The sequence below is a fragment of the Falco peregrinus genome, chromosome 5 (genome assembly GCF_023634155.1).
Source record: "Falco peregrinus isolate bFalPer1 chromosome 5, bFalPer1.pri, whole genome shotgun sequence".
Taxonomy (NCBI): Eukaryota; Metazoa; Chordata; class Aves; order Falconiformes; family Falconidae; genus Falco; species Falco peregrinus.
The window spans coordinates 62,846,772-62,918,860 of NC_073725.1; the positions used below are offsets into that span (position 1 = coordinate 62,846,772).

Sequence of the window (72,089 nt, forward strand, 5' to 3'; positions counted from 1 at the left end):
TTGGTATCCAAGACATCCACACGGGGGTGGGGGACATAGCACAGGGCCTGGCAGACACCCACCCAGCAGACAGACACCCGCTGGGCTCCTGCTGAGCATCTTAAATGAGGCTTCTGCATACGGATGGCTGAACCGAGCTCAATATTTCCACAGGCTGTGATGGGAGTTTCCACACCTAACCCACTGACTGCTCCCTATATGTGGGCACCTAGAGTTATATGTCTACATTTTTAAGCTGAACTCCAGCCTGCAGAAGTAATTCAATTCCCTAAATGTAAGGCATTTCTTGCAGCTGAAAATGCCTTAGGTTGTCTTGCCTGACCTCCAGCTGCAGTTCGAGAAAGACACAGCTCTCCTGTAGATCCTGGGTCACATATGCTAGTCCAGCTTGGATGTCTCAGAAACCCTAGGACATTTGAAACTAGCTAAAAACCAGTGTTTAAGCACTGAGTTAAATCTGCAATATCCATTAAATTTGCCACCTTCCAAATTCTGTAAAATTTATCTCCCTTTCCAAGATTGTTGCCCAATGTCACTTAAGAGAGCTTTTTGAGCTGCAGTTAAAAACCTCCATCACCAGTTATTCATGTACAGGCCATTAACCGAAAGGGCTTGCACAGATCAGCGTCTGTGACAACAAGAAAATAGAGCTGGAGTCTTGATGGAACAGCAATAAAATAAGCTGGGCTTTTGTATGGAAATGTCATTTGAGCATCCCTGGGGTATGTGAAGTGTAAACAACCAAAGAGGTTCCAGCAGTGCATGAGTAGAAAGAACCTCATCTAATTCACTGCGCTGGCTCGGGATATTCATACTCTCCCTGGTATTGCCCTAAAAAGTTTCCAGCAATTTCCCCAGAAGGAAATCCATAACATCTTTACATATTTTGCACTACTGCTTACCTGAATCTCAGTATTCAACACCAAAGCTTGCTTTCACTCTGAGAAAGCGAATAACGTTTTTCCTTCACCCAGTGGGCTCAGAGAACAGTTGATTTCTGAGACTTTTACAACAACCTCTTTACTATATCTCAGGAAACTGGTATATTCCTGCCTTTCCCTACCATTTGAAACCCTTTTGTCCCCTAAGAGAGCAGCAGATAGGAATCTTTGTGATGTCTTTCTCAAGAGACCCTAAGTTCAAGGCTCATTTCTGTGTTATACACATCTCTATTTAATAACAGACACCAGTGGAACAATTTGGGCATCTAGAAATCAGTGTCTAGTGCCATCTGAGGCACTCTTAGATTCCCAAGAGATCTGCACAGGGCTGATAGATGTGACAGAAGATCAGTGGGAAACCCATGATCATGTGACTTTTCTGAAACTGGAGACCTAGTGGAATAATTTTAGTCATCTAAAATGTAATGAGATTTCTGAGACTGGATAGATGAGTCACTCCTGAGTAGATGAAGCAATTTTTGTAGCCTTTTTTTTGCAGATGGAGAGGAAAGGCCAAGGGAAATACTGTATCCAGCATCAAAAATGAATTTTCTGGTAAAGTCAGGTGTCAAATGTAGAGCACTGGAGTCTCTGAGTTGTGCTTTGGCCAAGGTTTCGAAGCTGAATTGTACCCCCAAGCACAGAAAGTTGCATTCAGGTCACTGGCGATAGAGTCTCATTCCTAGTCAGAAAAAAGGTCGTGTTCAATCCAGTTTTGTAAGTGTCTTATATCTCACCGTGGTTTTCCTCTGTTGGTGCAGGGATCAGAGTCAGGGAAAGGCATCTGCAGTTAAACCATGAATTGCTATCCAAAATCAAAGATTTTGGTGCCTAATATTACCGTGAGTATCATGGTGAGTGGTCTGTGTGGGGATTATCGCTCACAGCTTAACTAATATGTCCCACATAAATGTTGATTATCTTCTTTATGGACAAGTTAATGTGGTTCTCTACAATTTTGGGGTTAGCAATTAACCTTCCTCATGATATTCCCTGTAATTAGTATCAAATACATGTTTAGCCTCAGGAGTATCTGGGAAACAGTGTGGCCAGGGTAATTGCAAAGGCATTTGTAGAAGGGACCACTGTATAAAACTTTTCTCTGTTGCTGATTTTGGCGTGCTGATGTATATTTTCTCAATCCCCTTATAAAGAAAAGTGTTCTAAATGGTTTGTTTGCTGCCTTGTCTCTGTTTCCTGACCTCTTTCATATCAAAAAGCATAGCAAAGGGTCAGCTATTAAAAGCTGAATTATTTTGTCTGGCTTGAGACTCAGGACTTGCACAAGTTCAGTAGGGTGCTGGCATTAAGGACTAGTTAAGGCATTAACCACCCAGCCAAACACTACCTACAGGCAATGAGAATCTGTTGTAACTTCTTATTTAGCATCTGTGGTGTCATAGATGTGAGAACCAAAGAGATATGGTGCAAACCTCAATGTGTATGGTGAACCTAAAATGTGGATATTCCGACTGTGGGTCGTCAGTAAAGTCTCAAACTGAGCTGCTCTTCAAAAACGACAGTTGCCATCATATAAGCACACCCCTCCTTCTCTTCTTTCATTCATCTTAAACTCGCTTTAGGACAACAATGCTGGCTTCCCAGCTACAGCACCAGACACACCACCCGCTGCCAAGAAGGGCTCATGCTTTGCAGTGGAATTGGGTACGGGGAGAGTGCTTTCATTTTGATAAATGCTAATTATAGTCACTAGGGACAGAGTCAGTACAGCTTAAGGGAAACTGCTTTAAAAAAAACCAGGTGAAGTCCTGGGTTTCTTGCTAGAATCCTATCTGTTTTTATAACACTCAGACCTATTAGTGTGGGAATAATACTGTCGCAATGTGACTGCAGTGTTTTGGGATGCGGATCAGTATCTGCTCAGAGCTCTGCACTGTACCAAGGTTCCAGTGTTGAGAGCCACCTCCTGATGCTAATGACTGATGACCCACCAGCGTTCAGTGAAACTGCCCAGGAGGCTCAGGATCATGCCGCTCCATTGTCTTCCCAGGTAAATTGTGTCTGGGATCACCAACAGACATACAAACAAGTTCTCCTCCTTCTCACTCTTAGAGCAACAGATGATATTCTGGGGAGACTGGGACCTTGACAGGCCCAGGGGCTAGAGGGGAGTATCGACATTCCCCAGCCCCTGGGGTGGCATTCGCCTTGCAGATTCAGACATCTGCACTCAGGTATCTCTATGCAATGTGTCCGTATCCATGGGATATCTTATTGTCACAGTTTATGTACATCTGGGACTAATAATTTGCCAAAACATAGACCCCTCGTGCTATTTCAGGCACTCTGAGTTACATGACATTTTCACTTGGCCCTTGCCAATGGTCCTGTGGGAGACAGGACACTTGGTTTAGGGGATCTCAAACAGCAACACGTATCTACGGTGAGGAAGTCAAGCAGGGTCTTGGCTCTCTCCTGACTGTGCTGGGAGGTAGGACGCCCAGTGCACAGACGCCCACAGGTAGACACCCAAATGTGGGTCCCTAGATGTGGATCTGGCTCCGAGAGAAGTACCTGCGTTAGGAAGCCAATCCTTCTGAGCCCCCTCTACAATTAATAAAGATACCCTTGAAAGGGCAATTGAGAACAGTGATTTGGATCCTTCCTCTAAATCACTCTTTGAAAGAACCTGTCTCTCTCCATTGATGACAGGGTAACATTGTGGTACCTAGGCTCTGATTTAGAGGTCTGACTTTTTGGGATCACTGCTACAGCAGCGTACATCCCAAGTGATGCACACATGCTTAGGAAAATTTCTACCAGCTTCTTTCCCTGGGGAATGGAAAGTTCTGATGTTATTTTAGTTTCATTCCTACCCACTGCAAGGATGAGGTATAAAACTAAGTACATGTTTGGCTGTAACCTTTGTGCTGTCCAAGACTGATCCAAACCTCATCAATCTTCAAGGCAGATTTGCCCTGACTGGGGTGGCCCTTGAATCAGGCCTACAAGATCAAAGATAAAAGGGAAAAGAGCCAAAGACCGATTTAAAAACATAATCAGCTAGCCATAGCTACATTCTTAATTAAATTGCTACAGGCCAACAGCTGCTCTTTAGGGAGTCTCTAAACTCTAACACATGCCCTTATATTACAGTAGTAAAACCAAGGAATAATTTTGCTCAACAATAGCTTTCCTGTATGCATTGAAATAGCCTAATATACTTTCATGCCTGAATTTAGTGGTTGGAGGGTAAATATATAACGGAGGGTTTGGGGTTTTTTTCCTTTTCTTTTTTTTCCTGGTCCTCCAACCACGATGTCAAAGTAAGGGAAAATATTTTGTAAAAGCCCAAACTAACAAACCACAAGAAATCCACGTGGCATTTCCCCTCATCCTCCCCACTGTCTAACTCCTGCAGCTGTGAAGTCCAAAGTATACCTTTTCTCCACAAATACACCCCTCTGTGGATGTCAGTACTGCTGACCTTAAACCAAAGCTGATGGCAGAGGCGAAGGCAGCAATGACTTAGTTTAGCAGGAGCTACCTACAAAGAGACTTGGGTGTCCCCCCCATTCAAAGGGTAAGGGACCACAGCAAGGGGAGGTGGAGTGAGGGAAGGCCAAGGGAATGGGTTCAGCATAACCCAGAAGATATCATTCAAGCCTTCTGAAGTGAGGTCCTGCTTCCTAGAAAGCAGCTGGACATTGCCTGCTGATGGCAAGTAAAGAATAAATATTTTTGTTTTCCTTTGCTTTTGCACACAGCCTTTGCTTTTCTTTCTTAAACTGCCTTTATCTTGACATATGAGTTTTCTGTTGTATTTTCTCCCCTCTGTTTTATTGAGAAGGGGGAGTGAAAGAGCAGCCTGGTGGGCACCTGGCAAAAAGCCATGGTCAATCCAGCACAGCTGCTCAGGGCCTGGCTGCTGTCCAGTCCCCGCAAAGCCCTGTCTTCTCCTTTCATTTGATAGATACATGTCCCACACACTACACTTTTCCCCAGAAAATGCAAGAAAAACTAGGCTTGAGATTTACTTGACCTGACTTTAGATGCCTGAGATATAGATGTCTAGTTTAAAAGTCTTCCTTCACTTACCTTTCTTTGCTACAGGTCCCTATGCTCCAGCCTCCTGAACTGTGTCTGGGTATCTCTTAGGATAAGATGAATCAGGTTTAGGCAGATCACTTTTATATGTCTAAAGTCGCTAATTACAAACCTCACTCATATTAACCCAACCATCTACAGATACTCAGGAACAAGTATTTCAGTGCATTGCCACAACAAATGTTCTAGCCTCCTTTAGAAGTTATGAAAATATCTACAGACAACACCATCCACAGTCCCACGGCAAACTGAAAAGTCTGCAAACTTGCACTTAAATATGCTCAAAGCCAACTTTAAATGGACTCTCAAGTAAGCAAATTCATGCCAGCCAGCCTCTTTCCCTTACATACTTTCCCACTCAACACCTTCTGTCAAAAGCAGAAATACTCAATGAAGAAAGGAGGTGAGCTCCACTAAGCAGCACACAGTTCATTTGAATTCGCCTGTATGAAAAAGCTGGTTATTTCACCTAGAGTTAAATAATAGAGGATTTGTACATCTCCCAGTCTCTCACATCTCTGAACGGCTTCCTTCCAACTGACAAATTTGCATTTTTGTAGATTGTGCTGAAAATATGTGTGACATGTATGCGTGTATGTGTAAAATAATTTTAGGCTACAGTTAGTATTTAAAAAAAAAAAAAAAGAAAAGAAAAGCAGAGTAAAATAGGAGAGTTATTTCTGAAGAGAAGCCAAAGTCCTGAGAAAGTACTGGCATGCTCAGATGCAGAGGTTTTTTGGAGGTCAGGTGGGTGAGCTCTGGGTGGCCAAAGGATTTGGGAAGGTCTCAGCAGCTAGGAGAGGTTCAGTGGCCAGTGCAGCCATCCTGCCCAACCTAGCCCTTGTGTCCATGGAGCCAAGAGGAGCAGTGACAACATGGTGCAACGGCAGCGGGATGGAGTCCCCTACCCCTGCTGCCTCCATCACCTCAAGCCGTACCAGGGACGTGCCCAGGTGGGCAGCACCACTGAAAATTGAGAGGAAAGCAATCAAAGAGGTCAGCATGAGCTTGCTGTAAATGGCTTCTGGCTGCTACCTGTGGCTTTCTGCGATCTGCACCAGCTGCCAAACCCACCTGGCTTTTTTTGGAGAAAAAATATGCCCACATTAAGCTCTTAAATAGCTGCAGATGGTGAACAGAGCCCTAGTGCGTGCAGTGTCAACACGTACAGCTGAGTTAGTCTCCCTTCTTCCTCCTTACACTCAGCAGAGGGGAATGGGGATTTTAGGGAGTAATTCATCTGATCTACCTTCAACACAGACTTTTGGATGAGAAAAACAAACTGCAGTTTATTAAATGTATTGAACACATCTCTGATGGCAATAAAAAGATGTCAGAGTATCTAGCTTGGGTGGAAATGTTGACTCTTAGTCACATAAATCCCATAACAAATACTTCATGGCAGCTATTATATCCTACTGTCCTACATGAGTCTGCCCAAGGACATTCATTCTGTGCTTTGCCATCCTGCAGCAGATCTGAGAAACGAAACATGCAGAGCATTAGAGAACATTGTTCTCAGAAATCGCCACCTTTGTGTGAGGGAAGGTCCCTTCCCATGCACGTGGCAAGCAGAGCAGAACCTCAGCGAGCTCATGGCGTCCCTGTGGTTTGGCCGGTCGTTTGCAAGGTGCTGCTTACAGTTGCTGTCCATAGCTCTCATTGCATAGAGGAAGATAATCAGGAATCATAGAAAAATTATCAACCCCCCTAAATCTACCCATATCCTACAGCAACTCAGAGATGAGCACACCTGAAATGAACGTGGCAAGGAGGACACGAACACAAACTGGCTTTCAACAACACACAGCTGTGCCAGGTTCCGTCAGACTTTCATCAATATATGCCCTTCAAGAAAGCCAGTAAGAAATCACCAGTTTCAATAGTGCCAATTTACACTCGCAGCTAAGTCAATAATTGTGTATATTTGGATTTTTATTTATATCAGTGAGGTGAAACCTTCAGGAGGCTTCATAGGTAGGAAGGGACTCTTATGGCAACTGATTCCTGACCCCACTCCAGATAACTGCTCAATTCATGTTTAATTCAAACAAATCTGTAATACAAATATTCCCTCTGTTCACATGCAGAAGTAAAAAAATATCCCTCTTGACCAAATTCCTGTGTCACATTCAGGATCCCTACAGCCTCAAGAGACTTAAAAAGAAAATGTACCATGAAAAGGAAACAGGGGGAAGCCTGGATACTGGCAATATCAGAAGTCCTTGTGTGTGTGGGAAATAAAAGAAAGACAGGAAAACAGTGGGAAATTGTCTCCTGTGCTGAACCACCATCAGCTGAGTCACAGGAATTTCCACTTGCATCCCTGTATTTGGATGAGACTTAAGCACAAGCAATAGCCTTGCCTCGGACTGCCTTTAATTTAACTGAGGTTAAACCTCCTGCTTTGCATCCTTCCATGATAAGCTACAGCACGGGCAGGCTCAGTGTCCTGCCCAAGGCAAGAAGCTGTCTGTCCTGCACAGACACCTCGGGTACCTTCTCCCTCCATGCACGAGACTGCCTGGAAGGGAGGATGCCCTAGTGTCGAGTACCATACTGGAGCTCAATCTTCACGAAGGGTTCTGGGGAGATGGTGCCCACCAGCATGTAAATGGCTTCTTTGAAGCCCTTGAGCTCCACCAGCCCAGCCAGCTGCACCTACTGCTTGGAAATGATGGGGATGGAGAGAGGAAGAACCACAAGGATATAAAAGTCCAGCTGTGGGAAAGGTGAGACATGAGCCTGCCATGTGTGTTTTGGGTACCGTGGACATGGCTGGCAAGCCTGTACAGTTATTTGGTAAGCCATGAGTAAAGTCCTGTCTGTAGGAGCTAAAACATACATTTGTGTGTGTGTGCATGTGTTTATGCCACTGTGGGGGCTTTCAGAGGTTTTTGTGGCTAGGGAATATTTCCTGGGTAAAAAGAAGGCCAGGGGGAGACCTGGACTGCAAGAAGTCCCTCCAAGTCTGAAAGATTTGCCTATCCTTGGGGAAGTTTTGTGCTTGCCTGTCTGGCCATATCCCCAGATGCTTTTATTTATTTTTTTTTTTATTTTAATCTTGTTTGTTTGTTTCTTTTTCTCCTGGAGGGGTTTGTGAGAGAGGCCACCCCATAAGGAGGGATGGAGTCAGGGAGAAGACGGGTCTGCCTTTTGTTTATGCAGTGTCCAGGGAGGCCAGGGACAGGCTGAATATCTTGCCCTCTTGCAAAAAAACCCAGCCAAAACGGAGCCAACATATCTTTAATGGTGGCACTGGGAGGCGATGGTGAAGCATTTTTGGGTGTCTTCAGGAGCTGTTGTCTTTGACTATGCTGCCCTGCCTCTGGGTCTTCCTGCCTTTCTGAGGTTTTGTTAGTTTATAGAGTGTCTGTGTCGGACTTGAGGTTCACCCAGGAAATTGGTTCTTGCTGTAGTCAGCAAAAGTGAAGAAGATGGGGAAGACAACGGTCTCAGGCTCCTACCCGACAGCCCACCGCCTCGTGAAGTCTCCAGCGCACTGCTTTCCCAGAGCAGCCTCTGGAACAGCTGTGCTTTTACGGATCACAGGCAAGTTATTTCTCCCACTTTCATTTAAATAATTTTCCAACCCTAAACATGCAGACATCCCGGAGACCCAGCTCCCCTCTTTCCACCGCACACCTCCTCTTTGGCAAGAGGGAAGCCTGGAATTTCCCTTTCATGTTGCCGGCAGCATTTCATCCCTCACTATAGCTCAGCCAACGCAGGACCAGGCCTGTGAAACGGGGAGATCTGAGATGGGTTGTGTTTTGCTGAACACCCTGGCTGGGCTGAATGTTTCCTATAACCAGTCTGCCACATGGTGTTTCAGACATCACGTCTTGCTCAGGATGTATCCTGAGCATCATGTACCTGCGTTGGCTTTACCATCTCTCACCAACCCTACCCTACAAGCAAAGACTATGCACACAGTGACAGGCTGTATAACCACCTGTATAAATGCAAAGGGAGGCACAGACCACTATATAATGACTATCCAGACTCAGGTCCCTACAGAGAAATACACAGAGACAGACATACCTGTCCCATCCCCTCCCCTCCTAAATAGATTTTGACTTATGGATGGGTACCAGGCACAGGCACAGGCACACTTTGACAGACACACATGCAAAACTGGTTGCAAAGCCATATGTAGTCACACACATGCGAGCATCCAACTGAGATAAATACAAGATGTGCGGGTACTGGTATCCATAATAGATGTTTCTACATAATCTCATTGATAATGACAAAAAGGGGTGCTCTAGAAAAGATAAGGATATGTTCATTGAAGAGAAACGTTTGATGCTAGTGTCTGAGCTGTGATTAGACAGTGATCCCCCCAAACTGCCCACCAAGGTATTCCATTTCCTTTTCAGCTGCCACAGGATGGCCAGCAGTAAATGCAGCCAGCTAGCCACATCCTCAATAAACCAGTATGAGAAAGGTCTGCCGTGGGGTGACAGGCACCTGATATAGTCTTTCCCTCCCCACAGGGCGATGGCAGGAATGTCATCTCCATTTCTTTGTGACAATACTCCTGGGAGTAAAGCACCCTCTGATTTTGATTCCATTCTTTATCCTGCACCTTTTCCCTGTGGGTTTTATGAGCAGGTGCAGCTCATTAGATCTCTGAGGTGATTTTAGTCAAAGCTGCTCTACACGAAACCATGTAGCTCAAATTAATCTGGCATTTTCCCATAAATTGTGACTGTATTTTCATCCTCAGAGAGCTTCATTTAGCTTTCTAGGTGGTTCTGTATTTGAAGCTCTGTCCAGGAGCAGCATGGAATTGCCAAGGTAGCCTAGGGCACACACTTTGCCACCCACAGATCTGTATGCCATGAAGTAAGTCTAACCTTGAAACTTCTTAAAATAGCATTTTTTACTTCTGCTAGAAATATAAGTCAGTCCCCTATGGCACATATTTTCAGTTGTCTTCTAGGGTTTTACATTTCAAATCTTTGCTTTTATGGCAAACTGGCCATTGGAACAGAATTTGACATCTTGATGTTATTTCTGTATTATTTATTAATGTTTATCTGATTGCATTTTTTGCAGTGCTTGTGTACATAAAACCAGCATCTGGACAGTAGTCAGTATTTCTGAAGTATTTACTTTGGCTTTGAAACAGACTCAAGCTTTGACCTTGGAAAGAATCACTTTAATCCATCACCCCTGTTCTAAATAGCAGCAATGGGAAGCTGGCTCTGATGTGTATGTGTCAGTGCCCTATAGCAGATGCTCCTAGGCTCCCAAACCCATTTCTCACCAGCCCTATATCACTAGCTATAGATTAAGTCTCTTTTAATGGAAACAGTCTGTTTCTTCTGGATGAGGAGAACTTTGTAGTCTCAGGTGTCCTATGATTCCCTGCACAGCCACAGCATCCTTCTGAACTCTGCAACTGTGAGCCCAATTATTCTCCTCCCAGAAAAAAAACCCTCAGCTGATGAAACAGCACCAGGATGTGAGTTCATAACACGTGTGTCGCACTAGTGTCAGTATTTATTAACACTGCTCCTAGCTGATATTACATGCACTTAAGACTGCAGCGCTGCAGAGGTATCATTACATACACATCGCTGCTTGACCTATGGACTCACTGGTCTGTTGACCTCACTTCGCTGACACTGCTTTGAATAAAGTCCTGTTATTTGCATTTATAAGGGGAGCTAAAAGCATCTGGACATGTTGCCAGATGCATCATCCCCTCTGTGCCCATGGCCAAAGATCTTACCGTTTCCTAAATTCAAGCTTGACTCCAGACTCCGTTCCTGTCTGAAACACCGTGTCTCTGCCTCTCTCAGTTAAAGGAGACTTACAGTAGGGGAGCTTGGATCAGGCAGCTTCACTGCTGTGCACAGGCTACACCAAGAAAAAATCAGCAGTCTTGTCTGTGTAATTATCCTCACAGCTTCTGCTGGCAGAGCTGCACCAGACAACACTAGCATATTTTCATGCCACCAAACAACATAGATAAAGGGAGAAACAAGCATAAACACAGTTCACTGCATCAGGTCATAGTCTGAATCAGTTCCCTTTAGCCCAGCGGTCATGCTCCTTCTGCAGGGTAAAATTCTCGATTGTAACACCTGCAACAAGCGTGGAAACCGATCCCACTGCGGGGTATAAGAGGCTCTGGTCCCTAAGGGGCAGCATCCCCTCAGGGATGGCATCAGAGAGCTTTGGAGCAGGGCAGGTGTCCCCTGGGAATGCCTCTGACCTGGGGCATGGGGCATGGGGTTGGAGATGATGCGGTTTCCAGCCTTTTGTGGCAACATTTCTTTGGGTGATGAAACGCTCGCACAGCCAACGTGCCCACGCTTCACTGTGAGCAGGACGCGACAATGTCAGCTGTAATGTGAATGCAGGAAAGGTGCAAAGAAAAGTGTCAGAAAGCAAAACTGCAGCTGGTAACTTTTCCCATTCCCAGAATTCATCCTCATTCTCCAAAACAGAAATGTGAAATTACTCTGCCACTTTTCATTTACAAGTTGGCCCCAGAAAGTCATGGCAATTTAGGCTCTACTTTGAAAAATTTTCCTCAGTCATTTTTCATCCAGTTTCAGTGACACCTTAATATTGCTTAAAATGGTATTTTTTGGTCAGTTCCTCACTTTTCTGTTTCATGGTACCATGAATCACTGAGCAAACATCATAAATATGCATTTTGATGAAAACAATGGTTTTGAAACTAGACTGCAAATGGCCCAGTGAAGCAATCGCCTTTTTGTTCTGTTTTAGTCTAGCATCAAGCACAGCATGATCCCAGTCAATGGCTGTAATCCTTGGCAAGAACAATGATTATTAGGGATTTATAAATTAATAGCAATTATTGATGAGTAGGAGTTACTAATAGTGCCTCTGTTCATTCTGGGCTTTGCGCATCACAATTGTTAATACTGGAATGCATTAATGAAATATTTTGCATCTGCCAGCTGTGTCCCAATGCACACATCAGCCTTCTCTCTCCACTTTCTTTTCCAAAATGTATGAGACTCCATTTGTTGGACAGTAGCAGTAGGTCCCTCCTGGGCTTTTGGGGAATTTTGCATTGCTGAATGAGAGAAAAAAAATCTTCTAAGAGGACTTGGCAGAGGCAGAGATCTCTGCAGTCCACTGCCACGGTGTTTCTGCTACCTCATGGCCTTCCCACTCCAGTCTGCTGCCTTTGGTGTCTGTCAGTGTGTGTGGCCCAAATGACACAACCTAAAGGACATTTTTGGGACCTCCATAGTCCAGCACTCTGATTGCTTCAGCAAGCCAGGGACTTGAAGATACGTTTGCCTGCAGATATTTTATTAATATGGTATCGCTACTGCTGGATGCTTCAGAAATACCCACAGGTGGCAGGTAGAATTCAATCCTTCTGAGTTGCCCCAAGGCTATTCAGTTTATCCCAAGGTCCACTTTTATGAAAATATTTACATCTCTGTTATAAAATTTGCCTCTCAAAACTGGGGACATGTGCAACCCCACAAGGTCCCATCTGTGGCAACCACCTCACCTGGCCTGACCCCACCAGTATCAAACAAGCAGGAACTCTAGCCACAAGACCAAAAAATCAGCAGAGCAACTTGGGAACCTCCAGGAGGTGGCTGGTTTGTTTGTTTGTTTGTTTCCTGTGGGAATATAAGAGATACTATATAACCGGGACCTTGGAGAGATCTTCATAAAATTTACTGAATTTGGGCAGAAGTTTGCTTTGGATTGCTCTGCTATGGAGATGATAAATGAGCTGTACAGGCTAAACCTGGATTTTGGCTTCTAAATGTAGTACTTGGAAGGACCAAACATTTTCCCTTGCCAACTATGGTGGGTGCTCCAACCTACCTGTCTATACTGTAGACTGTATACGTGTCTTGAGTTAGGTGATATCATTTCTGTCTCATTTGCACACTGGTGCTGTAACTGCCTTCATGGGATTTAGCACCCAAAGCTATCGATGTGCTTTGGAAACATACCTGTACGTACTTCCCTGGGACAGGAGAGTGAGCTGACCCACTACTGTTAAAATCAGCAGTGACATTTCAAGCTTGGGTACCCTGTGAGAAGAAATAAATCCCACTAATTAACAGCACAGAATTATGAGATGGGCTGGGGCAATCGAACTGGTAACAATACTATTCTTTGCACACCATAAGCACTTAAAAAACATTTCCCTTCAAGGAATACTTGATTCTCAAAGATAGGCTTTGCATGGTCTTACTCTGTGACTCTTTATGGTTTGTTGAAACATCTGGCACGTTTGAAATATCTTTGTTCCCATTATTTACCAATCCTCAGCATGTACAAATAGCAGTGGAATGTGTTATGTTTTCCTGCAGTTGCTTTGCTGCGATAAAGGGTGCTTTTTTATTATTTTCCCTTCTTTTTTTAAAGGTTTCTTTGGTGGGTGATACACTAAAATTCAGGCAGTCTGGCAGGAGTAAGACATGACTAAGCATCATCAGACAATGAGCTCCTCAAAATGAAAATGTTCAGCAGAAGCATCACTCTAGGCTTTCAGGTTGCTCAGCTCAGATGAGGTGAAAGCTCCTCACGTAGCACAGCTGTGATGTTTCACCCTCTGGTGGGAGCAGGGTTGGATTGATGATACATCTGCCTAGATCAGGACAGGAGACCCCAAGGCTCTTGTGTTTTCTTCACTCAGAAAAGCACTGCATGACAGACTTACGCCCTTTCTTCTGGCCCTAAAGCACATCTTTTCTACTTTTTCTACAATGGGTATCTTATTTTGCTCCTGCCTGGTGCTCCAGCAATGTCTGATCTGCCACCGTCAAGACCAAATTTGGTCTGTTCTGTGGACAAGTGCATCTTCATGCAGTCAGAAGGTTTGAAATACAGGACAAATGTGGAGACATACATCCCATAAGCAAAAGGTGCCTTCTGGAAAGGCACTTGCCAGACCATTTTCAAGTAGTGTCCCTGTTTTGAAGTAGCTGTGCATGTAAGTGCACCTGGAAGGGGCTCACAAACTTACACACACAAATTCTCATCCAGACCAACTGTGAGCATGCGGCTGCGATCCTGTCATGCTGGCTGGTGCACACGATGCCGTGTGTGCTGAGTTTCTACTCTCATACGTGCTTTACAGAAGCTACAGAAAGATACTACCGATGCTTTACTTCTGGCAAGCCAGCAGGAAAGTAGTGGTAGAGAAAGGTGATGCTCTATAAGGCCATCTGTAAAGAAGTGAAGTTCTTTAGAAGCTGGTTTGAAGACACACAGTGAGTTTGCACTGGAGAAGGACTTTGTGTTGCACAACCATGGGTTTTGGAGTCGGTTGGGTATTTAAAAAAATAATGTTACTACGCTCCCCAAAGGCTAGGATCATCAACCTAGAAACTTCATTCTAGAAATGTCAAGCCACATCTTTGAGACATTTTGGTTGAGCCTGTGTTATCTGTATGTTTGTGTGCTTACTCCTCTGCACCCATTGATTCTTGCTGGTGGGAACAGAAGCACAGCTCCAAATGCTAGTGCTGTCCTAAATGACACACAGTTGCTTTAATTCATTTTAGGTCTACCTACACACATATGTAGTTTTCTTTCTTCATTTCTCCTTGTATCTTTGGCATACATCATAACTCTCCTGTGGCACTTTTACTACAGGAAAGTGAAAGAATTCACAGACAGCTAGTTCAGAAACACAGGCACTTTTGGATTTATAAATGAAAACATTCATTTTGCTGTTCTACTGGGCTTTTGACTTATTTTGACAACTTTACCAGATAAATGGGAGAAGAAGGATAGATGGACACAGGCTACATAAGAAACTCCAGGAAATCCAAAGAATTTTTATTTTAAATAAAACTGGGGAAAAAATAGCTATGCTGAATCACAAAAGCATTTGGTGGATTCATAGTTCACACTGTCTACGTTGTGCAGCACGGTTACATCTCTGCATAAACACTCATCTCTGTATTTAAGATTAATATCAAATAATCAGATATTAATTCTGCCGGTAAACATGATATCACAGATATTTTCACATCATCAGTCCTCCACAACCACTGCTGCTACAATTAGATATAGACAGCTCTTTTGTCTTGGCAGGGCTTTATCTTGGTGGGGAGGGCAAGGGGTGCAATAGTATGCAGGCAAGGTCTGGGAAGCGACAATGCCTGTCTGTGAGCAAATCTGTCAAGCTAACAAGTTCAGCCAGGTGAATTTCATCCACAAAAACTCAAAACAGGACTTTCAGAAGAGATGCATATTTCTGAGCAACAACTAGAGCACGGGGCAGTGGCCCAGAGCATTGCAAATGACAAGGCACACAGCTGAACTGAGTTCCAATAGCCTGATCCCAAAGTGGTTGTTTGGGGTTGGTTTATTCTCAGTGGAGGGAAGAACAGTGTTTCCAGTGGAGGGAAGAACAGTGTTTCTAAGGGGCAATTGATCTCATGAAAAAAGCAAAAGCTATGAAAAATCAAATGAGTCAGCTAACAAAAATTAATCCTGAAGCCACTTCTGGGAAAAACTGCAGATTCTCTAGGGAGTGGCATTATGGAGGATATACATGCTTATAATCAGGTGTAATTTTGACAACAGGCTTGGCTGAAATAAAATTTCAAAAATTTCAAAATTATGCGGGCAGATGCATCTTGCTTTTTCCCTACAAAACCAGTAATTAATTAGTTGAGGTTAAAAAGCACCTTTTAGAGTGATGGATAAGTAAAAAAAATAATTAGCTGGAACATATCGCTATGGGGCTAAGAATTTTTAATTGACCACCAGATTAAATCTTTGATGTATTTACTTGTTTATTTGCCTGTGGACATTACTGAAAAAATATTACAGTATTCGCTTTCCTTTTTTTTCCGTATCAAAATTAAAATCCACGATTCATCCCATGCTCTAGTGCTGGGTGGGTTTAAGGAGAGGGTAGTGAAACGCCAGCCAATATCCTCGCTCCATCTGAACCCCCTTCTGCCTGACAGCGTGTTGCAATGCAAGTTACTACTGGAATGTACTATGTAATTCTGGCAAGAAGTCAATAGGCTCGAACTCCTCAAATAACCAGAGCATGGTACTAAGGAGTCAGTGGAGCAGGCAGCAGCCCAGACAGCCAGTCCATTAGCAGCTTAACCACAGCAGATGTAAAGTCACCAGCAAAACTCCCTACGGAGTCTCCCAAAGAGCCAGATGCTACTGCTATAAAAAGATCTCCTAGAAACTTGGCTTGCCTCCTGCCCACATCTTTTTTTAACGAAACATTCTCTAGATAGGAGGTTGGTTTTGTGTTGTTTTTTTTAAAAAAATTTGGGGTTAGGGGTAAGGGAGAAGAGGAGGGGAAGGGAAGGGGGAGATGCTGCTTATTTGTTCCGGTTTGCTTTCAAGTGAATCTTGTGCTTAGGAAAACAACATCCAGCAATAGCACGCCCCGAGACCCGGGAGGCAATAGGCACAATGCCAGCCTGCTCCCACACACGGCTTCGCTTATGCACCTTGGGTTGACCTGTGGATCCTTCCTCAAAGAGCCCTGCCAATGCACTTGGGGTGACACACCGGCTGTTATCTCACTCCGTTCTGCTTCACCGGTGAGCTCAGCTTGCCCCATGCGCTGCACTTCGGCAGTGCTCTTGCCTTGCACTCTCGGCTGCTGCACACCAACTCAGGCGTTTGTTGGTCTTTGCCTCTCCTGTTGCTCCATCAAAGGACTTGCTTGCTTGCTCCCAGCGTTACCAGCCCTTCCAGTTTTCCTGAAACAGCTCAGAGCCTCACATCAGTCCCAGCTGCTGGACTCATGTGGTTGAGGGTGTTTCAAACTGTGATTTTAGTAACAGCAACAACAAAACCAGTAACAAAACCAGTAATGATGTGTAATCCTCACGGTACAGAATGCTGTGTGTGCCAAGGAGATAAGCACTGAAGCCCAGGACGGATGGCGACACCAGCTCTGCTGCACTTAGACAGGTGAACGCCACCCGTATGCCCAGACGAAAGCCTTGCTTGCATCTGTGGATGAGGACAGATGTTGTTTGGGGGATACATGGTGAAATACTCTGCAAGATTTAGATATCATAGCTCCAGGTGACCCCTTACTGGGGGTCTGAGTAGCGGCAGGGTGTTGGCTTTGTGTGCAGCAGCTGAGGAAGTGAGCAGCTGACAGCCCGCTGGAGACAGTAGGATTTCTCCTCTAAAGCTGCACCTGATGTGGTAAATAAAGGTCAGGACAAAAAACCACACTTTGATTTTGATGAAAATTTTGACAGGTTTGGCTCCAGACTAGGACGTGTAGGACTCTGTGTGTCATGGCAATAGCCCAATTTAGAGATGAGCTTTGGTGACAGAGCAACAGGGGATGGAGGACAAAGAGGAGGTGGTCAGATGGTACCTGCTGGCAGAATGTTTCTGTGCTGAGCCCTCATAGTGCTCCTCAGCTGTGTGAGACCTAGAGCTCAAGGGGTCTTTAAACTAGAGATACCCCTGGAAGGGTAAGGTAGAAGAGAGGAGGCATTCCCAATGATTCATTGCATCAGTGGGAAATGGAGAAAGAGCTGCATTTTCCAACTGCTGTACACCTTAGATTCAAAACAGTATTAAACCCTCATTAGGGTATATCTAATCAATATCTAAATATACAGTGACAAGACAGTGAAGGCAAGATGCTTATGAAATGGTGTTAGCTCCATTTCCTAGGAAATCACAGGAGCCAATGCTGAGGGTGGAAGGGGATGTCCCCAAAAGGAGCCCCGAGGAGGAGATGGACCACAGGTGGTGACTGCCTCTGGAGTCCACCCCCGGCACACTGGAGCAGACCTAGATGGTGATCTCATGGCCTTATCAGTGGCTGTTCAGTGCATGGCTGTGTGCAGGAATGATGCTTCACAGGTGGTTTCTTCAAAACTAGTGACGCATAGTGACAACTTTTTTTGTCACTTACTTCCACCTTTGTGTACAGTTAATCCAGGCTGGGTATAAGACATTCCTGTCATCATGAGCATCTTTCTACTCCTCCCTCTGCACTATCTTGTTGAATTTCCTTTAGGATTTTATTGTTATTGCCATCAGCTTGATAGTGCATTTAGCTCTCTAACTGCTGATTTTCTATTATGGCTATTCAATGGTACATTTTGTTACAGCTCGTATATTCATGTAATTTGATAGTTTGTGTTCTCTCGTTCATAGCAATTCTTCTCTGCAGGGATGACCTATTCAGTCATTGCTATGCAGTTTGCATCCTGGTATTCCAATGTTCCACTGATTATCTTTCCTCCACCAAGTTTCCAAGTTGTCTGTTTTAACAATTCCTCTTGCTTAAATGGAGTGTTGCATATTCAGATTTTTTTTGTATTTCCCAACAAAGTGTACCAGCTTGTAGCTTCTCCTTTTTCCAGCCCCAAAGGATATATTGTTGTTTTGGGGGTTTTTTACTTTTAAAATTATTATTCCCCAGAAAATCAGCCAGATTAATCCATCTGCTTTTTCATGCTTCTCAACTTGCATTTGCCTCTACTGAGGTTTTTCCCAACAGCATTTATTTCCCATTTCCCCTTCCCTCACACAGACATAGAAACAATGATGAAACCAGCTGACAAAGAATCCCATGTTTTACTGTGAAAAGCTACAGGACCAAGATTTGTATATTAGAACAATTTCCAGTTTGCATTGGGAAAGACTTTTTACTTGTTTCATAGGTCAGACCGTTGCAATGGGAAGTAATCCTTGTGGAGAAGAGATGCCTTTTAGCAAACATTGTGTATACTTCTGGTTTTGCTTTGTTTTTTCCTTTTACATCTTATGTGTTAACGGTGGTATCTTCCAAAGCTGAGAAACATGTGAACAATGTGTGTTTGTTGCTGATTGCTGGGCATTCTACTTTAACTCTTTTTCTCTAAAGACTGAGAGTATTTCTTGTACACATGAGATTTATATGATTGGTTTAGTTTCTTTTCTCCCTTACTCTCCTACAGCTGTTTTTTAACAAATGCAATAAACACAAGAGAAAGGTCCAGTTGTTTTGGAAGGAAGAGGGGAGGGAAACATATGGCTAAATGACAAATAAGTCTTTTGGTTGATTTAGTAATGAAAAAAATTACTCCCCTTTAATCCCCTCTCACCTAACAATTTTGTATTGCTGTTTATATTCTTTATCAGCAAAAAATTACAATGCCCAGGTATTCAAAGTTCTGATTTCAGTTCCTTCAGTTTCCTTGAATCTCCACGGAGGCTACCTTCTTCCCATGAAGAAAAAACACAAAGCAAACAACAAAAAAACCCGTTTATCCAAGTAACTTCAGGGACAGCACATTTTGTAGCTCTGTAATGGGAATCGGGGCTGAAAAATGAGAAGACATTCCATTACATCGAAATCCAAGGCCAGCATCTGGGGTTCTCGGCACCAATCTTGTTCTAAAAATAAAGTTATTTATAAGCATTAGAGGAAGAAAGAAGAAACAAACAATGCCACTGGGAATCGGCTTCAGTCATCCTCACGCATCTGTACTCTGCTCATCTGCAGTGAGCCTGCAGCTGATGTCTCTGCACATCTGTGTAGATGTGGACACCAAAGAGCAATGGCATAACATGACAGAATATGCTCGGTCACTCCCAACCCCACAATCTTACACTCAGTGTGTAAATGATGGGCAAAACATGGGAAGCAGTGATATGGAGAGGCAATATAGCCATGTCAGACATTAAGCCAGGGTAAAGACTCAGCTTTCCGGAAAAACAGTCCAGCTCCTAAGCCACTAGACAGTTTCTCCTACTTCTGTTATCCCTCAGTCTTCCATCAGTAATGTCTGAGCACAGGTATTTCTCTTTGCTAACATCTAGATTTCAGGCAGGATCCAGCTCCCAAACCGTAAGCATCTGAGGCAATCTGAGAGCGCCAAGGTGCTCAGAACATCCCCATACAGATAGTAAATATGATGCAGTGCTGGCGGGACAATTGTCCTCAGCATTGGCAGCTGGAATCACTGCATCTGTGTCCCTTCTCCAGATGAGGTGAATCACTCTGCATGCTCCATCTGACTGGATGTCCTTTAGGTCTGGAAACGGAGACACCCCACTTGCATGCAGCCACCTACTTGTAGGCATGTTAATCTGAGGGGGAGCTGAGGAAGACTATGTCAGCTGGTCGAATACTGATGGCATATTCGAGGATTTCACCTACAGTCACAAATTCAAGCCACAGGGCTCAATTCACTTCCCCACACCTCAGCACCTAAAGCCACTTGAGATGTCCTAGCGTACCCTGCCTGGCTGCCAGCTGCCAGCAAGTACCAGCCTGCCATGGGCTGCGTCCCGTCTGTGAGGCCATGGACATAAGAGACCCCTGGAGCACCTCAAACACCACCATGGACCTGCATGTGGGGCACTGAATTGAGCCTCTGTGTAGACAAAATACAGGCTGCCCCTCCAGCTGTATTGCTCCACTACCTCAACTTGTAAGTTTGAAGTTAAATAAGGTGGGTTTGTAACACAGGATTTGTGTTAAAGTGGGTATCCAAACAACTCTGACAACATCCAGCCTGCTCCCAGTGTTCTTCCCCAATATTTTGGGCTGTTTGACCAGCTGCCATGAATGGGTATGCACCCAAGAGATGGACCATGAGATAAGGTTGACCGTGCTCATCACGTATGCCATCACACGGCAGGGGGAGGATTCTGTGCATTGCCTTCACAGGGGTACGGGGGTCCACGTAGTTTGATGCATGTACCCCACAGCCCTGCTCCACACTGCAGCGGTCACTGGACCACGAGTGGGGTACGGTGCTTTCTCACACAGCTAGAAAGCACAGCTGTGTTTTTCACATCACTGTGTGAGAAAGCTTGATGTGTCCTGCTGCCTGTGTCCTGCCCTCACACTCCCTACACCGAACAGTGTAAGCAGCAGATGTGTAGCCAGTCTGCGAGTGTTTCCTACAGCAGTGCCTGCTGTGAAGGAAGACCAATTGTCTATAATCCTGCAGAGTGTTGACCCTGGGGGGGCTGAAAAAAACAGTGGAAGAGGCACTAATTGAGGATGTAATTGATTATTCTGTGTTATAATTAGTATGTAGCACTGGGGGGCAAGCCAGTGGAGAGGCTGTATACAAGAAAAGTCAATATAGACTAGTCACAACAACTACACTCAGAAAATAAACAAAAAAGCAAAGACATAGTTCAGTTCTTCTACTGGGATACATCTTTAGCTTTTGTCCAGCATGTGGGAATGGCCAAGAAACACAAGCCCCTACTTTATTTTTGCATGCAGATCCAGATTCCCACTGAATTCAAATCCAGAGTTTGGGGATGTGTTATATGCTCTATGGCAAAGGGCCATCGCCCTTTCCAGGGTAAAGACTGCATTCATCTTTCCCTAACCACGCCACCAGCAGCACGGCAAGGAGTGGAAGGTGCCACCACTGAATGATGCCCATCATGGTTCATCAGTGCATCAGTGGCACATCGCTTCTCTGTGAGCCAGGAGCCCTCAGCTCCCTTTCCAAAAACCCCATAGGCAAAGACCCTCTTGCTGCCCCCTGTGCTGCAGCTCCAGCCCTGTGCCAGCTTTACCACTCACCATTTGTCTTCTTCAGGGGCTGACACTGCTTTAGGTGACTAGAATGACTTCTGGCATTGGAATGGGAATTTCCCATGACCGTGGGTTAGGATAGGATTAAGGATTGAAAACGCCTAAACAACAAATAAGGATCATGCTAGCTGTGGGATTACCCACTAGGGCTGTGGGCCAGTCCAGATCTTTGAAATCAAAAACTGGGAGCCATTACTGGAAAACTGAGTGTATGCTCAGAGAGGATTAACGCCTTTAAGAAAAAAACCTGGACCATAATAAGGAAACCACTCATCTTTTTTAGCCAGTTTACATTTTGTTCAAATATGTCTTGGAACAAAAGTCCCCAAAATCTGGATCTGACTCCTGCTTCACTTCCTCCCTGGGGTGCCAGTGAACATGATCAAAAGTCACCACACAACTGACGGGCCTCAGTGGGCTGGGATAATGTCAGCACCAAAAGCAAAACAAAGCCAGTCCTGGTCAGGACAGAGTAGAAAAATAAACCAAAGTAGAAGAACAAAAAACAACAACAAACCAACAAAATAAAACCAAAATCCAAAAATACCAGTACAGATCTGAAAGAAGCCATTGCTTTTCCCAGTTTATCAGATGCTTTGCAGAATAGATGGAGTTGGTTAGTTCTCAGGTCAGACCTTCCCCAAGAGCTGAACAGAGATAAATAATGGTGATTGCCAGTTGAAAACAGCGGGCATCTTTTCCAGGAATACAAAAATAAATGATGACCAGGAAATACTGGAAATGAAGTTCAGCTCATTTGCAATGGCGAGACAGAGATACCCTTAATGGTACTGTGGTTTGGAGAACACTACTGAATAAAGCCAGAAGATGTGCTGGACAAAGCTTGTGTCTTTTCCTGGAAAACCAAGCCATTTGCCAGGAGATGGTGGGAGCCAGATTTATGGAAGGACAATAATTATCCCCCTAGTATAGCTTCAGCACTATAAGCATGCATTACTCCTTCTTACCTACTTTTCCTTGTATCCTTTGCCCACTCTTTCCCTGTTCAGCTCAGTTCTATCTCCTTGCCTTTTTAGGAGAAGTCTAGGAGCAGGGACTTGTAAGGGGACATGAAAAACATGCATCCTTTGAAGCTTCCAGTCAATCATAAAAGAATGAGCACTTGTTCTTTGGAAATCAAATCCTTTTAGGATGTATTATGTTTGACTTTTAAAATAAAGGCATCCAGATTTACTAGACAATTGCAGAAAGGTCACTGCTTTTCTGTCCGCTTAATAGGATGAAGAGAACATTTTACTCATCTTTGTCCTACTTCCTTGTACAACATGCTGAAAATATTCACTCTCATTAGTCACTTACATATTCTGCAAGCCCCTCTCAGATGTCCAAACCAAAATAACAGGATATGCAAGCAGGACAGAAGAGACTCACCTGATGTTCAGTTAGCCATGATGTGTTTCACAAAAGCTGCAAACAAGAGAAAGAGAAGGGTCATTATCAATTCCCTTTCATTGAATTCATTAATGTCCTGGATATCTCAGCTTGGTTGGTATTTAAATTCACTCTTCTTGCTTCCTCTGATGCAATGAAGACCACACCACTTTGTAACTGAGATTCCAGACACCAGGTGCTAAATGCTTTGTAAGTCCTTAAGTTAATATCTATACAGTGCAGAGTAGCCAGTAGTCTAGGTAGCCAGTGGAAATGAACACGCACACCAGTCCATCCATAGCTTGCTCAATCCCTTATCCCTGGCGGCCATATGGAACTGGCTTTCCAAAACATACAGCCATGAGAAGCTCTGGGTCCTCATCTCGCAAGGCTTTCAAGACTTCAGCACATTTGTACTAAGTTGGGGTGCATTCCACAGAAGGTCACCAAGTCAGGTACCGTGACTAAATCTCTCCAGTGAACTCAGGTTTACAAACAAACAAGGTATTTCAAAGTCAAATTAAGCTTTTGTTTCAAAAGGGTTTGGGTTCTGTTCTTCTCCATTTTAAAAAGCATTCATTACATATAATTTTGAAATTCAAAAGGAAAGGAAAAAATAAATTTTGTAGGAAGGAATTTTTTTTTCCTTCCCAATAATCCCCCGTGCTATGAATTCCTCTGAATTCAGCATTAGTTCATGAGTCATTTGATTGGGTAAATCCACAGTTTTCTACCAAAAAACTACTTGTAAGAAACGTTTCCCTGAGCTCAGATCACTAGTATTTGTAAACAGGAGACCACCAACCCAAATGTTCATGAAAGCAAATATAACAGACTGGCTAAATCACCAGGATGATACAAATAGTCACCAGTTAACCTTACAAAGGACTCAGCTGTATAGGAAAGCACGGGTTCATGATTCCTACCACAACGTTGTGGTTTTATTGAACAGCCTGAACCACATAGGCTTGTAAGATGTAGGAGAGAACCGTGGTTCACATACTCATTATTTTCTTTTTTTCCCCGAGTTTTTCGAGGAAAATCTAATTATTTTCTGTAAGGAAGTCTCAAGATGGATGTGTATCTGTTTCTGAGAGGACCAGGAACTGTGGGAGCAGGTAGAAAAAATAATGTAAAAAATTTTAAAAACAGGCAAACAAAATAAGAATATACAGTCCCACCTCCTGAAAGGGCCATGGCCATCAGCTATTAAAAATACAAGTAACCTTCAACAAATAGGATATATCAGAAGCATTATAGATTCTGAATTGGTCTAGAATTTGGAAAAGCACACATCCTACTCCACATGAGCACTGCTGGGACCAGGGTGATCATACCTACCTTCATAGTTGATACAGCCGTTGGCATCTTCCTGGCCAGCCATCAGCTTGTCAACTTCCTCTTCAGTCAGCCTCTCACCTGGGTGGAAAGCAAAAGGCCTGTTTGGGACCTGGGCCCTTTTAAAAGAATTTATGAATCACAGTTCAAAGAAACAAAGAATACCAAAAAAGAGTGAGAGAGGAGAAGGGGTGATTTTTCTTTTCAGCTTAATTTGAGGCGCTGACAGCTGGGAAAGATACTTTTGTACTTGCAAACTGAGAAAATTTGATCTAAAAACCAGAAAGACAGAATAAATATGGAAACCCACATGATAGCATGTTCATATATGCATTTTTCTAAGAATAAGCTTGCTCAAAGTGCCAACTCTTGAACGCTTTAGTCACTTTTCAACCAAGTCCTCACTAAGAAAACTCTTAGTAGAGTCACCAACTAGTTTGCCTCTGAGTTTGAGGTTTAGGAAGATTCTAAGGTCAAACTTAGAATGTGTGATTTGGAACAGTGATCTAGTCAATTTAGTTATCCAAATATTAGGTGCCTATTTGCCTATAAAGGCTTCATTTTGCTTAAGCAGAGATCAGCCCAATCCATCCACTTATTCTGATATTAGGCACTGATTTTAGGATGAGATCAAATGAGTTCCAGAAAGGTAAACAAGAGATCTGAGGGTGATTTCAGCTGAAATCATAGAAATAGAAATAAAATAAAGTGTTGTGTGTGCCCTGCTACTCATGTTCCACTTTTCCATCACTGAGTTCTAGCCTACAGGAACAAGTCCTCAGGTGATGTGAACCTCTGAAAATTTAGCTGATTTTTTTAAAAACTGAGCAAAAAGCATGCTAATTTACAGAATATTTGACTGTGGCTGTGAAGAGATGCCACTCTAAATAGAACTGTTAATTCTTAAAACTGAAATACTGAACAGAACTGTTACTTCTTAAGATTGAAATACTTCCTATCAGTGCTTGAAAATCAGAATTGCCGCATTGCTCTGGGTTACTGAAAATAGAAGGGTAAGTACCAACGTATTTCTTGAAGTACTTGAAACTCCCAAAACTGCCCAGAGTGGTTTCTTTGTCCCCAGTAAGGTTAGACAGGGCATCAGTCCTGACCCTGTGGGATTTGTTTTGTCATTGTTGAATTTGGTCCCCAAACCGATCCAATAGCGCCATTGATGAAAATAGCATTGCTGGCTTTTCTTAATCCCTGTGTCATTAATGGGCACGGATGTGTCACTGAACGAAACCCTCTGGGCATAAAAGGTTTGGCTTCTTGAATTGACATCGCAGGTCAAAACCTGTCACTGGAATCCCTCAGTCTAAATCATATCTCTTTTGTAAAGGCTCATCCTTTTTTAAAAATAGGGCATAAACGCTAGTGGTGGAGGCCGATCTTGAGAAATGTTTACTGGATTCAGATGACAACATGTCACTGCCTTCTAATCCAAATTGGAAACCTGTCATTTAGTTACAGCCAGATTTTCTGACTCGCACTTACTCTGTTGTCATCACTTTCTGTGAAAAACTGAGCTTCTGAAATAAAAATTTGAAAGGACAGACAAATATTGATCCCTCCTTTAAAACCAGGAGCTTTCCATTTCAGAGACGCTTCTGTTAAACAGATGCCTGATAAAGTAGTGCTGCATCTTCGAACTCTGCTTGAAGGTGCAGAAAAATGGAGACAAACACTAAAAGAATAGATGGGGTTTCCAATGGCTGGGTCATTTTGTGGTGATAGAAATATGTTTGTTGGAGAAATAAAACGCTAGAACGGAGAAGGAAGAAAGGAGGGAAGGAAGGAAGGAAGGAAGGAAGGAAGGAAGGAAGGAAGGAAGGAAGGAAGGAAGGAAGGAAGGAAGGAAGGAAGGAGGAGAGACAAATATTTGAGCTATAAATCAGTGATTTTTAGCTTCATTATTAAAGAACTTTCTTTAAGCTTTATAACTGAGGACTGTGTAACAACTGAAGTCTTGCCCAGTCATTTCCTCCATAAAGGTCACCCATAGTGATACAAGCTGTATGGGAAAGACCTCAGCGATGAAACTGCATGAGGAAAAGGTTTACCTTACCCAAGGTAGCCAAAACGTGGCGAAGTTCAGCACCCATCACCGTTCCATTTCCCTCCTTGTCAAACACGCGCAGACCCTCCACAAAGTCCTCATAGGTGCCGGTGTCTTTCGTCTTGGCAATATGCTGGAGCATCGGCAGGAAGGTCTCAAAGTCGATCATCTTGGAGTTCATGTCTACAAATACACAGATGGAAATGAAATTTTTGGTGGATTCTGGGAGAGCTGAGGACTAACTATGGGGCACCCACCATGGGTAAGTGATGAGGGTAGCAGAACTGTGGCAATAAATTCTGGCTAAAGGGCAGAGAAAAGCGTAGAAATATCATAAGTACAAATGGAAGAATGGGTAGAGCAGGAAAGGGATCTGGAAAAGAGAGAAACAGGAGTTTTTAATAGATAGATAGCTATCTCCTACTACCTGACATACATAAACACCAAGGGGGGAAAATGCTGTTAGGCTCCCAGGGCTGTTCCATGCAACATAAAAGCATGAAACTAAGCAGAAGACAGTAAAAGAAGCTCATTCCCAATACAAAATCAGCTTTGCTTTGCAGCCTTGTAACGCAGAGATGTTTAAAACTGTACTGGGAGAGGAGCTTCAGAGGGAATAGGCAGGAGCAGGGCTGCATATCCCACTGTTTCCTGGTTCTTTGCCTTTCAAGAGGATCAGAGGACACTTTGTTCCCATATAACTCCTTGTCCTACCCGTCACAGTGTCACTGCCATATCCCGACATATCGTGGCTGTTGAACGAGGGCCTGAGAGTCAGTTACACCCCAGTGGAAGGAAAAGATGGGTGGAATGTAAAAAATGCCTGAATTTAGATAGGGTCTGAGAGAGATTTCCTTTGTTCTGAAGAGATATCCAGTGTATGGTGAAGGTGAAGGGAGATATTACTGCAATCATGACAGACCTTCTAACACATACTTTTGTAGAACAGACTGTGTCCTCACAATCAATCTATCCCTTTGTTTCTTTGGATGTCTTCAAAATGACTGTGTTTTTAGTAAACACCTGTGAATGCCTGTCAGCAAAGCAATTTTAAAAGGCAAAAGCTTCTCATTGTAAAACACATTGACACACAGGGCCATTCAATTAATTAATTCCCCTAAATTTGAGACAATTATATTGACTGCAAGACCATTTTTTTCCTCATTTACTTTTCTGCTAGCAATTTGCAGAGGCTGTTCCATATCCTTTCCTATTTCACGATTAATCTTTCCATCAGAAAATGGAGACATCATCTGCTTCATGAATAATTCTTAGAGTGATCTTTTGCAAAACAAACACAGAGGAGGGCACCAACCTTCTGGTTTGGGTCTGCCAAGCACTTTCATGACCTCAGCCTGGGTTGGATTCTGCCCCAAAGCTCTCAAGACGTCTCCACATTGCGCGTATGTGATTTTCATCTCAGATTTAGGAGTCCGGTCAAAGAGTGAGAACGCTTCCTTAAATTCTGGAAGACAAAAAAGATGAAGTCAAAGCAAGCCTAGACCTTCCCCCTAACTAACTCTGCCTGACCCTTTTATTTTGCAGCTTGGGAACAAGTTTGATGAGCTTTGCTGTTGCTGTTATCTTCGATGTTTGTGTTCCTCCTCCCCTGCATTTTCTGGTTCAATCAGGGAATGGAATTGCAGAGGTCAGATGCTCTTCTCATGGTATTTCCGTCTCAGCTAACATCGGGGAGTAGAGAAAACCTTATCGAAACGGTTGGCCTTGAGAGCTTTCCAGCTCATCTGGAGCACTCAGGATAGCACAGAATTCAATAGCAGTTCTGCTCATTAGCTAACTGGATATTATATTCAGCGTTATACACTTAGCACTGACAAAGCCCACTGAGATAAAGGAGCACCTCTATTAGTAGGTAACGAGATACGCCATGGTAACCTACTGGAATTATCACACAGCAAAGAGTCTACTGGTGGAGGAGGGTGAAGGTATATGGAAAACCTTGTAACGGAGCAATGGTTGTATGTAGCAGTGTCAAGGAGCAGATCTAGAAGAATCCTCAGATTTTCCTTTTTTCTAGCACTCAGACCAATTGCACCTGGAGAAGTAAGGTTTGGTATGCCATCAGCTATGGATAGCAGCAACATTTCATGTGTGGAGATGCAATCATTCCCTCCAGCTGCCTGCTTTCCCTCTGTGCACCCACACAGCATGCTTCCCCTTGCAAGATGGTCAGCTCCCCTCCACTACGTCCTTGTGAACATATCCTTGTGTCTTCTCTTCACTTCTGTCTGAAGAGGGAGTGCCTTTCCACTGCAAGCAAAAATATCTTGACAAGAGCTATCTCCCAGGGACCATGGGAGAGGGTCCCTGTTCTGCCACTAAGGACATGTAGATGTGGTGGTGGGTACGCTGTAGTGTTGGGCTTGGCAGTGCTGGGTTAACAGCTGAACTTGATGACTTTAAAGGTCTTCTCCAAACTAAATAATTCTGTGATTCTATGATTCTGATTAATGAGGTCAGTGCAGGATCCCAGGGGAAACCTCTCCAGACACACCAGTTACTCAGGTTCACCTCTCCCTATTTATCCTTTACTGAACACATTGCGTAGTGCACGGTCTAAGAGTGATCACAATTATTCCTTTGGCTTTAAAGCTGTGAATCCCTGAACCTGCCCCTTGTCCTGCTGTTACTCTTCTGTATATTTCCCCTCCACTCTCCAAACACAGGAAGGCTATCTCTTTTTCCCTAGATCCTGCCTAATTCAACCATGCACTCTGCATGTCAGATTTTCCCTGTCTTTCCCCTCTCAGTTCCTTCTCCTCCTCATTATTCCACCTCCCTCTTTTTTCTTTCTTCTTCTTTGCTTATTTCCCTCTCTCCCTCCTTTTTCCAGTGTTGCTGGGATTTCCTCTCCCTTTTTCTCCATCCCTTTTCATTTTTATCATTCCGCTCATATTTTACTCATTTCCTTCTTCATCCAACACTTTCAAACAATGATGCATTTTCTCATTTTGGACTAACTAACACTCCCCTTGTTTTCTTCGTTGCATTCTCCTCTTTGCTCCCCCTTTCTTTCTTTCCCTGCCTCTCTCTCCTGGATCTTTGCCTCCATCACTGGCCGGAGCCCAGGTCCCACTGGCAGCCCTCACTCCAGCAGAGGGCAATAGTGGATTTTCATGGGTTCCTTGCTGACAGTGGAAGGGGGCCAGAAACCCACTCCGGGCTCTCTCCTTTCCTGAGGGTCTCAGCAGCTGAGGTGGATGACAAATACACCTAGCTCCCCAAGCTACTCATCTGCCTGCACTTACCTACCCCCTGAGACCAATTGCCTGAGCACCCTGCACACCACCTCCTAAAGGTTTACAATTCACCAGTCACAGACAGTTCACATTTCTCTTTTCTTCTCTTTTCTTAAAAAATAATTTTAAATCAGATGTAGCCGCTTCATTGGCCTGTGCATTTGGAAACCCCATTTAGTCAATATACAGAAGCAGCCCACTTTTTTTTTTTTCATTTGCATTTGCTGGCATAATGCAAGTTTCCATCAAAGCAATGAAACCAGCATGGCTACAGTCTCCTTTGTCCTCCTGCTAGCCATTAAACCACTGGCAGGTGCAGTATATATTTTCAAATGCCTAATTACTACCTATCTTCTCATCTTGAATAGCTCATATGCTTTTCTTTTAGCAATTCAGGGGGCTGAAGAGGCCAGAAATCCAGTTAAGTAAATACACATGCCACAACCAATGAATTCCACTCTCAGCTGAGGCAGGAGGACATGTAAAGACAGTCGTGTTACACATGGCTTCACCCACAGACCACTCCTCTCCTTCTGAGAGTGCTATTTTGGGGGCTAACATAATAATGAATCCTTGCAGGGAAGTAAGTCTGGTTGACAAAGTCTCTTCCTTAGCAAGAAGAAGAGGTTTAGAGTATCCTAGAAGATAGGTCTGGAAAAGACCATGAGATGCTGTGTTGTCTGTTTCTCCTCGATCACTTCAATTCAGAATCAGTTGCCAGAAAAGCAGTTGGGTCCATGGTGATAGAAAGGAACTGTGGAATTGACTGATGAGCAGTGCTTTTCTGCTCCGTTTTCAGCTGATGTTCAGGCCATTAGGCACTCCTTCCAACAGCTCCTGGCAGAACCTATGAACCAACTGGGGGATTAACCTTGATGGGATTTAATGTTTCTCCCCAGTGCTAGCAGACAGTACAACTCTGTTATGCTGTTGTAGCAGGCCTGGAGGTCTCATAGCCTTTCCCACACAGATGATGTTATCTGCTTCCTGCCCCGTGGCTCTCCTTTTGACATTTCAAGGACATCCTATCGCACAAGCCCTGGATTCCCAGCTTTTCTCTGCGTATGCAGTCAGTACAGCTAGACCAGAAGGCAGCTGTAAGAAGAACAGAAGAAAAGAAAGATGCAACTTTCTGTTTCTAGAGATGGTCCACATCTGCTCTAGACTGGCTACCTTCTATGGCAGCCCTGGGTTTGCTCCAAATTTGTCATTTTCTCTCCATTCCAATGGGTTGATGGCCAGCAAGCATCCCATTTCTTTCTGAACAAGTATTTCCCCATTCTCTAGTACAGCCTCTAGAGCTAGTTCTCCTCAGAGAAAGACACAACAAGGAATAGACACTAGGTAGGTCCTATCCAGTCCCCAAAACATTAGGTGGTGAGAGATCCAGATGTTGTGTGCTGCTGGAATAGTTCAAAGGTTTGTGGCTCAGAATTGTCCTTTTCCTACAGTTCTCTGGTGACTTTGGGACCAGAAGAGGGGTGGTTCCCCAAAATTAATTGTTTCCTCCAATCATTATTTATTTTTGACTTGTTGGAAAATAGAAACTGAAGACATTAAGGGGGGCTTGAATATCCCAAGGTAATGTTGGAAATCTGTGGCAAAACCTCAGTCTCTAAGATATTATGACATTTGATTCCAGTTCAGAAAACCCTTCTTTATCTCTCCTCTCTGAATCAGCCTTTTTTTTTTTTCATCTGTTCTAATTAAGCCATTTTCTGATACCACCTTCCACAGGCTCTACCAAGTTCTGCCAAGTGTTTAAAGACCAAAGCAAAATTCTGCCAGATGTTTGACTCTATCTATCAATTATCCCTTAAGTAAAAAGCAGACTGGTAGTTGAGGAAAAAGGGGGCAGCTGCAGTGGTAGTGTTCCCAGCGTGAGGTTTTAGTATCAGTTTCTTGGGCTGGGACAAAGGTTTCAGAAACAAATGCTGATGTTTTGCTTTGAAAGAAAAAAACCTGCCATCACTGTCATTATTTGCTGGTTTCTGGAGAGCTGTTACAATATGGTAACACATTAAAATCTGACTGAATATAGGGAAAAGTTCTCAGAAGCTGAGTTGGGAGACTTTGTCTTGAAAGGCTTGATATTTTGTTAGTGGTTTGTTTTGTTTGGTTTCTTTTTTTTAAAGAAGGAGCATATATTGGGACTGAGGTTTTGGGGGTGTGGGTTTTTTTTCTTTGTTGGTTTTGCCTCATCAGCAGTGGAGCTGATGTTTACTTCTACGATACAAGTACGTACTCTGCATGATGCATGCCTTTCCCCCTTTTCTCTTGACCAACTCAACAGAGTATTTTGAGGAGGGACAGAGCAGGAGCAAAGCCATCAGTTAAAGCACAGCCTTCTCAAGATAGCTCCAATACCGCACCCGTGTTCACCCCAGCACTGGCCAGCGCTTCCCAGTGATGGTATTTACTGTGCACAGAAGAGAAACACATCTTCCTCACCTTCAATTTGATCAGGGGTGAATTCAACCTGAAAGAGACAAAGAATAACAGCCAGATAAAAATCAGAAAACTGAAGCAAATAAGAAGAGCGCTGGTTTAGTCTCTGTCTTACGGTTCAGGGTGTTTGTTCATGAGGTTCATGTGTAAGGTTCATGAAAGAGAATGGCTCATAACTCCATGAAAAGAATTTTATAGAGCCTGTAGGTTCTTGTTCCTTCCTCTTTCATCTTCCCCAATCCCCAGCCCCACCTTTAGGACCTCTGCCCCCACCACAAGGCTTCAGATGCCCTTTGTCCATTCTTCTGCTGCTCCTGTGCTCCTGCAGCAGTCTCTTTCCCCTGTCCCAAGTGACTCCTCACCACTGATGTCCTCTCCAGAGATGATTAGGGTAGCACCATGGCAAATGCCACCGAAAGGGTTTTATCTGTAAACAGATGGGGATCCACTATCCATAGCCTTTTCGAGTGGAAGAACTAGGAGGTATCATGTGAAGCTGGCATGAATCCAGCTCAAAGGAAAGCAAAGGAAGTGGTTCTTTGCTCTTACAGCTGAATTGCAGAGAGCTGGTCATGGGATACTGCAAATGTTCACAGCCTACATGTGTGTAAAGGGTCACAGGACAATTTCCTGGATATCTATTTCTGTAGAGTACAAATGTACAGAAATACTTAGCTTAGGAAGTCTCTGCCTGAGGTTTAGAAGAGCATTTCAGGGAAGTTTTCCCCAGTTCTTGTACCTTTTCCTAAAGCATCCTCTAATAACCACTGCTGTATTATATTGGACAACTCTCTGGACCTTGCTCTGACTCTGCCGTCTGCCTCTTGTTTTCTCATCACTTCATAATTCCTCCTTTTTCCTAAGTTTTAGTGTTGTCCCACTCCCTATTTTTACACGGCACAGCCTTCTAGCAGCTCTGGATTCCAAAAATGCTACAAGATGCCAACAGACTGCTGCTGAGCTCAAATGCAAACCAAGGAAACACAATGTCAGAACGTGAGGTCCAAGCTTCTGAATGAACAGGCATCGGTCAGCAATGTGAATTTACATGAGTTTACACCGGCCTTCAAGGAAAACCAACAAGGTGGGTGTCTCTGCTGATGGGGACATTCCTCCAGTGCAGGAAGACTGGCAGATTGCCCTTATAGTGAACAAATAAATAAGGAGAAACCATACTTTGGTGTGCATAAACATGCAAATGCATACATGCAAAGCATATGCTTGGGACAGATCTAATAGCACATAAATACACACCCTTGGAAGCATTCCTCTGTGGACATATGTGACACTTCCCCCCTCCCCAACATATGTACGACCCCACACATTTTGGGTCAGACTTTCCCTATGAAGCTGACCACCTCTCAGTGTTTAGTATCGTATTTTGTTCCTTGGTAGCAAAACAGCCAAGTGGGACATAGGCACAGTGAGAAACTCAAACACAAACTGTTTTCTTGTTTCAAGATGAAACGCAACATGACACATCCCTTTATCATCTACTTGGTATTTTTGTAATATTAAAGGGCAGAGCTGTTGTAACTCCCCAGCTCTCCAGCCAGGACAGCTGTGACATGGCAGAGCATCACAATACTAAACTCTTGATTCCACTCAGGGCTCAGTGGACAGGTCCCGGACACTTTTCTGTCGCCAGGTTCCCTGAGCAGCACAAGGAGCTCTAGCATTCAGAGGACACAATGAGGGTCTACAACAGGACAGATACAGACATCCCCAAACTCTTCTTTCCTCCCAGCGTCTTGCCTGTGTCTCCCTACCATAGTGTTTGTGGGCGTCTTGTGGCTTAGAAGGAAGAACCAGAAAACTGGTGGACTTGGAAGGCAGAACTCCACACTAATCCTGCAGCTGTTAAAAATCAGGCCACTATTTTTGTGTCTGCCCTGTTCAGTCCTTACCTGAACTAGCTCGTTCAGGGGATTACCACTTTGTAATTCTCACTCATGATTTACCTTGAGTGAAACCTAATTAATAAAATAGTTACCTAAGTGGCAGCCAGGAGGCTGTCTGGAACAAAGCATTTAAAGAATGCAATAAAGAAGCCCCCAGAACAACAGCAATGCTCTTCCTTTTCCTAACACAAGGAGGGGTCCAAACACATCTTTGTCGTGAAAATTATAATCATCTAGTTTGAGTCCTATCCCAAATCTACATACCTTAGTTTAATTATAAATAAATACCCATCAGAGAACAGATTTATACAGGTGTATTGTCAGCAGAAGCCTAATGCCCAGTGTGTCTAATTATATCGAGCCTTGAGAATCTGAAGCTAATTGCATATTGAGTTTATCCAGGCATCGATAGCCCGCGTGGGTGAAATAAGGCCAGAGCGGCTGGCAATTCGTATTTAAGTCACTATGACAGATTGCTCTTGGGGAATAATTCGTCTCAGCTTTAGACGTAGACATTCAGATGTCAGTGACGCCACATTTGCTTTATACCAGTAGAAGGGAACGGGCACTTCTAGAATGTGATTTGACTTGTTTGAGGTCTGTACTCTGGGAGAAGATGAGTTATGCTTTCCTTTTCACTGAGTGGATCAATCAGTTTTATAGTGACGATGTAAAGACTGTGGGCAACTAGCAAGATATAGATGTTGTAGATGTCCTTTTCCTGATCTGACAAGTCCCACTCAGAAAGCATGAGCTGGCCCCTTGGCAGTCTGCAGCTCAGGACAAACTGTGCCAGAGCAAAAAAGGATGACTGCAAATTCCCACAGCTGGATCAAAAGGAAGGTTTGAGCTGAAGGGCTGAGTGTGGCTCACCTCTAATCATGGTCCCTATAAAACCACCACCCAGAGCTGGAGGACCATGCATGACAGCTGGCAAGGCGGTGGGCAGATGGTTCGACCATGGCTTCCTCTCAGGAGAGCTGCAGAGACGTGGGTGGCTGCTGCTGCTATTTTCTCCCCTCTCAGCACATACTACCATGGAGTTGCAGGGAAAGGTGAGTCATCATTGACCCCGCCACAAGCTATCATTGCAGATGGATGGAACGAGCTCTGGGCTATGTTTAGACTGAAGATGGCTGGGGTTTTCTTCCCCCTCCCCATCCCTCGGAACGGTGTGGAGCACACCAAACCAAAGCCATCTCCATGTACCAAGAGCAAGTGCAGAGCTGTCCATGAGGGCTGCTCCAGAGACCCTGGGCAGGAGGGCTCCAGGGGACAGGCTGTAAAAATGGGGTTCAGCTAAGCCAAGCAGCAGGCAAATGAGCCCCAATGCATTGCAGACAAAAACAGTGGTCCACAACCATGCTTGGAGGCAGCTCTGCATCTGCTGCTCTGATGCAACAGGCGTCCAAGGGAGTGAAAGTGCCCAGTGTCATCCCTGATGGCCAGACCCACTCCTGGCCGCACACCAGCACCACCCCACACTTCACCGAGCTTGGCCAGCAAGGCAGCCCTCATCACCTGCAGCTGGAGGCTGCAAAAACCTAGTCATGGGCTTAAGGTAAATTTGCTCTCCCAGGTATGGCTTTACATTCTCTGGCTCCTTGGAAGTAGATTAGGATGATTTCCCTTGGGGTTTTGTTTTTTCATTTGTTTGTTTTAAATATACTGGCACTTCAGAAGAATTGAGTTTCCCCTAGCGTTTTTTCTGTTGGCAACTGAAATTTTAAAGCAAGGACCTTCCTACGAGTGCCAAGCACCCACAGCCCTGAGGCTCACAGCGGTGGTATTTGATACAAATCCAGGAGAGACAGAGCTCCTGACTGTTCATTTCTTCCCACTTGTCTCCTGCCCTGATGCATGGACCGTGCTGTGTGTTCCTTGAAGACACCAGATATCTGAACTAAAATCTTTCCATAACAAAGGGGAAGCGTTATGCCAGCTTTCCTGCTGGTTTAGCAAACTTGGTTTCAAGGGATCATCACCTGGTCACTGGTGACATCAGCTGTAGCCCTAATGCTACTGTCCTCTTTGCCTAAACAATGGCATTAAGCCGGTTTTGTCGCAGAGACACCGGGAGGGATGCACGCACCCCTTGGCACTGTTAACAGCATTCATGGTTTCATCTCTTGGAAATTTTTTTTTTATACACCCACAGGATCTCAATGAAGCACATAACCCCCTGCAGGATAAGTCAGACATAACCAAGTTTGAAATAAGTCCTATTAACAAAACTGTCGCTAACCACCAGTCAGGTTATTTGTGGGAAGCATTTAGACAACGCAAGCAAGGAGCCCCTCCAGAAAAGAAAAAGTATTCTTCTTTTTTTGTAGTACACTGAGGAATCCTAATACAAACAGCAAAGTTTTAACTTAGCCATGGCAGGGCTAGTTTTGGAGAAGGGAAAGGGTTTGGTGTTTGTTGTTTTGTTGTTTTTGGTTTTTTATTGTGCTCTTAGGAGACCAATTTAGGAGGCAGAAATGAAGCAGATGGAAAGAGGCCCAGAAGGCCATCAAGATCAGTATCATTGTCTTGATGTTACATCTGTATTTCACAAGCATGTGTTTTTTTCCACTAAGATGTTTTTAAACCTATTAATACACATCATCCCCTCTCCCACCACTTTCTGTGCAGAGCAATTGTGATGTACATATTCTCTGTTGCCCACGGGCAAACCTTGACACATGGTCAAGTCTCATACAGCTCCATCCCTTACTGTTGTTTGATAGTCACTCCTGAGCTTTCCTCCCCTCTGCTTTCTGAAACTCTTTTGGTATGTCTGCATTTAGCTCCCAGGGTTACCCTAAGGACTATCATTATTTCTACTCAGCTCGTGATCTAATGGGAGAAGGCATGGTACAACGTAAAGATACTTGGCTGGTATATAAGCTGCGACACGTGACAGTACGAGATGCTCCACCTGGCCTTCATGGGGAACAGCTAAAATATAATGAACATTTTGCAGAATAGAAACGCAACCATAAAAGTCTACTGATACTCTGTTTTTGGGTTTATGTTTGGTCCCCAATGTTTTCAGAAGAAAAGTTATTTTAAGTTGGACTGAAATGATAGGTCATTTGGGAATGGCACAAATTATGTTGCTTGGGAATCAAATAGAGTACTGAATTATTGACCTTTTACAATGCCTAACTATACTGATAATGGAAGAGAAGTGAAAGTAGAAATCCATCCTTATTTTCAGCTGAATTATTGAAATCTTTCGTTAAAAAGATACGTAGTTCATGATCAGGAAAATGCAGCAAAGTCTTTGTCAAGATCATGCAGAGGATGCTGCTACATAAGGAAATATACAACCACCTTTTTTTCCAGCCTGCACTCTTTTTCACCAGAAGATGATCACCTGGAATCTTTCTTTTACCTAGGTTTCTTGAGAGCTGAAAAATTACAGCAGTGTATCACCACTGCTCTCACTATAGTCTCAGCAGACTTTATGACTTCCAGGATACTACTTTATTTTGGAATAAATCTGGATGAGGTCTGCCGTGTTGTGGCTTTTGATTCTCCTGATCCCTCAAGATGTGGATGCAAAAGCCTTGTGTGAAGGAGCAGTGTCTGGTTTGGGGTTAGGAAGCACCATTTTGGGTCTCAGAGTAACTCCACAGAATGCTCCCAGGTGGTAACAGAGCTGGAGAGTGGGAGAGCTGTGGTAGGTGCACAGCACTAAAGGTCATGGGGTGGTGAAGAACTGTGGGGAGACATGAGATCAGTGGTGCAGACAGCCTGAGAAACAGAACTGAGGAACCCGTGAGGTCCTACAGCCAGGAAAGAAATGCAACACAATCCTGAACCTCAGTACCTCAGACTACATGTGCTCAGCCATACTGTTGTGTTCTGAATCCCCAGAGTGAGGAACCGCAGCCTGATGCATCTACAGGGCACAGGTTCAGCTTTACACTTTGCAGAAAGCTTGTCCAAGCACTTGGCAACTCAGAGCAGCCTCACCTTTGGTGCTGATGCTCTGCATCCTCAGCCTGAGCTAGAACACTGGGTGGCAGTCCCCTGGCAGGGTTTCACACCCCCTTGCCCCTTGTTTTCTTGTAAACACCTTCTGGGGTTGAAGGAGCAGCATGCTTTTCGGTCACTGTGCTTTTCCTGCTCTGGTAGTAGGCTATAAACTGATAGCTCCCTTTCTTGGATGGGGAATGCATTACCACAACTTTCCAGAGTGCAAAGGGAAATTCCAGAGCCAGAGCCTCAACAGGAGAATGACACAGCTGCTTTGGAGATCTGAGACAGCTTCTGCCAACAGCCAGCACCAGAAATATAAAACACTGTAGACTGACTGTTCTCCCTGTAGCAACATGGGTTTGGATTGTCCAGCCGTTTATCAACAGCTGGCTTCTCACCTTCTCTGCAGCTCCCCCTTCACCAGCCTCACCAGCAGATGTTTGTTCAGATGTTCACAACCAGGGAAGCAATTATAAAACCCAAGAAATACCCTCTGTTAAATGCCGGGGGGAGCCTGGGGTGTAGGAGAGGTCAGATGGTGCCTGTGCCGTCTGCTGGAGTGGACAATAGCTCGTGGGTTGGGTCTGTAACGGGAAGAGCTGAGCCCCAAGGATCCAGCCTGTGAACCACACTGCAATGTTTTCCAGGGGCTTCAGGCCCTCACACCTCTGGTAAGTGGGTGCTAGGAAGTAAAAAGGCCCCTCTCTCAAGCCACATGCACCGGGACAGGTGGACTCCGCCATTCCACAAGTAATTATGGGATAGCACTGCCCCTTGCAACATGCTCATCTTATGGTGGAAGGTCTCAAACAGCACAGGGAACTTAGTCACCAGATACTGCATCTGGTGGATATGATATGCTGGAAAGCACCCAGGGAAAGGGAAACACTTCTCTATTTAATTTTTTAAACAGCTTAAGTAAGGAAAAAAAAGAGGCATTACTATAATTATTATTATTATTACAATTATTATTTCGACATAAAAGCCTTTGTCTTTCATTTTCAAAATCAAATGTTTTGTCTTGTAAATACTGGAAGTTTTTCTTTATTTTTCTTTTTTCTTCTTTTAAATTCAGAAGTTTTTATATTGAAATGACATATTTCATGTAAAATTGACATAAAGAATCCCATTGCCCCGCATTAGATCACCCCAAACCCTACCAAACCAATTCTTTTGGGGCTTAACAAACCCATTTTGAGTTGCCAAAAAGGAATTTCTGTGGGTTTTTTGTGTGTTGCTGAAACCTCTTCCTGAAAATTCAAGCTGGTTTCTTCAAACATTTTAATTTCCCACCAAGCCTAAAAACAACCATCCTTTGCTGAACTAATTCTGCTCTCAGATGACAGCGTTGTGTAACTCCTGTAGGTTACTGATTGATGTGTCAGTCATGCTAGTGGTGAATGAGACCATGTGAGGCATTAAGTTGGCCGAAGTGAAATGAGCCTGATGGGTCTCAGGCAAGGCATAGAAAAAGGCATCTGTAAAGCAAAAATCTCCTGGAAGCAAAGGAATCAGTTCTGCATGTGGAAGCTGAAGCTCTTGCTCATACACAGTGAGGTCCCCCAAGAAACAAAATACCTTGGCAAGTACCTCCACCAGCAGCATCAGCCACCACAACCACCTACCACACTTCTCCTCCTCCAAGGTCTAGGCTGACAGTGTTTTGAAGCCCAGTGCACACAAAAGAGCTTCAGTGTCCTGGGTAGGAAATACTCATGTTTTCCCTGCCATCCCCTGACACAACCCCACACCGTACGGTTCACACAGCAGCACGGTGCAGCCATTCAACTCTGTCCCAAAGGTGGTGTTTTTCTCCATCACCGGCACTGCAGCTGTTGCCACCCCAAGCCCTCCCAGGGATGGGATGGAGTGATGCCAACCTCCAGCCCCCACCTAATCCAGTCCCATACTTGTGCACTTGCCGTTCCTGCAAAATCAAACAGTAGCTGGACCCCTTTAAAACATCACACTCTTTGCCCTGCAACTGTCTTGGAGAAAAACACCCCAAAACTACACCAAGGTTAAGCTGCCCAAGAGTCCCCGCGATAACGTGCTGGCAGCTGGGACAGCTCTGCTTTTGTGTCATGGAGCGGGCAGGTGCGGGGCACAGGCTGCTCCCAAAATAATCACACTATAACCCAGCCCCACTTTAAAATGGGCCAAAATTTCCCCATAGAAAATCCACGAGCACAAAGTAATACCTGCCATACATACTCTGGGGGTGGCTTTGGGGGTTTTTTTATTACTATTTTCCGAAGCAGGACGTTAGTCATTGTGAGCTGAAAGCAGCGTGCTCTGATCTCGCTGTGTAACCGCAGCTGTCCTGGATGCTCCTGCCCACCCCCAGCACCACCAGGGAGCTCCAGAGCCCCAGCTGGGAGGCTGGTTAAGAGGACGGAAATTTTAAATCCTGTCCTTTTATTGAAATTTCAGATTCTGGTAGAAAATAAAAGAAAGAGAAAATAAAAGAAAGAGAAATCCTTTCCCTCTCCCTGCCACCACCTTGAGTTTTTCCTTTCAGTTCAGCCTGCTGGGGTCCTTTGCTTGACTTAGAGGTTTATTTATGTGGAAAGAAGCCAAATCTGAAGTTTCCTACAACTGCAACTGGAGCTGATGTATCAGAGTTTCAGGTTTGTTTTTCAGTCCACTTACAGCAGTGTCAATGTCCAAAACCTGATCACATTAGCAAGTGCTCTGGCTGGGGATGGTTTTCTGCAGGCTTTGCAGTGGAGCCTGCAAGGTGCCACTGGAAAACAAGCTTCTCCCAAGACCCCCTAGGTCTGTGCGTGTCCCTGCCGCAGCCCCCCGCGCCCTTTCGCACCCTTTGCACGCTCCTTGCCATCATACACACAGGTGCTGGAGAAAGATTCAGTCGCTGTGTTTATAAAGTGCTGTCACCGAGCAGCATGGCGTTTGATGGCATTTCATTTCAGGTGGGGGTTTCTTTTGCAAACATTAAAACAAAGAGGCAAAACGTTTTTACCTTGTGCCAGGCTGTGGCTGTTACCTACTAGTCAGCACTAACCACAAACACTGAAAAGTTTGAGCTATTTTCCTTAGAAACAGTTTATCTTTTTTATCTTTTTTTAATTATTCTTTTTTCTTTTTTCTCTTTTATCTTTCTTTTTTCCCTTTTTTGTTTTCTTATTTTTACCCTTTTTTCTGTTATCTTTTTTCTTCTTTGTTGTCTTCTTTCTTCTTTCGTCTTTTTCCTTTTTTCTCTTGATTTTTTCTCTTTCTTCTTTTTTTTCTCTTTGCCCCTCCCCCCACCCCCCAGCTACTCTCATGCTGCTCTTAACCATAGCTGAGGTTTTTTGAGGTTTTATTTCCTTGTTCCCCACTGCTGTTTTTTTTAAGGCTGGATGGGTTATAAATCAGTTTGTTTTTCTAAAATCATTCACAGGAACACACTTCTCGCAGGAGATTTTTCAGTCACATCTGTCCAATAGCCGTGATGTTCCACTGCTTCCCAGAAAACACAATCGATGAATTGTCCCTGTTTCTGTTCTGATCACTGGGATGCACAAGGCTGCTGAAGCCGAGCAGCTTTTGCAGGCTGGAGGCTGGATACTCTGGCCAAGTGGTGGGCTGAGTGCCACCTTCCATCCCAGTGTGGTCCCAGCATGGCAGGCTGCAGGGCCTGGCTCTCCTGCACCCACTGGAGATCTGGGAAGGGGGCACGGGTCCCCGGGTGGGCCATCCAGGCACCCTGCATGGGTGCGGTGTGCGCTTACACATGCACGAGGCAACCGGATAATGGAAAACTTCCTAGGGGCATGCATGGGTGGAAATGTTTGCACATCTCTATCTATGTCTGTTTACCTGTGTGTGTTGATTCGTATGTACATACGAATATACCTCACTGCACAGCACACACATTTCTTTCTTACATACATCCCTGTGCACACATGCACATACTATATATATACATACACACACACTTACTATATATATATATATATTTTATATATATATATATATATTTTATATATATATCTCCTAGAATCCTAGACTGGTTTGGGTTGGAAAGGCCCTTAAAAACCCCCCAGTCCCACCCCTGCCACGCGCAGGGCCCCCTTCCCCCAGCCCCGGTGGCTCCCAGCCCCGTCCAGCCTGGCCTTGGGCACTGCCAGGGCTGGGGCACCCACAGCTGCTCTGGGCAGCCCGTGCCGGCGCCCCGCCGCCCTTACAGGGAAGGATTTCTCCCTAACAAATATTGTACACACAACTCGCGTTCACAACCATACACACACATTAACCCCGAAGGCAGCCAGAGAAAGCAGACGTGAGAGATGATGGTTTATAAAGGACCAGAATAAACCTGCATTGATCCTTTCAAATCTCGGCACTAGAATCTTTTGGACCTACAGCACAGATTGTTGGAAAAGTAGGATGCAGGTATTGAGCTGGGATAAATCAGCATGGGTGTATGCATAACTGGAGGGGCTATGCTGACTGACCCCTGCTACCAGTCGGTCCGTGACGTGGATGGCATGCATGAGCAAAAGCCACTAAAGCTCTCCTGATCCCTGTTTTTAAGGCAGTCACCCCCGGTTCCCTGGCTATGGCTGGGATTCTGGTAAGCAGCTATCTCATCAGAGAGGTGGGCTGCATGCTGACCACATACCCTGAGCATAGCATAATGATTTCAGTTTAAATTTAGGTGAGTCCCTCTCTGCTGTCTGCTTTTTTTAGGACTCAGATTGCAGATAGGACAGGGGAGGGGAAAATGCCATGTAAGATGCGTGCATACAATGAGACATGAAATCAAACTCAAGAAGGAAAGCTGCTTAGGAGGAAAAAAAACCCCAACATTCTGGAGATTATTTTGGCATTGCCCCTCTACTAATATTATGTCCATTTCCTTTCCCATATTCCTTTCCACTTCTTTACACTGGCTAGCATATGATAATTTTATACATATATATGTATATATATGTTTATATGAAAATTTGTTAGGAAATATGCTTTGATGTTGCTTTGTTGTTGCTATTTTTAGTAACACCTGAGGTTTAACCAATCTTTTTGCCACCTGGAAACCTTACAGCAAAGCCTAAGCAAATAGCTCTGTCCCTGGGCTGGGGGAGGAAAGATGATGGAGGTGGAGGAGCTCGCTCTAGTCCAACATCAAAAGCTCTATACTTGGAGACTATCCAGAGCCACTATAGCTTTAGAAGAGGCTGGGATGATTTCAGACCCAAAATCCCAGAGCCTGTGCAGCAAGGTCGGCAGGTGTCATCATCAGCTGGAGGCAGGTGCATAGAGAGGCAGCAGGAGCTCTGCCCATGCTCCTGGTTTCAGTGCAGAGCTCACTGGTCACCCCGATTTTACCCTAAGCAGGCACCCGCTGCACGCCTCAGCCTGAAAATCACTGCAGATTCACCCTGCCCTTTCCTGCTGCCAAGGGGAACTGCTCCATAACATCTTTTAGGTATTTAGATCAGTCCTATTCCTCTAACACTTCAAAACCCTTCATGAAAGCCCATCTCAGAGCTATAATTTATCACTGTCCCCATTTTGCTTCCGGAGCGTGTGAAAGCAGAGATAGGGCTTCACCCAAGGCGGCAGCTCCCAGGGTCACTCCTGGGACTTGCAGAGCGGAGCTGAAGGGCTCTTTCACTTGGCAGTGCTTTTCATATGGAGGTGCATTGCCCTTGGCCAGCACAGCAAGGACTCGGTGACAGGTTGGTAACCAGCCTGCCCCTGGGAAGGGATGGGTGCAGGACTGGGAGGGAAGGCAGCACATCATCACCATCATCATCATCATCATCATCTGGCTCTGAGTCACGTCCCCATCCAGCTCACAACCTGGGTGCCTCTGTTTCCCACGGGGAACACCCCACTAACATTTTTTCCATCCTCTTAGCACAGACACGGGGGAAAAATGCACCCAGGCACCTCTACCCGAACACTAACGTCTTTGCAAAAGTTTGGGAAACCCAAAGTTTCTCTTTGTATTAAGAGCCACTGTTCCTCTCCAGCCCCATCTCTACTATAACTACTCTCAACATTTTTTCCCCTTCTCCAAGTTAAGATTTAACTGGTTTATGAGAGGAATAAATATTCTGTCTCTACAGTCCAGCTTTCCAGCAACTTGGGAAAAGTTAGCACTTTGGCCAGGGCCTTCTGCATGCTCTGAGCTATGCATTTAATTTAAATTTAATAGTTATTGCACGTTACACAAATGGCGATTAAAACCATATTGATTGAGGTTTAGCAGCTATGTGAGAAATGCAGATCTTATTACAGAGCTGCTCCATACCCAGAGTGTGCTTTTAATAACTCCCTGCTCATCAAGGCGCAGATGGGAGGGAGGCAAAGGAAAAGGCAAGGCTGGGAGGCATGGCTGGAGGGACAATGGCAAAGCTACGGGTAGGCAGCTCGCTTCCCACCTCGGGTTCGCACACCCATAGCATGACATATCCCCACCGATATGCTGCTTACTTCCCCATCTATAAATCAAAGAAAACCTACCTTAGGCACAACTACAGACACGCAAGCAAGCCTACCAGGCCACATCCACACCACGTGCTGGACAAGCAGACAAACATGTTGGCTGAGATCTCAGGAGATAAATGGCTGTGGCAGGATGTATTGCCCTAAGGGCTTCCTAGGTCAAGACCTGGTGCAGAGCCACTTGAAAACCCCAGAAACTGTCAAAACAGGACTTGTTATTTGCTCATCGCTCTCCCACCCCCCCGCCCCCCACTTTTCCAAAGGCTGCAAAGTTCATTTGGTGGCAAAGCAGAAATAAACAATGTCTCGTGTCCTAGTTTGTCTGAGATAATGACTGAAAAGAGAAAATCAACTGGGAAGATAACAGCACTGAAATCACCCTGCTGAGAGCAGTGCAAACCCTTTCAAACCAACTCTAGTGCTTTTGCACAATTCTTTGCTTTGCACAATTTCCATGCTTCTGAAAAGCAGGCTGGGAAATACTGCAGGGACAAGGTGTGTATAAATATTAGAGGAGACAGATAAAGATGTGGAACGTGCAGGGTTACAAGGGGAAATGGAGATTAAAAATCCTCCCAGGCACACCTGCAGAAAATCTTACTTTCCATGATTCCAAATGACTCACTAAAGCTGGGCTACCCTTGGGCAGGGTCTACCCAGCACCACAGCTTTTCCTTATGTATCAGGGAAATAAAGTTAATGGTGTTTCAGATCCTCCACAGAAATCATCTCCTTTCCATGAGAGACTAAAGAAAGCCATGTTCAGAAAATCCCACTGCACTTCTGCTTCTCAGCAATCCAGATACAGGCTCAGAAAGCTGCTTATTTTGCTTTAAATATTCCAAGGCCTGAGGATTCAGTAACACTGCAACTCCGAGTTATTACAAATAAAAAAGAACATATGAAACTTGACAGGTTTTCGTCTCTACATCCCTCAGACCGAGCTGAGCTGTTTACAGGTTTGGTTTTGTATGTCTCTGTGCCACAGACACCAGACACTGCAAAGAAGTTATTTTTTGGCAGCTGCATAACAAAGGCTTGGAAGAGGAAACTACCCAGAAAATTATTATTTTTTAAAAAAAAAATCATACTGTGGTGTATTTTAGGGTGCCACTGAGCAATTTCCAGATTTTCAGGGAAAAAGTAATTTTGATTAAAACTGAAAACAGGTTTGGGTTTTGTGTTCTACTTGATGACAGTTTTAGTTGGAAATGAGGGAGAAAAAATGTTCCAGATTGGTCAAAATTTTCTCTTCTGCCCAAACTGAAGTAATTCCACCATTAAAAATTTCTGGGTGGTTTTTTTTTTGGTTTTTTGGTTGTTTTTTTTATATAAGAAGGAAAGAACCATTCAAAATGAATAGCTGCTTCAGATCAAAAAAGTCTAAAGAGGGAATTAACTAAAAAAAGCTGAAACTGGTAATTTTCTTTATCCTTTTCAGATTTTTTTGGAAAACTTTGCAAAATCTGTGTCTATTTGCAAAGCATTCTGGTACCACCTAACTGCACTTTCAAGTCTCCCCAAAAAATATTTTTAAGAGAAACATCACCCAGCTCTGCAAACAAGAAAGATACACAAAGATAGCCAGGCTTTTGTTGGCCCAGTAAATTAATCTGGAAAGCTCCTTCAATTTCCAGTGCTATTCAGTTTTGGCCCTTAGAATGAGTGGAATATACTACAAAGGAACCCTTTTGCTGTGTTTTAATGCATGCTTGCTCAGCATCTTACTATTTCTTCGCTGCTCTGCATCCTGGCCTGCATCTCTTGGGCATCATCTCTTTTTGGGATGCTACAGCCCCGGGGACTTCAGTCATCCCACATCCCTTCTTCTGATGAAACATTTTGCTGGGTCAAGGCCACAGGTGGTTTCCTAACGCTGAAAAATACCCTTTATACTTTCAGGCACTGATTCATATCTGTCAAGCAAGCTGCCAAATTCATGTCAGCCTGGGGCCAGCTGCTGCAAAGAGAGGGACAGGAGGGAGAAAGGTGCTCACTCCACTATTATAAGCTGCTCTACAATGGCCAGCGTGGCTGGGAACGTCCTGTGCTTCCAGAATGACACGGAGTGTGATAAATAAAGGGGAGAATAAAAGAGCAGAGCTGCATTTAGAAGCATGCTATGGCTGCATGGCATTTTAATTATGCTAATCTCTGAGGTCCATCCAGAAGCACTGAAAGAAATTGTTAGTTGGGCATTATAAGCTTGACCATCAGCTGATTTTTATGTGCAAGGCAGTGTGTCTCAGCCACCAGCTCCTGAGAAGATACCTGTGGTAGCTGGGTACAGCCTCTCACAGGCAGGGGGAGCTTTGGAAAGGGAACAGAGACTGTGGTGACAGCCCTGACAGCATCCTCCAGCTGAGCTTCTCCTCCCCATGCAGACTCATGAGTGTGCAACACCAGACCTCTGCACCCCCTGCTATGCAGAGGGTGTGAGACAGGGTGCGAGAAAGCACCACTTACGAAGGGAAAGCGCTACACCATATTATACCTGCAGGAGGATTAATTCATCCCATCCTAAAAAAGTTATCTGGTATTTAAAATAAGTGGCATCTGAAGTCTTCCTGCGGAGTTACAGGAGTTTGTACTGTTATGATGCTAAAAAGGGAGCTGCCTCTATGCACCTGAAGATATTCTGCCGGATCTATGCAATTTTTCAGCACATACCTAAGAGGCATTTGCCTCTCACTAAATTAAAAATAAATCAGAATAAGCTTACAAAAGTTCTCACACCTTGCCAGAGCACTGGTCCATGGCAAGAATGGTGAGTCAGAGGCAAATCCCATAACACTCAAAAGGAAACATTTCCTACTGACTCCCGCGAGCTCGGGCTCGCAATGGTGTCTCTTGTCTTTGCTAAACTTTCACTCATTTTCGCCTGGGGCCTCCTAAAGACTCACTACTCAAATTTCTCTGGGCTTGAAAGGCTCAGGAAGAAACCACTGAGAGAGAAAGAGGCCCAGCGTGGGCTTGGTTTAGCCTGGCAGGTGTCTGCCCACTTCAGAAACTTTCACATATGTGAGCACAGGAGGGAAATTGCTCTCTAAAAGTATTTCTACCGACACGCACTGTAGGCCAATAATAATAGCGGTGATGACAATGGAAATGTGTAGCACCTGGAAGGAATGAAAGCAAGGCAAAAAACAGATTAGAGAGAGAAAGATGAGAGGGTGTTCGAGGTGGAACTCATATGGTGACCACCTTCAGCTGTCCTGACTTCGGAGGCTCAGGCATACATGCATAAAGATGTCTTGATCTTGGAGGCTCAGGCATACATGCATATAAAGAGGCATCCCACGTCGCTCTCAAGGAAGGCTTGGCCAAACTCCATGAGATCTAACATCAGGACAGGTTTCAAAGTGAGCAAAGACCTGCATTGCCCCCCAGCATCTTACTAAAAGAGAACATAACTACTTTGTGCAAGCTGGGTATGATATGTGCACTGCATGGAATGTCCAGCCAGGCTTTCTTTGGATCAGACAAGCCCTTACTAGCTGGATGCCTTTAGCATCCCACAGGACACCATCTGCTCAGAGACTCAAGGAAACTGTTCTCGGTGCTGCCCTGTGTTGGGGGCTCAGGGACAGCCCTGTACCACCATCTTACCTGAGGCACTCTTGATGGAGCTGTGCTTTGCTGGTGTACAGCAGGGGTTACACAGCTTGCTGATGGCTTTGAAGACACATGCTCCTGCTGTCTCTGTACCAGAGGGAAGGGGTTCTTCAACATGCCGAGATTAAAATCACACTTGCACTGGAATGTCCTAATCTTGGCCCAGCAAATGGCCTTTTTTTTTTCTGGCAAGAAAAGGCCCCTTCTTTCTTATACAACCTGTTGTATCATGTTTTCCATGGGTTGTAAAGGACCTTAGACTCCTGCCACCAACCAGCTACAAGGTTATCCGCTGCTGAGCCTCTCATCCCAGAAGAGACGCATGCCCATGAGCTCATGGTTCCCTCACACATCCAGATAAAACAACTCTTTTGCACACTCAGAAACAGTCTCCAGTGGGCCGACACCTCAGCTTTCTTACTTACAAAGAAGCCTTTTTGCCTACAAAACCCTTCGCCTCTACCCACTCACACCCCCGCTTCTTACGGAAGGCAGGGACGTAGGTAACTTCCTCTGTCACGTGCAAAATACCCTTCCCTCTCCAGCAGTAAGCTCGAAACCCGCAGCACATTCATCCCACAAACAAACCCCTTTCTATCCACAAAGTAACTCCTGCTTTCCACTCCCCTAAGCCCTTCTCACACGAATGTCCGCTATTAACTCACATTTCTCCCACATCCAAGCTCACTCCGAAATAATCATTTCAGTCACTTCAGCCCAGAATAATTTCTTCAGCAAGGCAGCAAAATCTCCTCTGCCAATCCCACCTAGCAAGGCATTTAGAAGCTAAAATGGGATTTTCCCCCATGACAATCAATCCATCTCCCCCAGGAGATGTTTGCATCACTTCTCCTGGGAGTGCAGCCACCCCAGCCTGCCCAGTCCTGCCTCACGCTGCAGCAACAGCTCGCACGTGCAGCCCTGCACATCTGCTGGCTGTGACCTGGCCGTCACACTGTGGCACGCTCTGTGCTTCCCAGCTGAACAGACAAGTCCGGCAGGATCCCATCTTTACCGGTGCTGTGCCATGCCTGTACATTTTCCCCACGGCTGCTCCCATCCCAGATGCTTTTACATCTGTCCTTGCAGAAAAAGGGAAGACACTTTTATTTTTTAGTATCCCTGCAGATGTTCAGAAGCCTGCAGGGCATTTCAGGGAGAACAAGTTTCACGTGGCTTCATGATCACAGCGCTCCACAGAAATAAGCGATGAGTGTTTTTTCCCCAGGCACCTGTATTACTGTATGCTGCTACAATGAGCATATCAAGTGATGACATGGGAAAACGTGGCTATCAAGGATAACTCTATATGGTAAGCTGTGTTCCTTCGGGTCCTCACATATGCCAGTTGTCTCTGCATGGCCTTTTGGGACCCAGGACTCACTGGACTTTGAGCACACGTCATCTCAGCTATCTTTAGCAGCTGAAACATCGGCACCCAAATACCTGTCTCATCTCCCCTTATCAAGAGATCAGCGTCTTCCAAGGGTGATCCAATCCATCCTGATATATGTGTTCAGCACACCCGCAAGGGATAAACCTCAGGAGAGTTTCTCTCTGCTGATTACAGATGATTCATTTAAGATCAATGATCAGCTTTCCAATGGTTAATGGTATGGACACAACTTTGGTGTCCATAACAATAAAAGATTAATCCTGTTTTGCATCAGCCTTACTATTTTTCAGGAGAGCAGAATATATATCTAGCAAATGTTCCCCCCTACTAAAAGACAGCATTTGGGTGGGAATGAATGAGGTATATGCAACAGACAATCTTCTTGCAACAATATCTCTTCAGGACAATCTGTTCCCCAAAGTAAAGAGGTTCAGGAGCCCTAGAAACAATTTCTTAAAAACATAATTCTTTGGGGACTCAGCCAAACTCTTACAGAAAAACAAAGAAACAACAACAAAAAAACCACAACCTCTTTTCTATGAGTTGCAAACAACATTCAGTCACATACAATCTACTTTGATTCAAAGTACTGGATCAAATCCTATGGGAATGTATATGTGAGTAACATTAACACTTTAGAATAACTGCATGTACTTAATGGGACTTATCTCACATTTAGGCTACTGCAGCTGATAACCCAGTAGAGACTCGGTACAGACTGAGACAATGAAACGGCAAGAGAAAGACAATGGGAAAATCAAACATGGCTCATAGAAAATTAAGAAAAAAAGAAAAATAAGAAAATAAGGCTTTTAGACCATTCTCATGACAGCAGACTAACACACAGGAAAATTGAAACAAGAAGTACATTTCCCTACCACAGAAGTATGTTAGTTTGGAGGCTTTTTAGTGCCTAAAAAAAAAGGTCAAAAATTCCAAATACAAAATTGTGCAATAAGGTCTAAGAATGAATATAGATAATTTGAGACATTCCTATCAAAGGATGCATTTCATTAATTTTTAACATTTTGTTTTGACACAAGGTTGTTTTCCTCGCCTTTTTTTAACTACAGATTATCTTCTGCATGAAAACAAGAATGAGTTTCATCCTGGAATGCAGTAAAGGGATGTTTGGAGAATTTAAAAACTCATTAAGGCATTTTTTTCAAATGTTGTACAATGATCTAGGGAGGTGTTCTGATCTACACCAGATGGCCTGAGCTCCACCAGAGCTAGGTTTATGGAGCAGGAAGCAGTATATTTGCCAGCCCTGTGCACAAATAGCTTCAATTTTGACAAAAGCATTTATGATTAAAAACATTTAATTGAAAAACTCCCAGGAAAACTTCTCTAGAGAATACTGTCTCCCCTTATAGCATATGAGTTTTGGGGAAAAAAAATACCGTGGACCCAACCCATGCATCTACCTATGCTTTCCCTGGTCCTAATTGCTATATCGTAGATAATGGAATATTCTCTGCAAAGATGAAGCAATGCTATCACAGGAGTACTGGATTTACTTACTCAATATGCACTTATTAGCACTTTAAAAAATATGATAGGAGTCCATAATTGCAAATTGTGCTGGAAGGCAAAATAAGAAATTGCATGAAGAAGTGTGCAGAGCGAGTACGTTTTAAAAAATAATGCAAAAATGAATTGGTTTCAAATCCTATTTGGATGAAAATGTATTTGATGATCCTGAAATGGTGGTGTTAAATGTTTTTTAAGCGGTACCAGCTTGAGGGTTGGTTTTTGGTGTTTTTTTTTTTAATTACAGCTCATCTCTCTACTGGACTTAGCTGCCCTTCATACCACAGTGTCAGAGTATCCCAGCTGAACATTATCACAATGTCATGGTATTCTGGCTGAAGCTATGTGTGCCCTGGAAAAGAAGCTATTGCGATTGCCCTCTCCTCCTTTTACAGTGCAGGAATGTTAAGTACAGAGACGTTACCAGAAAGCTGGATCCCACCACGTACCACTTGCTCAAGGTCATGGTGGAAGTTATCGGAGCACAGCACTACTCGAGTGTCAGTACTTTAAAAACTAGCCCAAAACTGAATTCCATGTAATTAGACTTCTTGATAAAGTTACAAATTATTGGGTTTTTTTCACTGGTATTAAAACTGAAAGATTTGCAAGGTCTTTATGATTCAAGGCAGGACAAACCCACTGTCAGTGCTTCCTTTATTATAAATCCCTAGCTGCAGGAGTCAGTCCCATGTGGAAGAAGCAAACAGTTTCAGCAGTCCATGATTTACAAGCCACGCAAGAGCCATGTTGCCACGTGCTCAGGAGGCACATTGAAGAGACAGAGTAACTTATGCCCTTCCTCACATAGTTTCTGTGTTTTCCTGAGAGGGAAACTACTTTCTGAGCTAACAAGAGAGGATCCCAGAGACATTCATCCCTTGTCTCAGCTCTGAGGAGTTGGTGCCATGGATGGCAGTGGAGCTGTGTCCTTTTTCCTCTTCAGCAATATCTAGTCTTGCCTCATGTCCTATGGCTCACCTTAAACACAGGTGATCACCAGGACTCCCCTGTTGGTTGCTCAGTATCTTGCAAGAAACAGGAAAGAATCTGGCTGCTCTAAACTAATCAACCAAATAATGCTGATTTGCACCCAGTCATTGTCTGGGCCAAATCCCTATGAGAAAGAAACCCATGAGATGCTGCAAAGCTCCTCTTCTTTTTCCCAAGGGCAACAATGCCTTTTCCCAAAGGACAGTTCCCAAAGGACAATGCCTTGCAAAGAAATCCTGCTATGCCTTGCAGTATCGGTCCATCTTGGGGTATTTACTGTGCAAACAATACGGGAGAGGTGTTTCTAAAGATGCCTGCAGGGGCCTCTGACATTGCCTTTGAACATGTGTGGTGCAGAAGGAGCAAAGGGGAACTACTCACCTTTAGATCTTCATTTGCTTATTGCATTTTTATAAGTCAGGAGGTCATTTCATGGTCATTTCCATAGGAACATATAATTTCTTTCTCCTTATCATTCTCTGATACAAATTTCTTTTGAAATATGAGTCACTCTCAGTTATCTGCTGAAGGGTCAATTCCCATGAAAAAAAACAAGTGGAAGGAAAACAGACCTCCAGCATCATTTCACTGGAATTACTACTTCACAGCTTTAAAACCTTGAGTGTTTCCTAAACATTGGCAGTTCCCTGTCAATGGGGTGGTTTACTGAAAGGGCAACGTGATGCCAGTTAGGCAGCTCAGGATAACAGTAGTGACCCCAAATTTTCTCAAAACCTATATAGGAAATATAATCTTATCCTTGCATATTTTAACAAGACTTCAGCAAACCCTGATGGGAGCAGCACTGACTCTTTCCAGTAGAAATTTCTCTAAAGGAGGAGAAGGCTCATGCCCTTTGGAGGAACCTTGGGGCAGAACCTGAAAGTAGCAGGTCATACAGGAAACCTGGATTTTTGCCCAAGTTTCTCTCTGCCTTCCAAAGTACGCACATAAGCACATAGTTCCCTTGCCATCCAGTTGGGCTTTTCTGGAAAACTGCAGGAGGTGTCAATGGCTCACTTTAAAGAAGTCCCAGACTGGTAATGTCTACAAAAGTGATGCATTCCAGGCAGACAGAAATTAATTCAACACATGATTCAAGCCCGCTCCAGTCTGGCCTTGGCCATTGGTTAGTCAGTGGTCAGCCCCGGGTACAGTCAAGGCTTCCTGACATGTACCTGCAGTATTGCCTGCAGAGGAGCAGTCATGTTCCCACTGAGGTCAGTGAAACTTGCATGCAATAAAATCTGATACTTTGGGGATAAGATGGGGCAAACACATCTGAACATCTTCAGGTAAAATAAAATTCAGCTTTTAGCTTCTCTGTTTAGCAGACACCCGCTCAGCAACTTTGGTCCCACTCTTACTCTGCCTGCGGCAATTGCCTTTGCTGCACACTCTCTGCTCAAAACCATGAGCTGCTTTTGGAGAAGGTCATCTCACAGTACTGAATACACCACCACCAGAACCACCACCAACCCAAGCCCCACCAGCCCACTTCCTCCTATGCCAGCTCAAAAGATACATACTTTGATAGAAGCTGGGTTAAATTCAACTTCTTTTTTGGGTTCTGGTTCTGCTGGTTTAGGTGCCGGTTTGGGTTCTTCCTTCTTAGGTTCAGCTTTCTTAGGTTCGGGCTTCTTTGGAGGCATGCTGGTTTGCTGGTGGGCTGCTTTAGGAAGGGAGAGAAGGAGACAAGACAGTCAGGGAAGAGGTGGCTGCTGCAAGATAAATCGCCAGCGCACACAGGTCTTTATGCCTGTCCAGTCTCCTGAAGTCACACTTGTGTCACTCTCCAACCTGTCACATGCCAGAGCTTACAATAGGGCTGCTGCTATAAAAGGACAAGACATTTACCGGGCTATTTTAGAGCCATCAGATACGGCATTGTTATGAATTAACACTTAAATGGAATGAGAGGTTGGGGGTTTTAGGGCTGAGGCTGGCGCTGGGTCAAACATTTCTGGTGCGCATGTGCATGCATGTGCGGTACACGGGGTGGCTGGGTTATGACCCAGGTCCATCAATGGGTTTTATCATCCCCAGGGCCATGCTGACACCTACCTTCCCAGCTCACTTGCTGCACAGCGTCTCTTTTTCAGGCTGGACTGCATCCCGGCCTTTGTTGTGCTGCTGTTCATTAAAAGATGACCACAGATTTATAATTAGACGTGAGGATGGAGCTATATGGGAGGCTGACCATCAACACGTTAGCTGGCACAGGGGAGAATTGTTACCTCAGATCACACACTGGTCTCCTAGGAAGGTGCAAAGAACCAGTATTGCTTATAGCAGAAAGTATTTAACAAGCATGGAAACACGCACACACAGCGTCTGGGATAACACTGGGTCTCTGTAAGTACATCCTTACGTCTGAGATTTTCCAGACCATTTTAGGGACTTGAATGCCAAATTCCTATTAGAATAACTAAGATAAGGGTATCCACTTGAAGCTTTTCTAATCCCAGCCTTACTTTGATTTAGATAACTCCTCTTCAAAGCAAAATGGAGTTAACAGTTTTCAGATCCGCATTTGCTTATGTTATTTTTCTAAATCAGGTCACTGTCTGAGACATGGTCACTTCCACATTGCCTGATCTATTTTTTTTCCAAAAAAACAACACCCCCCATAACAAGACAACCACCCCCCAAATCACAATGTATTTGAAAAAGGGATCTGTGCTGGCATTTCAAATAAGTATCAGTTGAATCATAAATCTCTTTGTTTTTCTTACTACGTCATCCTGATAACAGAGCATTCAGACCCCTTTGAGACCTGCTTTTGCCCACCCCGCCACCAGCCTACCCCTCAGTAGCTGCTCTAGGCACTCCTGGTTCCCTGGCTGGCTTTGCTGGAAGAGTGCTTGTGCTTTATCCCGCCCAGCTGCTCCCAAATCGTAGCCCATCCACTACTGGCAGTACACAAGCAGCTTGGAAGTGCCACATGATTCCTACACAGAAAGCTGGCCACCCCCTTTGAACTGCTGTCTCCACCATGGCTTCAGCAAGTGAAAGCAGCTGGGGAACCTGGAGAGACTGGAGGGGGAATGGAGCAGGGCTGAGCTTTGTGTCTATACAATATGGTGTAGTTCCAGGTCCTACCTGAATGAGAGCCTGCTTTCTGATTCCAGGTTTGAGGCAATGCCACAGCATTTATTACAGTAATAAATACATCGCTACAATAGCGTAACTGTCACAGTAATGGTTGTTTATGCTTTTTGGATAATGGGAAGCAAATCTCATTCCTCTAATTAAAGAGGACACTTCAAGAACACTGCCTATGACAGGAGCCCTGAGCTGCTCCTGACCAACCTAGTGAGGTATTTTGGTGTTTTGGCATTTCACTGTTTCAGGGACCACCCGGAGAACTGCATTTTTCCCTGCAGTGTGTTGCCTTCCAGGTAACTCAATTCTGGTCAAAGCTGGTAGCAGCAAAAGGATGTGTCTCCATGAACAGCTATGCAGAAATCTGTCTACTGTCTCTCCCAGACCAGACTCTAGTTCTGTCACTTCTATTCAGTTCACAAACGCCACAAGACCTGCTCTGATGGAGCCCACCAGTCCCAACCCACGTTTGTGTGGCCACGCAGGAAAAAGTTTCTGAGACCAGCTTACCAGCCTATTGATCTACACACTATAAGCTGTGCAGCCAGGGGAGCAGTTCAGCTTCCCTAGGGTATAAACCTACACTTGGTCCCTGGGTTATAGAGCAAGATTGGTTTGCACTGGAGATGCAACAGAGATGCACTAGATGATCCCACCTGGCCTTCAGTTGCCGTTGCAGAAGGGCCCCAGTCTCCCATAGGGTCTGTGCCATAACTGTATACTGGCCAGTCCTACATATGCTTCTGATACCATAAGGTATCAGAAATGGCTCTAGAAACACTTATGTAATCAAACGAACCCCATCCACGGTGAATTATTAAACCGTAGGTATAGGGCACCCCCATAGCTCTGAAGAGGCCACTGTAGGCAGAGGCATCTCCTATGACACCAGACACTGGCATTTAAGTGACTGAGTGAAGCCTGAGATATCTGCTGCTGAAAGAGATGCATCACCCCCACAATGAGTATGTGGACAAGGTCTCTGGTGACTGTGATGAGAGCAGAGACACATAGTTCATATAAAGTGAGATGAACCCTACCCAGGCTAGATTCCACCTTCTGAGATTTCCTTCTTATTGCAAAGCCCCAGAGTAAAGGCTTTCTGAAAGTTTCTGTTTCTCATTTGCCCATTTTCTGTCCAGGGCAAACAAGAATTAAGTGTGGAAACTGTCTGATGCACCCTGCTGATCAGAAGAAGTGATCCTTGTAAACTTTGCAAGCTGTAGATATTTCTGTGAAGAAATAACAGAAATCGTGCATTGTTTTCATGCCCCGTAAAAAGTTTTGCTGCATTGATTTCTGCATTGAAACAAGTCATGGCTGGAGAACTGTAAGAGCTTTCTACAGACCCAAAGAAATACCAGGGAGTAACTTCACCATGATCCTCCACTACAGACTTCTCGATTGACATCGCAGAAGTCAGCACAGACCCAGGAAATCCTGAGTTTTGCTAATTCAAAGCAGCAAAGCTGCAATGCAAATTAGCGTGTGCTCTGAGAGCAACCATCACAAGGACAGCGTCTGAGCAGGCACCAGCCTAAGCACAGAAGTGTGTTTCACACAACATTTGAAAAAGCCACCAGGTCTTATTCCTGAACTGGAAATGGCACTGGAAAGTATCAGGCAATTAAGATGCCCGCAGCAGCTTGGGATTTTGTCACCTCCACCTCTTCAGGATAAGAAGAGACCATAATAACAAGAAGAGTCGTATTTCACTTTCTCTTCCAAATGCCACAGATCAGCCGTGGTTGTGGGGTTTGTTGGTGGGTTTTTTCCCCCCTCTCAGCTGTTCTCTAATGAAAAGATATTAGAGAAATAATGGCAAAGACAATCCAGAAAGCTCACCTCATTCTGACTCTCAGACAAACTCATACAAAAGTTATGTCAATATGCTTTTCATTATATTAATGATAAAGTATATTCACAGTACAGTTGGCTTGACAAAGTTCACCAAAAAGATCCTTTGCACTTGTGCAAAATTAAAGTGGTTGCAGTCTCCCACCACTTTTATTAAATTGTCAGTCTGGCTCAGAGAGGAGGCCTCTGGCAATGCCAGAAAAATCCCAGTTAAATACTTTGGGATTTTAGTCAGTCTCCTACATCTCCCTTCCTCTTCTACACACATAACACATTCCCTCCTGGCTTCTGTTTAATTTCTGTGTGTAGACCTACCAATGACCAAAATACCCCAACAGACGAGCCCTTATCCACAGCTTGAGGCGGTTCTTCACTTGACTTTTTCATCACAATGTAGCGTAGCTGGCAGGTAACAGCCCCATTTATGCGATTACTTTATGCTTTATTGAAATATATTTAAATTTAAATAACATCTTTATTTAAATATGCAATGTCAAGGCAAAACAGGGAGGTACCTTATGAGTTTTAAGTACCTGCAGGGCTGGCTAACCACTGCTGGGTGGATGTCTTGGACTGATTCCATGGATTAAAGATATTCCATTGCCCTGCAAATCCTTCTGCAAACAGCCCAATCAATGCAGCTAATCTTGCCCTAAAACCCCCATTCACCTCTTCCATGAGGATCCCTAGAGTCCCAGCAGCTGCAAAAAAACCCTGACCAAAATTCCCTCTTTCTATTAATAGGTTTTGAAGGGTGGGGAGTGAGGGGAGTCCTCTTCAATTTTTCAGTCATGCTCACAACAGATGTTAGCAGTAGATTTTAGTGCCAAAAAGCTATTCTGGAGTCCTACATGAGAGGCTGGGCTAGCTGTGAATTTACTAAAACTCCCTTGATCATCAGGGTATGCTAAGTTTCTCCTGAGAGGTGGACTGGGATCATCTTCAAAAAGAACGGAGCTCATCAAGACATTTCCCACAGAAAAAAAAATTGGATTTTAAACCCAGAAAAAATAGAATATAAGTGAAAACAAAATATTCTGGCCAAAACCTGAATCATTTAAATTTGGGAGTGCTGCCACAGTGCCTTATGATTCTCTGGTCCTTGATAAGCCTGTCTGTCATATGGAATGGAATGCTGGAATGTCTGCTGGAATCGTAGAACAGCCCAGGTTGGAAAGGACCTCAGAAGATCATCTGGTCCAGCCTCTCAAAGGAAAGGGTCCCTAGATTAGATTTTCTATCAAACTTACTCCATTTACTGTAATTTGCCACACTCCCCCTCAGACCAAGTAGAGGAGAATGTGAATTGCCTCTTCCCAAGGAAAATAAAGATGTGAGAAAAGTTAACAATTTTCATGAAATAATGTTGTGGGATATTTGAATTGAACCGTTTAGGGCCAAAACATATAAATTTTCAGATATTTGACTTAACAAAATACCCTCCCCACCCCCAGTAGGTTGGGTTTTTTTTCTGTTAAAAATAAAAATAAAATTAATCTTTGAGTTTAAACTTCAATTCTCTCTTCAAAAACAACCATTGATGGAAACTCTCCAGACATCTTTAAATGAGAGGTTGAGAGCACGTCAAAGATGTTCTCTCTCCAACCAAAAGCGGTTGTGTAACTTTTCCCAATAAGGAATGCTGTCCTTGGAGTTGTAAGATGGCCACAGCTTGAATGTCTTCCCCAGAGAACAGAGAAAAAGTGTTTTTAGAAGATTTGCAACCAGAAGACAATTTATTTTTCTGCTTCTTCAGCCCCCAGCACAGCAGATGTCTTGTCAGCTGTTGGATGAAGAAGCAAGCTCCAAACCACATCTGCTCATATGCTACTCAACCTCTGTACTTTAATATAACCAAGTTATAAACAGAAATTCAGATATTTTCAAATGGCACTGGCATTTCAAAGATAGTTAATGGGGTGGGGGGTGGGGAAAAGAAAAAAAAAAACAGATGGGGAACTTCCAAGAGATCTCCATTTCTCTCCCTACTTTTTGTCAGCTGTAGGTCTCGCCAGCTTTTCCATCAATGCCTTAACACCTCAGTGGTTACAACAAGCCAAGATATCAGAAGGAAGAACAGAAGGGGTTCTATCCACATGGAGAGAGGGATGTGGCGGGTCAGCTGAGCGGATGTTTATCAGATGGGAATCTGCTGTGAGCAAAGGTGGAGCAGGACAGAAATATAGGTAAACCTGAGAATTTTCTTTGAGATTACTGTTGCTGCTCCCAATTTTCATAGGGTGAATTGTCTGCCCAATATTACCACTGCTTCCTATAGGAACATCAGCTCAAAAGAGCAGCAAAAGCTTGCCTTTGGACCAGCTTTTCAGCTGCTATAAATCAGTGAGTTCCACTAACTTCAAGGGAACTATGCTGATTTATACCAGCTGTGGATATGGACCAGAATAGTAGATTGTCTGGCAGTAACCATCTTTCTGACTATTGGGATCAGGACAACACATGTTTGCTGTTCATCAGGGTGGAGGAGCGTGAGGGAAGGGAGAAAAGAAAAAAAAAAAAAATAAGCTGTATCTTTTATATGGAAAATATAACACTAAAGATACCAAGCACCAAAGAAGCACTGGTGACATAAAACTTTGTAGAAATATGGTCTTGCCCATGAAGACATGTGGGATTCAGTAGGAAATTAGTATATAATGGATTCTCAGACCATGCAGGTACCATGGGACAAAGAGCAGAAGTGAAAGGGTTTCTGCATTACAGCTTCAGCAAACTTTTGAAGTCCTACTGCAAAAAAGTAAAAGCCTGAAAAACTCAACAGGATTCTTCAGTGGTTTGTTGAAAGGAAAAAGTATTAGATGTCAATTAAAGGGACTAATTAACAGCTGTTTTACAGACTTCATAATAGCCTGCTTCAGAAAATCATCTAGTTCCTATTAGAAACGTTAGGGGACACTGATGTCATTTAACTTTACCATCGATGAAATGCCTAGCTTTTAGATGAGCAATTATCCATGTCTTTTCTTTGTCAAAATGAAGAAATACTCCCAGATAGTGATTCTTTCCAACTTTTGCTCTTTATAACAGGTAGGATGAATACCCTTCTAGACTTCTCTTTCGCTATATACATTGGCAGCGGAAATCCCAGCTGCTCACATTGGAGGCTTCACTTTCAGATGCTTAAAGTGAGCAAATTCCACATTTCCATACTCATACAGCCCATTTCATCCCCACTAGGATATTTCCATTTTCTTTTCAGGAATGGAATAAAATAATACATTCCTTTATTTCCAAAAGGAGCATACCTCCCCTCAGCCTCCATCCATCACAGGTTTTCATGCTTTTGTCTCTGGGACTCAACAGAGTCTGAGAACTCTTCTCCTTTGAACACTTAAGGGCTATGAGCAAGTCAACTCATGATCTTCTTAGGGACAAAGTAAAAGGATCAGCCCAGTGACTGACAGGTTGGCAACACAGTACTACCCATACCCTGATCACTCGGTTTCTCAGCAGGCAAGTAAATACTTCTTTTCAGGGTGACCTTGCAGACCCTAGAGCAGATGCTGAAGGCAAAAGTGGTAGATGCATGTTAATTTGTCCAGCAGTCCCCACCACCATAACCATTTCATCATTACTTTGTGTTTTTAACTTTAAAAGGCCATTATAAGGAAAATGAAAAGCATTAACTGATTTCAATGGGGCTGTGGCATTTTACTCTCCTCCTTCTCACTCTCGTTTTTGGTACTGTACGAGATCAGCAGCTCATATGGCACTGCAACTATTTTTACAGCTTTTGACTGTCCCTACTTGTACTGCAATGTGGCTGCTGTAATTTCAAAGCTGAGCATTTCATGTTCTTACTAAACCACTACCAGAGACAGCTGCACTGCAAGGACTGGGCAAAGGTGGATTTCTTCCTTTCTTCCAAGCCGTGTTTTCAGTGGCATTAACTGCAAAGCAATCCCAGGGACTGTAAGTAACAGCTGCCCTCTTCTAGCAACCTGAATTCACAGAGAACTAGCTCTGTTCTAGGAAAATGACCCAAAAGGGGCCAGTGATGGACACAGGAAAAATAAAAACCAAAAAGCGATTTATCTGGAGTAACAGCAAATTCTGAGAAGAGGACATCTCAGGAGACCTTTCTGACCTGGCACCGGACACAGAAGATAATTAATCTTACAGCCGCCTTAATGGGATCATCTATAAGAAGTTGAACATCCCACTCCTCTCTGCACATTCACATGCAAGCAAATCTGCAGCACAAAATCTTGCCACTTAAGTTAAACTGATACATCACACACTGGAAGGAATGTGGTAGGTATTTCAGGAAGCATCTTCACCCAGACCTCTCATCAAAAGTCGCAGCACTCTCAAAAACTAGCCGGCTGCAACACAGCTTTTACCATCCCATCCCACGTTAACTTCAATAGGTAGTGCTCACACCTTGCCCCAGCACAGCCACCAATGCCCCACAAGATTTTGACAGTTCATCTACTGCCTGTGCTGTTTCTTCAGCCCCTTCGGGCCAGTCCATCCTTGCCTCCGCTGCATCCTTCTCCTTGTCTCTCTCCCTCTCCCTCTCTCCTCCTCCCTCTCTCCCTCTCCCTCCCTCCCCCTCCCTCCCTCTCTCTCTCCCCCTCCCTCTCCCTCCCTCCCTCTCCCTCCCTCCCTCTCCCTCCCTCTCCCTCCCTCACTCTCTCTCTCCCTCCCTCTCCCTCCCTCCCTCTCCCTCCCTCACCCTCCCTCCCTCCCTCTCTCTCTCCCTCCCTCTCCCTCCCTCCCTCTCCCTCCCTCACCCTCCCTCACCCTCCCTCTCCCTCCCTCCCTCTCTCTCTCCCTCCCTCTCCCTCCCTCCCTCTCCCTCCCTCACCCTCCCTCACCCTCCCTCTCCCTCCCTCCCTCTCCCTCCCTCACCCTCCCTCACCCTCCCTCTCCCTCCCTCTCCCTCTCTCCCTCTCTCCCTCTCTCTCCCTGCTTCTTCCAGGTGTCCCTTCACCCAGTGCTCCCCTTCCATCCCCCTTAGAGCTATGTAACTACCTAGCAGGAACCTTATCCACGTCAGCCAGCTCACCGCCCCTGAAGGCAGCCTACAGCTGTATATTGTTAATTAACCCAGCTTCATTCCTCTACAACCAAACACTGATTTATTTTTTTTTTGTGCTGAGGTAGATAAATCATGGTGGCAGGTCAGCCCTCCAAAAGCAAAGTTTATTCTCAAGCACTCCAGAAACTGAAGTTTTCCAGTCACCTCCAGAGTCTGAACACCAGCCACTGTTAAATACCTCATATAATTAAGGCTTTTGCTTTCAACATCAAAAAAAATCTCGTCAGGGTCTGCAATCAATTCTTTCCTTATTTGAAGACACCAAAAGGCAGCACATTAATGTAAAAGCCAAGTTTGCTCCCACACTGGATCTACAAGTCACCCTTCCCTCTTTCCTCCCTTCCCCTAAATACACTTTTTTTCTTTTTTCTTTTTCTTTTTCCTTTTTTTTTTTTTTTTTTTGACTACTGTCCATTCAGGCTCGCTTTTAGGAATTAAAAGAAAAACCTTCATGGAAAAAGGGCAGTTTATCACATTTTCTTGGAAAACTGTCTTCCTTGTTTTTTAAAGGCATCTATATCACTCTACTTACCAGACAAGAAGCCTGGAAGACTAATCAGGCTGGCTAGTTGTATGAAATGAGCTCCAGCCAAATAAAACTGTATTTCAAGCTGTGAAGTTGTGGTAACTGCTGCAGTATTGCAACTTTGGGGTTAGCAAAAGTCCCAGACTGAGTCTGAGATTCCCCCTTTTCTATTCCGATGCTCTCAGAGTGATGTGCAGGAGATACTCATGACTGTTCTGGGGATCAGTCTCTACCCCAGCCATTACCAAAGCCCAAGCCCAGAGTCCACCAGAGGAAGTTCCCAGGACATACATGACTACAGCATTAAGCAAAGCTTTGGGAAGCTCCGAGCTTATGTTATCTCCTGATGTGATGGGAGATGAAGGCGGAAATCCCACATCACAAGAAACAGCCTCCAACAAGTCAGGCCTCTGTTGGAACTTTCTGTTCAACAGCAAAAATAGATGTACCCAGCTTATCTCATTTCTGCTTCCTGTAAGCCAAATCCTACTTGGAGAAGAGCACGAACAAATTAAAATGAACCATAAAGACCCGTGATCTGTCCCTGCTACTCATTGTTCTATTCCTTTTTTATTACCAAAAGTATTTAAAATTCTGGGCCATAATCATAAGGCAACTTTTGCAGTGATGATCAAATTTACACCTTGCTATCATTTCTTGTTATCATCTCAGTCACAGGACTATCTTGAAGTCCCAGCAGAAAACACAATTCCAGCTTGCTAGTTAGACATGGAGAATTATTTTTTTTTTTGTAAAATTATGTAAAATACAGAAATAAAAAAATAAAAATTTAGAATGTACATACAAGCGAGAGCAGGAGAAAAGAGAGAGCGGCAGTGTTATCCTATACATTTTTTATTTTTAGTGGAAGGATAGATGATTTGACCAAGGTCAAACAGAGAGTCTGTGACAGAATTAGGAAATAAATGTCTCATGATGTTTCCACACTGTACTGTACATCCTGGGAGCTGAATAACAATTCCTGCAGAGAGCACATGGAGTATGTGATGGGAACATACTCAAGAAAACTTACACAGCAATGTTTTAACAGTAATTTACTTGGTATTGATGCTCTTTTGTTTGTTTGTTTGTTTGTTACATTTTTAATAAAATAGACAGGATATAAAAAGGGAACATAAAGTCTTTTCTTGTGATGTCACAGGTGTAACATTAATGTCACTTCCCAAAATACTCATCTTGCTTTTTCATGCAGTGGAATTTCTGGCCTGGTTGTGAAACTCAACCCCCCCTGTGAAGGGCTGTAACCCAATCTGGATCAGCAGCTTGGGAACAATAGTCACATCCAGTCGGCTGGCAGAGGAACGCCAGGAATGTCCTGGGCTCAAGGACTCAAGGGCTAGCTCCACTCTGTGTTCTTGAAACCCTGGGGACCTTCCACCAGGCACTGCTGGCCTGAAGAAGCCACAGAGGTGTGAAGAGAGAGCTGAGCTCCAGCAGCCAAGTTAGTGTTCAAGTATGTGCAAAGCACAGGGAGATTCAGATCTGCCCACGGATCAGCTCATGACATACAGACACAACTCAGTCCGCAAACTGGGAACATGATCCTGTGCTAACCCCCCAGCATTCACACCCAGGACTTGCTCCAGGGTCTATTTCTAGTTACATTTCTTGGTCTGTCTCAGTTACATCTTATCCTCTTACTTCTTATTTCTTTCTTGATCAGCTGGCACATTTTTGAAAGAGCTTGAGATCTTTTTTAAAACGGTATCCACCAAACACGTGTGTTCAGTCTTGACATCTGATTGAACTTTCACTGTTCTTTCTTAAATTACCCTCTTCCCCTTTGTTGTTGTACTCTTCCCACTCCTTCCCCTAGCTTTTTAGTTGTGCCAATAGAGATTTCCCACACACATACTCAAGAAGCTGGAATAACATTTGGATGGATACCTGATGACTAAAGACTGCAGGAGCTCTATGGTTGGTCAGCTGATCCACTAACATTCACTGCATCTCATCTGAGGTAAGACAGACTTGGGGATCTGGAAAGCTTTGTCACAAGTCAGTTCTATTTAATACACATTTTTCACTGGGGAGGCCAGTACATATCACTCAAGTGTTCCTTTAGGCTGATTTTTTTTTCTTTTGATATTTTGCTGTGCTGAGGACAGAAAGGGCTAACAATGGATACCCTTCCACATGGAGAACACATCTACAAGACTCTCTTCCCCTTTCACTATAATCCTTATATGCTCATCCAGAAAGGCTTGAGTATGTTGACCTACCAGGCACCTGCCAATCCTGCCCATCTGACTTCACCAAAGAGCCCAAAATGACGCTACTTTGCAGTGGGAATACAAGTGCAGGTGGGTTGTATGTTGCAATGGTCCTGTGACTGGGTTATTAGAAGACACATGGGAGAGAGGGTAAGAGGACTGATGTTCTCATCTTAGGTTTTCTTACTGTTTCAGTTTTCTGTTTAAATAGATGCCAAGGTTGTCTGGTCCATATGGGATTAAGTTTTTTGTGTAGGATACATTAAACAGCCAAAGTCTCCCACTAAAACACAGCCTACTCCAAGCACATCTAGTGAACAAATGCCATAATTAGAACAAACAAGCCCACTCCCACAACAAACATCCCAGATCTCTGTAGCAAACCTTGATATAAATAAACAAAAAGACATAAAATAGATAATAGCCTGGTCCTGCCCAGTTTCAGTTACAAGAGTTTCTCCAGGGATGAGAAGGTACGGAAGAAGGACAAAAGATATTTTGGGGTAAGGACATGGGAAATACAACATTGAACCTGCATGCCCCCGAGTATCCTCTGTGCTGTGATACCCACCGGGAATATCAGTCTACTGCAGAAGCAACTAATGAGTCATGTCCCGTGAGTGCTGTCTGCAGGATATCCTGCACTCAGCAGAGAAAGGCAATCCCTTCTGCCCCCAGAAATAGCAATTTATTACCAGTGGTTAGCACTTGACAACAGTTGAAGAAGTGCTGGGTATTCCTTTCAAGATCCCAAAGCGGTGCCTGAGAGCACATCAAAACCTAACATATGCTGGGACTGAGCTCACAAACAGACCTTGGACTCCAGCTCATGGGTTAAGAGACATGTGATCCCTGGTAGCTCAGGCCAGTCACATCTTGGTTTTACAGCACATGGCAAGGACGTAATAGAAGAGGACAATTCCTGGAAAGAATGACTCCAATTCATACTTGTTGACGTCAACAAACCAGAGATATGCTTGACCATTTACAAGTCTTTCCCAAAACCCAACAGTGGTTCTGTAAGAATGTTCTGACGTTCTGATATCAAAGCATATTTGCTTGCTGTCTGGCTTGTTACACTGGCTTATCTGGAACAGAAGAAAATACATATTTGTGTGCTTGCACTGCCACATGCATGCCTATGAATATGTGTAGGTTACTGTGTAAATACATAAACATATAGCAGGAAGTGAAAAATACAATGTATTCCAATGAATCCATCAAGGAAATTTTGCATTTATGAAGATACATAAATATGAATTTGTGTGTATCACACATACAATGGCATTATGTGTATGGTTAGTATAAAAGCATTAAAAAAAAATAACAAACATTTAAAATCTGCCTGATAATTTTGCTTTTGAATGACCAAAAGGGTTTTTTGCTCCTTCCATATATTCTGACAGGAGCACTGGATAGACACAAAATTTCTGAAATCCCTGGCACAGACAGCTTGGTAGAGGAAGGTCTACAGTCCTTCTGGCATTATAAAGGGGATCTGGGACTTGATAAGGGAGATTCACAATAACACAGAGAGATTTCTCTGTTAGCTGAGGGATATGATGATATTTTTTTAGTGTTCAGCTCAGCCCTGAGGAGCTGCGCAGTCCCAGGCTGGCAGCCTTGCAGCAGATCCCACACTGGGCACGGGGAGACCTCTTTGGTCTCAGTCCCACAGGCAAGAGTGAAAAGATGGATGCTGTGATTTGTTCAGATCTCCTCCAGTGTAAGTGCAGTCATGAAAAATTGTTCAGAGTATGTTCAAAAGATGATTATTTTCTGGGATTCATCTCCCTGTGCAAAGTAAACCTAATGAAATGAACACAGAGTATGACATAGAAGTGGACATTTCTACATCCCATTTCCCATCCTCAGCTGGTAAAAACATCTCTAGAGAAAGAGAACCACCTACAATTGCTTATGGATATTAACCTTGTGAACATTTCTTCAGTCATTGTCAGCCTGCTGGGCATCTTTCCCTGTACACAACCACCTAGTGCAGGAAAAATACAGAAAAAGAGTTTTAAGAATAAATAGGTCAGAGGACCTACCAGGTGGGTTTTCCAAGTCTCATAGAGTTTGATTTTTTCCTATTTGTGTCATGTTGAATGACAGCTGCAGGGAGTATAGTCATATTCACAACAGCACTGCACAGTCTGAAACAAAGCAGCGTGTCAGCCTCGCCTGCATCTGGACTGCCAAGAGGGAAAGATTAAGTGCAATCTGATGACAGCATTGTTCTCCCCATTCTCATAAAACACGGACTCTACCCGATTTTCCCTTCTGGTTCATCAGCTGTGAAACGCATGGGTTCACAAACCATCAGATCCCCAGCCACCACTCACAAGGTGTTAGATGAAGCGATGGGCCTTGCTCGGATCTCAGAGTAATAGGAGCCATATGACCATCTGACTTGTTACAACACTAGCTCAGAAGTTGATTTAAAGGGAGGGAAGAAGGAACGGGGCTTCCAGTTATGTAAATCCTCGTCTGATGAGTACTGATGGGTAAGGGGTGAACGCCTACTCTTGTGAAGTGGGGATGGCCACGTGCTATGCAGCCCACTCATCTCACCCAAATGGCAACCCATCAAGCCCTGTAGACAGACAGAAACACAGAAGTAGGTTTGTTGTTTTTATGGGGAGGGGAAGGCAGGCTTCCCCCCAGGTGCTGCCAAACAACACAGATCCAAATAATATGAACTGTGGGGGCAGGCTGGATGAACTGTAGCTGTTGAGGATGAAATAAATGAGGTGGCAGAGAGGGGAAGAGAAAGCAAGAACTTGATAACCTTCAAGAATATGAAAAAATGTTTCAGAGAATACAAAACTGCTCTGGTCTCAACATCTGTGATAATCAAGAGATTAAACTGCAAGACAGTTAATCTTTCTGCTTAACTATTAGGAGAAACTGTGTTAGGATGAATGCTGTGTGCTGGAATCTGTCTTGTGGAAAACTTTTGCCTCCTGGAAAGCTTTAAGGTGAGCTTAAATAAACTGCTGTCAGGAAGAGCATAGATGTAAATTTTTCCTGCCTTGGGACTGGATGGTCTTTCAGGGTCTACCAGGATGTCGGGATTCCCACTAGGAATCAGAACTAATCCCACCCTCTCAATCTCACAGGCATGACAATTATCTGCTTTAGTTTCCAGTCACAACCCTACAACAAATAAAGCTCAATAGCTTTATTGCCTACGGCTAGTTCATCAGTATATCTTGCCCTTCAATTGGGTTTGCCATTCCCTTTTATCCAGCCCTTGTTCTCATTAGCTGATCAACAACATGCTTGTTCTTGGTTGTTTAGAAATTCTTTATAGCCATGTGGATTAAACAGAAGAAAAAAAGAAGCGTCAAAACCCAAATAAATATCACTAAATATAGTTAGGGCCAGCTGGTTTTAATTAGAGTTGTCTCAAGGCAGCCATGCCAAAAGCAATCTGAGCAGAGTCTTATGGCATGATCTGTTGATCTGCCAACATCTTTTAGGGGTTTACTGTATCCCCTGCAGTGAAATCGCGCCCCTGTGTAACACAATGACGGTGCATTCCAGACATATTTTTCTGCTGAGAGGCAGTGTTTTGGATGCAGTGGGAGCAATTGCTGTCATCTGATCCTAGGGCTCTGTTTTTCGTTGAAGGCATCACATTGAAACCTAGATGGGCTCAATAACCAAGGTGACCTCATGGGAAGGAGCCACTGCCATGGAGAGTCCCTCAACATGTTGGTGAGGATTGTGTGTGTGTGGGGGGGGTGAACCAATCTTGGGACATGCCTTGAGGCTCTTCCATTTTCTGACTGCCCCGGTCATCGTATAGACCACAGGGCCCAGCGTGTCACTGAATGGTACCAATTATGGGGTCAGGTGGACTGACAGTGGTCCAGGTTCCCTAAGAAGTTTTCATGCAGATGGGATCCAGCTCTTCTTGTTCAACAGCGCTCCTGACCGGGGTAACTATTAATTGCACAGTCTGTAAAAACATGACAAGACCTGTGAGGCAGAAAGACTCTGCTATCTGCACGTCTTCTCTGTCCCAGCAGGGATGAAGGTGACTGGAAGGCATCAGATAAATCTAGAGTAGGTTTTTTTCACTAATCACCTGGAAAAGCGGAGGGGGAAGGAAAGCAGACCAAATCATCACAGGGCCAGCCAGGCAGATAATAGGGCCTTAGACTTTTTGTTACTGGGCTTAGGAATATTCAGTCTCAGCCTCTTTCTCCAACAGAGAAAGATGATAGATGGTCAAATGGTCTGCCATACCCTCTGCTGGTCCATCACCTCAGAAGATGGTCTTAGAAACAACCCTATTCTGCCTCAAAGTACACACATCCTTTGATGATGTGCGTACTTTGAATCCGATTTGATTCATCCTCAAGATTTCTCCCAGCTCTAACTTGATGTGGGTTTACTGGTGGCTTCTCAGATGGGCCAGTCCAAGACCCGCTGAAGTCAAAGCAGTTTTTCTCTGCAAAGCCAAGCAGAGAAAGGGGATAGCTGTTATATTTAAGTCACATAGCTCTTTCTCTGGAAGGGATTTGAGATATCTCCATAATCAAATGGCTTCAGTCTCATATCAAATCACATTTCCTCACAGCCCTTCCTATATTGAACAATTCTTCATGCACACATCTCACTTCTTGTCTTTCATCACACAACCAACCGTTGAACAGTCACCATTAAGAGACAAGGAGCACTGGATAGCCATCATGTCCTGGGGCAGACCAGAGGTTCAGCTGTCAGTGACAGAGGACCTTTTCCAGCCCTAGTTCTTCTGGGTAAAAATGTTAGTGTGTTCAGCTGTCTGTCTCTATTCACCAGCTTAAAGTTTGATATTCCTGAAGCCTGCTAGTGCACAGGACAATGCTGACATTCATTATGTACTCCAGGTGAAGTCATTAAGGTTTGCTGATGAAGGCTTGGTTTTATATATAGCTGGTGTGGTGTCAGCTTCCCCCCCAATGTCTGTTCTTCCCTGTCCCCAGAAGGAACCTCCAACCCTTGCAACAAGCAGAATTGGGGTAGATGTGACACTCTTTAATCCACTTCAGCACAAAGACAGGTATCCTTGTAGTGAAAGGTAGCACCCACATGAATGGCTCTACAAGCAAACTGGTGAGGACAGTTAACCTCAAAGATGGATCTGTAGCAACAGCCAGCAGGGGATAGAAGGTAGAAGGTGGTAAAGACCAAGAAATTTTTCAGTCTTCACAGTGGATGGTCAGAGAAATGAATCAGACTCTGACTCCTCTCCTTGCTTCTACAGAAGTTCCTTGGGCACTGTCCAATTTGCCATAGGAATTACCCACCTACACAGCTGCAAAAGCAGCTTCACTTTTTAGTAGTATCATTTTGGCTCGTGTTACCCCAGGTAAAAGGCAGATCATTGCACATACATGATCACAGAAGGCAAAGCGATCATGTGTAATTAAAATGTGTTCATAAGACTTCATCTTTCCCCCAAAGAATGACAAAATCAATTTATTCTGTTTAGGTTTATTTCAAGCAGTATTTCCTGAGAGTGTTCTTCCAAAAGGAAACTCTTTGTTACCATTACTTGACATATGGGAGAAAACTGGATGGAATCTGTCAAATAGCAAAACTACTAGAGTCCCCTTTTGCTCCATTAGGCCTGATTCTAATCTTATTTATAAATCTTCATCCTAACACGACTTCATTTTCCTGCCTAGCCAAAAAAATCAAATGCAGAATTAAGAAAGCATTTGCAAAACTAACCCTTTCTCTTCAGTTGGCTGAAATCTCAGAAAATCATCTCGCTTATGTCTTCTCTGCCAAGACAGGAGTAAGCCTACCTGTCATTCCCGGCAGGGATGTGCCTAAAATCCGCAGGGGTGGGAAATTCTCTGTCTTCCCAAGTAATGCATAGAAAGTTTCCTTCCCCAAACTATTACACAAATTCTGGTGGATTATTTTGTTTGTTTGTTTTTGTACAGATGCCTAAACTGATTCATCCTTGTTGCAGTTTAACCCTCTGACTATTTGGCCTATCTGGACTGGAAACCAAGAACTTGAAAATAACTTTTTAGATCTTTCTTTGCTATGTTATTTTTACACTGCAGATTCTCTTCATTTTTCTTGGGAACTTTCAACCGCTTCACATTTATACAGCACTGAGCTATATGGAGATTTGCTTCCATTTGGGTAGCACTGTAAAACTACAAAATACTGATATTAATAATAACTTTTTTTTCATCTACAGATTTTATTAGTACTAATTTGAAGTTTAAAGGAAAATGCAAGTGAGGAAATTACTGTATTTGCACGTGCTCCAACTTTTGCTATGTAAAGTAGAATTCCTTTGCTCAACGCATCATGCTTCACATTTGAAATAAATTGATGAGGTCTGTCCCAGGTAACTCATTAAGCTGAAATAATCACACCATTTATAACCGTCCAATCTGATTTCAGAATCAGACCTATCAATTTCATAGTAAATGTCCCCAAAGTAGAGGGAGAAAGAATTAAAGTAAAACATAAGGAATTAGTGCTAGCAACATAGTGTTCCTTTCTGCTTCCTCCTGCAACTCTGCCCCATGCAGTGCAAATCTCAGTTGTGTGTTGAATGCTAATTTTCCAAATGCAGCGGTAATAGGAAAACTCTTCATCTGGTGCATATGAGCAGAGCCAGAAATGGATGTTTGCCATGCAGCCAGAGAGGCAAATTTTGCCCATCAGTTTATACATATGTTTCATTAAAAAAAGGAAGTCTATGTTAGGGTGCTGGGGGAGATGCTATAAAGTTTTTATTGCAACTTGTTTTTGTAAGTCTTGTCTAGCAAATCCGTGTGGTTTGCCTCAAATTTTCAGTAATAAACATTTAACAGCATGTTCCATAACCCCACTTATATAGGAAATTTTGTTGGGTGAATGAAATTGCTCAGAAGGAACAAGGATTGCTGTGTTGCAGTGTGACAACTACATGCTGCAGACAGCCTGAGAGTCTCAGGCTTGTTGCCTCTGTGAGATGACCTGTGGATGTGGCATCTGTGTCTTGAGATCTGGAGAGATCCTGTATTTTTATATAAAGCAATAGGTACTTCTGATCAAAAAGTGCCAGATGGTTCCACCTTCTGCCAAATCATGGGCAGAATGGATTTCCTATGAATATAAACCGATGGATCTGAGGTTTGGTGGTCAAAAAGAAGAAAATAGAGCATTTTGGCCTCCTTGGGTCAAGAAAAGTCTAGAATGAAGCAGGAAGATCCTTCAGAGGTCATCACTGTCTCCTGAAAGACCTACACAATAAAATTTCACCTTGCTGTTCAACTCTGAGTACTGCCCTGTAGAATAGTTTTTTCTCTGTTGCATGCCCACTCTTGATCCAAGAGGTAAAAGACACATCACAGATTAATCAGACTCCATGGAAACCATCTTATGTCAACAT

The 72,089-nt window shown here is 44.0% G+C and overlaps 1 protein-coding gene across 1 annotated transcript; it reads right to left on the reverse strand.

Moving 5' to 3' along the window:
- Window positions 1-14,794: 14,794 nt before the first annotated feature.
- MYL3 (myosin light chain 3) lies at window positions 14,795-54,055 on the reverse strand. Its single transcript, XM_005229552.3, has 8 exons — window positions 53,968-54,055; window positions 53,433-53,575; window positions 32,044-32,071; window positions 27,648-27,797; window positions 26,342-26,515; window positions 24,277-24,354; window positions 22,936-22,971; window positions 14,795-19,373 (listed from the first exon to the last, which is right to left on the reverse strand). The coding sequence occupies exons 2-7, from the start codon at window positions 53,553-53,555 to the stop codon at window positions 22,943-22,945; spliced, it is 582 nt and encodes a 193-aa protein (XP_005229609.1). The 5' UTR covers window positions 53,556-53,575; window positions 53,968-54,055; the 3' UTR covers window positions 14,795-19,373; window positions 22,936-22,942.
- Between the last annotated feature and the right edge of the window lie 18,034 nt (window positions 54,056-72,089).

What these genes read in the sequence shown, in the direction of transcription:
- MYL3 (XM_005229552.3), bottom strand. Translation starts at nt 53,555, where the DNA reads ATGCCTCCAAAGAAGCCCGAACCTAAGAAAGCTGAACCTAAGAAGGAA. An exon ending in TTAACCCAGCTTCTATCAAA is followed by an intron (nt 32,072 to 53,432) that starts GTATGTATCTTT and finishes TGTCTCTTTCAG; the next exon opens with GTTGAATTCACCCCTGATCA. An exon ending in TGGCAGACCCAAACCAGAAG is followed by an intron (nt 26,516 to 27,647) that starts GTTGGTGCCCTC and finishes GTGTATTTGTAG; the next exon opens with ACATGAACTCCAAGATGATC.